This window comes from Thalia democratica, chromosome 5 (assembly GCF_965202585.1).
Source record: "Thalia democratica chromosome 5, ktThaDemo2.hap1.1, whole genome shotgun sequence".
Classification (NCBI taxonomy): Eukaryota; Metazoa; Chordata; class Thaliacea; order Salpida; family Salpidae; genus Thalia; species Thalia democratica.
Window position 1 is genome coordinate 74,814,985 of NC_139169.1, and position 72,089 is coordinate 74,887,073.

The 72,089-nt window shown below is 26.5% G+C and overlaps 2 protein-coding genes across 3 annotated transcripts; both read right to left on the reverse strand.

Annotated features, from left to right (window-relative positions):
* Window positions 1-1,549: 1,549 nt before the first annotated feature.
* On the reverse strand, window positions 1,550-24,278 carry LOC145837216 (cullin-associated NEDD8-dissociated protein 1-like). Of its 2 annotated transcripts, none has more exons than XM_082944997.1 (26): window positions 24,158-24,278; window positions 23,484-23,627; window positions 21,573-21,680; window positions 20,663-20,811; window positions 20,234-20,364; window positions 19,341-19,541; window positions 18,888-18,997; window positions 17,979-18,096; window positions 17,666-17,779; window positions 16,875-17,067; window positions 16,264-16,496; window positions 15,704-15,814; window positions 14,591-14,751; window positions 13,817-14,056; window positions 13,166-13,365; window positions 12,551-12,757; window positions 11,879-12,057; window positions 11,325-11,453; window positions 10,928-11,060; window positions 10,279-10,411; window positions 9,928-10,009; window positions 9,459-9,601; window positions 8,000-8,168; window positions 7,703-7,810; window positions 2,416-2,550; window positions 1,550-1,967 (listed from the first exon to the last, which is right to left on the reverse strand). In XM_082944997.1, the coding sequence occupies exons 1-26, from the start codon at window positions 24,235-24,237 to the stop codon at window positions 1,866-1,868; spliced, it is 3,813 nt and encodes a 1,270-aa protein (XP_082801123.1). In that variant the 5' UTR covers window positions 24,238-24,278; the 3' UTR covers window positions 1,550-1,865. The 2 variants fall into 2 exon arrangements, with proteins under 2 accessions (XP_082801123.1, XP_082801122.1); XM_082944996.1 differs by having other exon boundaries at window positions 11,325-11,474.
* A 29,567-nt stretch (window positions 24,279-53,845) lies between these two features.
* On the reverse strand, window positions 53,846-60,561 carry LOC145835549 (ATP-dependent (S)-NAD(P)H-hydrate dehydratase-like). Its single transcript, XM_082943196.1, has 9 exons — window positions 60,424-60,561; window positions 59,368-59,571; window positions 59,109-59,154; window positions 58,383-58,471; window positions 57,822-57,981; window positions 57,503-57,607; window positions 55,946-56,063; window positions 55,480-55,579; window positions 53,846-54,622 (listed from the first exon to the last, which is right to left on the reverse strand). Exons 1-9 carry the CDS (start codon window positions 60,492-60,494, stop codon window positions 54,436-54,438), a joined length of 1,080 nt encoding a protein of 359 aa, XP_082799322.1. The 5' UTR covers window positions 60,495-60,561; the 3' UTR covers window positions 53,846-54,435.
* Window positions 60,562-72,089: the final 11,528 nt, after the last annotated feature.

A 72,089-nucleotide genomic window follows, 5' to 3' on the forward strand; every position in this document is an offset into this window, starting at 1 on the left:
TTAATTAGCTTTTGATCTTTTTATATTTATAAAGATGCCTAAAGATCGGCTTCAATTTGTCATTTTTTATTGCTGGTTTCCATCTGTGTTTTTAATGTTTTTTTGGCTAGTATACTTTAAGTTCGGTCTGATTCGCATATTTGCTGAGTCAGCAAAAAAAAAACTTACTTTCATGTTAATTTTAAATATAGCTGTTAATTTTTTTTGTGATTAATTTTTAATGTGTTTAAGTAAAGTTAGTATGATATAAGACAAAAGGGTATAAACGAAAAAGAAAGTTTAAGAAAATTCGCTGATACAGCAAGCATACAAATCAAACTGATTTTTAAATATTCTTTCCTGTTTCACTTACATTGTTTTTATAGTAACTATCTCTTAATTGTTGTTTTTTTTTTGCTTCCAAGTGACTTAGTATAAATGACTGCGAGACAGCTGCTAACTTCGTAACTTACTAAAACATATTTAGTAAAAAGTTAGAGTTTTATTTTTCACTATTTTTTATTTAATAAATAGAACTTGATAAGCTAGTAAAACTATTTTTAGTCAATGTGTGACTTTTGTTTTAACAAATTTTAATGTTTTTGCTAAGCTTTAGTGATATTAATAATTAAATTATTCATACTATTAATACAAATAATATAAAAAGTTTACCACAAAATAATACTAATTTGTTGAATCACAGGCAGTAATTATTCGAAGCTAACGTAATTTTTTACTATTTCCTTACAAAAAGAAAACGCTTTTGTTATGCAATTAATTACAAAAATATAAAAACTAAGTGCAACTTTATGTGATTTTGGAATTTCGTCAAAAATGTTAATTATTTATTAGAAATTTCTGAAACCTATTTAAATCCAATGTTAGCCACTAGTTTTTGTTGACTTCAATTTTTTTTTATCTCGATCGAATAAAACATGTAATTTTTTTCAATTCGAATGGACAAAATTTATATATATTTCAGTTAGTATAGTGCGCCTATAAAACTTATAAGTTAGGTCAAAAACAAACTTTAAATGTATATATACTTTATTCAATAAAGTGAACAACATTATAAGTTTGATTGTTAGAAATAAATTATAGATCTCTACTTACAGGGTTGCCACTTGTTTTTCCAAAAATTTTTCCAGGTTTTTAAAAGTACACATTTTTGGGTCTATTTTTAGTTTAAAGTTAAGTCTAAGGTAAGAGACTGTGGTAATAGAATAAAAACATTGAAAAGATAATGTAAAGCTACTTTAAATGTGTTTTTCAATAAAAAAAATTTTGATGATGACAGAAATTTTTCATTTATATGATAGATTTTTTGAGTCAAACTAAAATTTTACAACTGAAAGTGTGGAAATTGTTAAAATTCCAGATTTTTTTAAAAATTTCTCAAATTCCAGGTTTTTCCAGGTAAAGTGGCAACCCTGTACTTAATAAAAGCAAAACAATTTAATTTCTATGACTTTGACATGTTTTTTTCCAGAACTATTTAATTAAGCACTGACGAGCTCTATGAGCGTTATATATATAAAACAAAAAATAACTTTTGTAGTAAAGTGTATTTGTGCTATAAAGAAAAATTTTCATATAAAGAAGTTTTAAGCATCAAAAAATATAAAGGAATTAATAATGCAACATAACTAATTCACTAAAAAAAGATGATTTAAATATAATATTTCATAATAAAAAACTTGAATTTTAATCAAATACCTTCATAACTATTAAAAAATTATTATTAACAGTTTTAGAAAAAACATAAATAGTTTTTACCTAAAAGCTAAAAAAATATATTAGTATGCAAGCAAGAAATATATTTTCCTAATCACAAAGTAACACTTAACATAAAACAGTGTTAGTTTTTATGATTTTTAAAATACTTATCAAGAAAGGTCCATTGACTCAACTTTTTTCTGATTATTTACTTGGGTAGCGTCTTTATGTATCGAATCGAACATTCTTTGAAGATCAGTATTTGATTTCATCTGTGATTATTAATAAAGAGTTATACTATTTTTTATTTTGACTTATAAAACGTTAGGTTTATTTTGCTGTAAAACAACAGACTAAAAATATTTAACACCGTTTTAAATTATTTAAAGTTTATACTTTTAGCGCTAGTGAACCTAAGATATTTTTAGTAAAAATTTTAAACTTTTTTGAGTTGTTTGATAAGTAACTAATAAAGCTGTAAGTTAATTTGAATAAAAACAAAAGTTTATAAGGTGTTCTGTTCAACTGTAGGTGAAAAATTTTTTTATGTGTAACCGTGAGAATTAAAAAAAACAAATTTATTTGAATTCAAAGCACATTCCTATCACATAAAGTAATATGTAAATATAATAAAAAAAAATTGTGTGAAAATAAATTAAGCTCATTTAATTTTATCAAGCACATTTTTATCACATCAAACAATATGTAAATATAACAAACTTGTGTGAGGAAATCTTGCATTTGTTGTGATTTTTTAACTTGTTGAATTTGCAGCAAAGCATAAACAGCCCTCAATGCACATTTCTTCAGTTCATCTTGTTTTTCAAATTCCTGCTTAACGGAGTCTGCTTTCACCTGTTTAAATAAATAATTAATACAATATGTCTTAAACTTTATATTTTTGTTAGAGGTAAAAACACACGGAAAAAAGTTTAATTTGTAGAAAAATTTTTGCATTTTCGTTAAACAGCAAGTGAAATTAATACCAGCTGCACAGAAACTGTGTTGCAACATTCCAAACAAAAAAAAATATACTAGTGTATTTTTTCTATAACATGATTTCATGGGTAAACTTATAACCCTTTTGAGATTATAAAATCAGTGAAGCGTATTTTAAAACCATAGCATGGTCTGGAAAATTTAAATTCCGACAATTAAAGTTCTTTAAAAAAATTGAAACAGCACAAATAAAAAAGTAATGTATATTTGACAAATATAAAAATAATAATGTAGGTTTTAATTGTAGGTAAGAATTTGAACTGTCAGAATTTGAGTTTGAATTGTCATGTAACCGCATGGTCTACTTCAGGGTCTACTATGACAGAAATTTAGGGGACCATGAGCAGCAAAGGGGCCAAGGGGGGCCATAATTAAAGGAGCAAATAGGGGGCCATGATTTCATAATTTGAAACTAACACTAGATAATATGGAGTTGACGATGAAAAGAAAAAAAAGCTCTTAGGTGTTTCTAATGGTAGTTTTGCAACTTAGACTACATATTCTTAAAAAAGTCTCAAGTGTTTTTAATAATATTTTTTTGAGTAATCTTGTTGGAGAGGGCCATAGCTTTTTCACTTTCTTTAATTGGGTCCTTTTAAAAAAAGTTTGGAAAACTCTGGTCTACTTTTACAAATATGCTGATATAATTTTATGGAGTGTTGAAAACAAAAAGGTGAATTAAATTTTGAGTATACTGTCATTTTATTTGCTGGAACTAAGTTTGAATTGCTTTTTAATAAGTGTCTGACTTATTTTGATATGTTTAATTAAATACTGTCTTGACAGACATATTTATTAGTGAGGAACTATTAAACTTATAGCAATACTCAAAAATATACTGCTCAACTTGTCGACTAATTAACCTACAAATTAGATTGAAAAAACATTTTAATTAATTTTAAATGTTTAAAACAAACAAATTGTTAAAGATTTCTTTTGTTAACTTTATTTCCATATAAATACTGTATAAAATTTTACAAAAAAAAAGTTTTTTCTATAGTAGCACAATTTATTGCGATCTTACTTGATCAACTATTGTATAATTTTAAAAACAATTAGTTAAGGTTGAGAATATTCAAAGTTTCACATCATTAAGTATAGTAAAGAGAGTAAAAATGATAATCCTATCAATTACAAAAAAAAAGAAGGCTAAATAAGTTTGTTTATACATTTTTAAGAATTATAAATTGAGCTGGTTAAAATATTAGCTTGTGTTGTGTTATTCAGTATTGTTACATTTATTTTAGTAAAATAAAAGCAGATTTTAACACTAAAAAGATAAAATCCTAGGAATAACTCTATATGTTGTAAGTTTGTTAACGAAAATAATGTAACTAAACTTATACAAATGAGACAAAATATACCGGATATTTATTTTATTATTTATAGGAGGCAGTTTATTTGGCCAGTTGCCTCGCCTCTGGCTCTAATTAAATTGTTTTTATAATTAATTTTTATATATTCCGAATTTCTTGTTGAACCTTGCTACCAATTTGATGAGATTTGATTGCTAGAACTGTCCGATTGCAAAAGTTCCTTCTTCATTTCATTTTACGATAGAAAACAGAATTTTGGTTTTTGCTGGTCTTGATTGGTACTCAAGCGTTAGATTTAGGTCGAAAACCTGGCGGAACTTTTAAATGTGGTTTGTAACCAGGCGGTATGCTTGTTTTTGTTTCTTTACAGCTGTTGTTTTGAAAACTTGCAGGTTGTAGAACATTTTGTAGCACTTCTTTGCTTTCAAAACCAGGCGGTACATTCAAAGAGTTAGCATGTTTAGAGACTAACGGTTGAATTCCACCAAACCCGGGTGGTGGTAATACTTTATTTTTCGTGTTCTTTTCCGCATCAAACCCAGGTGGTGGAACAATCTTTTTCTTATTCTTTTCTTCACAACTAATGTCAACACAAGCTGCTTCTGTTAAACCATTTAGCTTGTCGTTGTTTACCAGGCCATTACACTCGAATACAGGTGGAACAGACAGTAATTCTGCAACAGGTGAAGTTTTTAAGCTGAAATCATTTAACAAAGCTTCTTCCAATCCCATGAAATTGATATTAGTGCCAGGTGTGGGTTCAAACCCTGGTGGAGGAACCTTTTTGAATGAAATATCAGAGCCTTTTGAAGCAGCTTTAAACTCGAGTAGCGCGTTTAATGGTTTAGCTTTAGTTTTGCTTTTATAGTTGGTCTTTTCCGCATCTTGAAGCAAATTTGGTTTTCGTGCATCAGGTAAAGGTTTAAACCCTGGCGGAACTTTTAGAAGACTTTTGTTAGAACTGGTCGCCTGTTTCGGAATACAAGAGTAGATTTCTCTTAGCATTGGAGCGTTTGATGGAATTGTATTCTTCTCGAACCCAGGCGGTACTCCGAATTTCGCTTCCCTCTTGTCATTTGTTTGAATTATGTTCCGAGGTTTTGGGTTGCAATTCTCGAAACCGGGAGGGGCATTTGATACTCTTGATGTTTCTGGCGAACACTGACTGTTTGCAACAATCAATTTGTGAGTAGTAGCAGTTTTACTTATCGGTTCAAATCCGGGTGGAACAGATAACAAATTGTTTTGGATTTTATTTTCAAAATTATTGTTGTTTTTGACAATTTCATCCAAACTTGTGTGCATATTGACAAAGACATTATTAGCAGTATTTCGAGAAACTTCCTCGAACCCTGGGGGAACTTCTAAAAGTGGTTTTTGTAATTTTGAAGTATTTCCTACCAAACTGCTTGTTGAACATGGAACACAAGAATTAAGTTTAGTCGAGACGGGAGCTTTGCACTCAAAATCAAAAGTATTCGTGTTTAAAGATGATAATTTGCGCTTCAACTGACTTGTTTTAGAAAGAACTTCGGTTTTCGAAGCGAGAGCTGTAGACTCAAAATCGGAAGTATTTTTCTGCAATTTCTTACATGCACCCTGTTCTGTATCTAACGGTTTTTCCTGCATTTTTGCTGGAGGTAAAACACTTTGTGCCGTTTCTTTTAACGGCGATACTTGAGCAATTAAATCAGATGTACATTTTTGTAAGTTTGTGCAAGTTTCTTCTTGCGTATCTCTGCTTGATATTATTTCTACTGGTGGATATGATTTTAGACTGCTGAGGTCTAATGGAGGAACTTGCAAACTTGTATTAAAAGTACCATCTGTAGCTGAAGATATTTTGTCTTCAGACTGATTTTCTTGCAAACTTGATTTAGAAAGAACTTTGGTTTTTGAATTTAAAATTGTCTGCTGACTTGTTTTCAAATTTGGTGAATCTTCCTTATTCAGATTAACATTTGAAACTGATTCTTCCTCTAATCCGTCTTTTTTAAGTTCAACTTTCAAGCTTGAAACTTCACTGAGTTGTAATGTGTTTGAACTTTTTTGTTTCAATTTGAAAATATTTTTTAATTTGTTTTCCAAGATTATTGACAAACTGTTTAGCATGTATAAACTCTGTAGACAAAAAAGTAGAAAAACCAACACATTAATGGAGTCATCGTTAGTCTTATTTTCGACAAAGCGAATAAATTTTGCCGTCGTTTGACTAAATAGTTTGAACAGCAAAACATACAAAGATCTTTCTTCGCAAGTTTTCTTGTAGAAAAGAGCATCCATAAAAGATTGGAAACTCGTTTTTTCTTCCTCTTCTATCAGGCTTTCAACAAAGCCTAGCAGCTTACAGTATGTTGATCTGTTTTCGTTGTGAAAAACTTTTGCATCATAGGCGAATTTACCTGCACCAAATAAAATTGTGCAAGTAAAAGCAACAATAAATTGAATCCTTTGCATTTTACTAGTTTGAGTTTAAATAAAAATAGAAAAAAACACCAGCTTATATGAATTTTTACTTTTAACTAAATACGTCATAAACATAACTTTTACTGAAATTTCTGTAAATTTGTATGATTTTTGTATGATTATTAAATTTTGTTTAAAAATGGCTCTACTTTATAAAATATTTTCTTTTGTATGTACTTACAACTTGTGTATTTAAAAAAAGGTTTAACTGACATGTACAATTTAGTTATATATTACTTTTTATATTTTTTTAATGTTTCTTTATGTATCTAAAGAGTATCCAAACATAGAAGGGTCAATCAACTTATACAAAGTACTGACTCGTATAAGAAAAATTCAAGTTTATAACTAATAAGTTCTAAACTGTAACTAATAAAAAATTCTGCGCACAGCTCGCAGTTAAAAAAAAACTTTTTCTTCAAAAGCTGCTCTTTATACTTACTTTGATTTTTTGATAGTTAATAACACAATTAATATAGTTAAACCATCTAAAACTAAATTTTAAAAGTTTATAAAGACATATTATAGCCAAGTTGCAAATATTTTTACTATTCGTACAAGTTTAAGTAAACAGTAAAATAAATTCTATAAGCGCTACTATGTAATGTGGGTAACTTGAGTTACAATGTTCTAGTTCGTAAAGACTAGCTTTAGGTTCTCGGATATAGTTTTTCTTTAAACTTCTCCAACAAGCGTATTTTTGTTAACTTTATCACTTATAAATTTCAAAAAGCTTGAAAATTTTAAAATTATTTCATACAAAGTTTTTTAGCTGAAACCCAAAATTTTAGAAGATATTCCATAAACAACTTGAAAATGTTTTAATTTTAGATTTCAAAATGTAAGCTTATCCAAAAAATATTTAATTATTTTTATAAAAAACTCCAAGTAAAAAATAAAACCTTATTGGAAGAAAACTGCAAGAATAGACAGTTTTTAAAATACTTAGTATTTTTTATTGTTATAGTCTGTACTTTACATAAGGACCTATTTATCTCAACTTTTTTGATCCCTTATACCTCAAACCTTGTTAAGATGTAAAACATATCTGGCAGATGAGTTGAATATAAAGGCCTAATTTCAATACTTTTTTAAGTAAGAGTTTTTTCAAAGATTACAAACTCTATAAGTTAACAGTCGTTAAAACTACAAGGTCAATATAGACCAAAATTTAAATGCACATGTGATTAAAATAATTAAATTACATGAAACAAAAATTAACAAACCTTAGACATGCAGGTAATTTTGAGAGGTTCAACCAACTGGTCAATGTTGCTTATGCAGGCTTCAGGACACAAAGAAGACATTCGGATGACCAGATGAAATGTTAACATCTGAATTGAATACAAACTTTAAAAAAGACAAAAAAATATAAGTTTTTAGAAAAAATTAAAGTTGTATAAGAAAAGAGTCACATAAACAGAAAATATTTCAAAAATTTTTAAACCTTCATTCCATTAATAAGTCGAAATATACCAAAAACCTATATTGATAAAAAACTACAAATTAAGTTAATTTGTCACCTTTATTCCGTAGTTGTCTTTGAGGCCGTTCTGCACGTACTTGACGAAGTTGAGCATGTCCAGTTTGCTGTACAGCGTGTCCAACAACGTATACATGCACTCGAACGCCGCCTTCCTCAAATCCAGCCCGTCGTCGACCGAGTGTTTGAACGGTCCCATCATCACTTCACTGTTTTATGTTTTTATCGGTTATTATTTTATTATTTTTTTTATAAGTTTGTTTAATTTTAATCGTCCACCGAATGTTTGAACGGCCCCATCATCACTTCGCTGCAATGTTTGTTTTTTATAACTTTATTTTGTATAATTATAATTACTGCTAATTTGTTGTAAGAAATTGTTTTGTGATCAAAACAACCAAAAATACTATTCATATGACTAGAGGTTAGATTTGCATGGATCGTATTTGTTGAATGCATGAACACAAAACTACATCATTACTTCACTCTTGTTTATAAACATTAGTATTTTTTAAAATATAAACTTATTTTATTATTTTCTTAGGAAAACATATAAAGCGTTATTCAACAGGGTTGACGTTTTATTCGCACATATTGTCATTTTCAAATGTAAAACCATACTTTTTAAATAGATATTCTATTTAATAATAAAAAGTTTTAATTTTATTAAAATAATTAAACATAAAACTGAAAGGGTCATCACTTTTGCACCATAACCCCTTTTAAACCTTTATTCTTAAAACTTGTCCTCTAATCTCCAACTTATGACCTTAAGTCTTAAAACTATCGAGATCAAAGACACTAGGACTGTTACCCAAACTTTGTTTCATTAGACCCCTTTGAAGAAATAAAAAACGCTATGACCCCTCCGAGAAAAAATTTTTCTCAAAAAACTACCCTTAAATACGCCTAAGACTGTTTCCCCTTCATCATCAATTCCAGAATATCAACGGTATTTTTCAAATTATGGCCTCATGACCCCCCTCCCCTTTACAGCTTATGACCCCAAAAATTTCTAAAGTTTTCTAAAAAATTCTAATGTAAGTTTCAAAACTACCCTCGAATATGCCTAAGATTTTTATCTTTGCTCTTCATTATTAACTCTAGAACATCTAGTGTAAGCATCAAATTATGGCCTAATACATCCCTATGACACCTTTACTACTCACGCCCCTCTCCCCCCCCCCCTTTTAGCTTATGGTCCCCAAGAAGGGGCTATATGGCCCACTTTTAGAAACCCTGCCTTAGATGATAACTTTTTCGCTTGATTACAAATCGCAGTTCTGTCTTTTAGATTAGTTTAAACATCCCTCAAGCCTCAAAATTAATTACTAATTATATTAACCTATAACTATTAAAGTTTTGAACTTTAGCAAAATCTTTAGTTTATATTAATGTCGTATGGAGACACATACTTTTTCATAAACTTCGAGTTTCACTATAAAACTACAAGTCTACTGTTTACACTATCACACTTTAAATTTACACTTTCAACCCACCGTATGAGTTCCTTTCTAATGAGTGTTTGCTCGTAAAGTTTGGGCAATATTTCTTGCAAATTTTGCTGCAGCAAATTGGGTTTGTTGTGTGCAATCGAGTTGAGCAGAGAAATCGTGCTCAATCTTACGTTCAAGTCCTCGTCCTAGAAAAAAAAGTTGGTTACAATTCAGTTAAATAACTTGTTAATCAGTAAATAAACAGCAAAATAAAAGTAGACAATATGAAATTACAATACTATTAGAATTAATTTAAATAGCTACATATTTTTTAACTCATTGGATGATTTGTTAGAGATTAGCTTTCAATATTTCTATATACTTTATAAAACTCTTAAAGAGACACAATTCTTAGCTATAAAAATATTCACTTAAACAAAACTATTCAAAAATTCTCTTTGCAATTTCCAATACTATAACTAAAATAAAAACTTACATATCTTATTCTAATTAACACTAAAAGCTATTTAACCTCTATCAATTTGAGGAAATTATGCAGTTTGTGACGCAACAATTGGAACACTTCCGACTGGTCGTTGAAGTTCAGTGTGAACCTGTGTAAAGTTATGTAGATCATTGTATGGAATCTTATTAATATTTTATTTCTATGTTTACTGATTGTTCACTATTTAAAACTAAATAAGTTCGAGTGAGGCATAGATAAAATATACAAGGTAAATAAGAAGTTATTCTACAATCTGACAGTGGTAGTTTGTAAAGTTGTGTAGTTCCTTGTATTGTAATTAATTATATATTATTATCTTTACAGAACATTCGTTAATTAAAACTGAACTAATTTAATGACTTATATATATTCTCTAACCTGACAGCAGTGACCACAGTGGTTCTGACGTTGCTGTTCTCCGATGTCAGGTGGGATTCAAGTTGGTTCAACAAGGTTGAAGGGTGGTGGAGTGTGAGCTTGCCCAAACATTCTGATATTAATTTTCGAACTCCTGTGTGGATATCAAGTTAAAATAGAACTGTTCTTTGTTAAAATAAAAATTTTTGTTAGTATGAAATAAACATTTTCATTTTTTTTTGAAACAGAACGCTAAACATGCTGGGACTTTAACACGTTCGGATATCAACTTTTTAACTCAGTTGTAATACTAATACATGGTTATCGTAATTTATGATAGTTTTACTTTTTAAATTAAAATATTTTAAAACTTATGACAAACTCAGTTGTGTTTCAGTTATACCTCAGTGATTGTAAACAACTTGATTTCAGTTTAAATAAAAACTATTAATTAAGTCAGCTAAAATTAAAACATCCAATCACAAGTCCACCAAGTTTTATGTATTTGGATAAGTAAAATCAAGTAAATGTTTAATCATCAATATTTTTTTGGAATACATCAAAACAAAAGATTATCATTTATAAAAAAAGATAAACAGAGGCTCAAGTTAACTTGTTATATGTAGGTCAACTTTAAATAGATAGAAATTCAAATAAAACAAACACGAACCCTCTTCGCAGTTTTCAGCGTGCCAGAACAGCACTTTCCACACGTCTTTGATGTAAGGTTCAAGTTGGAAGCTCGAAACGCAGCTTATTGTTTCTTTCAGCGACTGAATCAGCAGGTACGATTTCTTGTTGTTCTGTTTGCAGGTGGAAAAAAATATTTAGTACAAATTTTAAATCAAGTTGTAACCTTTGTGGTTCGTGACTCACTTCATAGCCTGGACACTTTATTTTTAAATTTTAAAAAATTGTTCTTTATTTGAGTTTTAAACTTACTAGACTTTAGAGCTTATTAAATTGTAATTTGATTAATATTTTACTTTTACATTGCTGTTTTAACTTTCATAGCAGTTTTTAAAGTTCAGATTCTTAAAAAGTAAAACAATAACACAAAAACTTACAATATCGGCAACTTGATTGAGCACTGAAGGCAGATAGTGTTGCAAATTTCCCGCGCAAATTTTACCCAATGAGAAAGAAGCAGATGACTTCACATCCTCGTTCGTTTCATCGAATGCGTTCATCACAATCTTAATTTGTTTGTTATTTACCTATTTATTTTTAATTTATATACTTTTTTTTTTTCGCAACATTATTTGTTTCATGAAAAGCGTACAGAATGAACTTTTTGAGTTTGTTTTATATATTTTTTTACTTCTTTAAATGATTAATGTAAACACTTAAAACATTTTCAAAGGGTAAATTGTTTTTGTTAAAAAATTGAGCGAATTATTATTAAAACAATATCTTGATTGTCAGAACAAAACAGCTACAAATACATAACAATTGACAGTTGTAACTTATAATGTAAAAAAAAAAAGTTTTAAGACAAAATGTTAAACAACAATTTTGAAGTAATTTTTACTAATTAAAAGAAAAAACTATATAGTTAAACATTTATATGTAAAACCAAAATTTAAGATATTAAGTTTAAAATCAAACTATCTATAATTACTTTATGAAGGTCGGTGTATTCGCACAGGTCAATGGAGCAGCCGATCTCGCCGATTGAAAGCAGCACGAAGGACTTGATGAGATCTGTGGATTTCTTGTTTTGCACGTCCGATTGAAACTGCTGTATTATCATGCTGCATTCGCTCGGGCAAGTTCGCACCAACGCCGCTATGCACTTTGCTGTGAGGGTGTTATGTAATAATTTAATGAACTTCTACAGAAAAAAGTTTTTACTATAATTATAACTTCAATACACTAAAAAATACTGTGAGATCTTATAGAAAAGCTTTAAAAGTAAACTATAAGCCAGTTTTTAAATTGTAAAACTTTGAGATACAGTCATTTAAGTTGTAGAATAAAACTTTGCTGTGAGTATATTATATAATAATATAAATATTTGGGGTTTAAAATTATGTTGATAGTTTAAAAACGTTATATAACAATAACTCTAAAAAATTGTAACAGAATAAAAATGAAACTTTTCCTATGAAATAACAAGCAAAAGAATTTAAAAGTTTTTTAAAATTAATATAAGACTGACTAACAACTACTAAAAGATATTAAATATAGAACTAAAATAGAAATTCAACATCAAATCAGTTGAACTGTAAAAACAAATGTCGCTTAATGCACACAAATAATAAGAAAATAAATAAAAATCATTAAAACGAACCCGTCGAGTTGTACGCTTGCTTGTGGAGAACGGTCTCCTCGTCCTGCGGGTAGTTTCTTCCCGGTGTGGGGGATTTTTGATGGGGTTTGGGGTAGATGGGCTTGATGAGGTTTCTCAAAACCTCCCTGAAGTTGGCGAAGGGTTTCCGGTCGTTTCTCTTGGCAACCAGCACTTGAAGGAACTCCAGCAAGGAATCCAGTGCCGCTCCTTAAAATAAAAGGTTTTTGTTAGTTAAGTTTTTTATTTTCTTATAAATTTGTTTCTAAATTAAAGCAAAGAGTTCTGTTTTTCAATTTCTCTTTGATGTTTGAGTATTTAACAAAAATGTTTGATCTGGTTTAGAAAAATAATTTATTTTGAAGGACGCTTTTTTTTACATTAATAAGCTGAACAATTTTTAATTTTTTGTGAGAAAGAAGTGAGATGCAAAGAAACTTTTTGTAAATTCGTAAAAAAATTATCACACATCAACCAGCTAAAAAGTACTTTTCTTTTATAGAAGTCAGACTACGCACAACAAAAAAAAATTGTAAAAATTTATTTCACAAATGGCCAACAAGTTTATTAATTTTTCCAATAAACGTTTGCAAATTGTCTACATATATAAACTCAAACCTTGCAACACGGGAGATAGCACGATGCTGTATATTTTGGGCATGATGTTCTGCAGCAAGTTTTTGAAGTCAGCATTGCTCGGCTGCTTCATCAGCAAAGTCAACAGTTTTATTGACAGCTTGGTTATCAGCAAGTCGTTTTCTTCTATCAAGTTCGGAAGTTGCTCCACTACGTTGCATATTATTTCAACATCGACCTCACTGTTACAGTATAATCATATAATTAATATAAAATAATAGATAACTATACTGCAGGCACGTAGCTTGGTACGTTTCTGCAAATCATTAATGCCAGTATAGTTATCTATTATTACACTGGCATTAATGATTTGTAATTCCCCTTACGTTTGATCTATATACATATTTGTTGAATTCCTGTATCAAACCAGATGAATACTTAAATAGCAAAAAAACATAAATGACCTGAAGAGTGGTTATTTTAGTAAAAGTAAAACATTACACACAACCAAAAACCTCAAGTGCTTTTGAAATAGTCTGAAAAATAGACTTGAATTAAAAAGCATCAAAGTATAATAATGGTTTTGTTGAAACTTAATTAATATGACAGTTCCCAAATAAAAACTAAAACTCACTTTAACAATTATAAAAACTTACAACAACTCATTTATTCTATAAACAATAAAAAACTAACTTTGGAAATTTGGTGAAGAACGCTTCCAGGCAGTTCAGAGTGTTGATTTTCAGCGATCTCACGTTCAACCTTAGGAATTTGGCGAGTTCAATCGACGCCTGCTTCAGCACGAGCAACGATGACAATTTTGAGTTCAACGCGATCTTCAGCAACGACACTGTTGCCGACGATCTCGTGATCTCGTTGCGAAGTTTGTCGACGAAAAGTTGAAGCGTCTCGTGCACGATATTCTCGCCTAACCTGGTAAAATAATATGTGTCTGTGAAAATACAAAATTATTTTAATACTTCATCTTTTTATGTATTTACTGTGTAAGAGAACGTCAAACTGCTTTTTTTTTATTCTTACTAAAAACACTGTTTTAGTTTTAATTGTCTTTTGTGTGTTTTGTTCGCAATTTTCAAAATCATACAATCCAAAATTGCAACATAAAATTTTTAAATGTTGAAACGTTGTGAGAAAATATAAAACTAAAATAAAAAATCTACTCTGGAAACTGTATTTAAAAACGTAACTATCAGCGTTCAGAATCTAAAAAACGAGTTGAAAATATATAACAAAAAAAAATTAAATTCATAAAATTATTAACACTTATGTTTAACGTGAGTTACTATACAAACCATGATTAGTCAACAATAAAAATCAGGTTTGCCACTCGTTTTTAAAAACATTTTTCCAGGTTTTCCTAATTTCTTAAAAGTACACATTGTTGGATCTATTTTTAGTTTTAAGTTAATTTCTATATAATAATCAAAAAATAATCAAAAAACAAACTTATGTCCGGCATGAGTGATAATGCAAGCCATGCAGGTAATGGCGCCTTCTTTAACTTCCAAATCGACATTAGAAGCTTGCAGTTTTGATAAAGTTGATTTGTACAAAGCCGATAAAATTTCCTCCTCGTTGTTAATTGAACCCTCGCCACTGTACATTACCTGAATAATCAATATTAATAACAATAAGTTTGATGAATATTGTGATGTAGCTAAGTAAAAGTAAAAAGTAAGAGGTCAGCTTAATTATTGTTAAATATGCCTTAACAAACCATGCAAGAGAATAAAATGTAAAATACTTTTAAATTGGAGAATACTTAGTTTCAAAGTTTATCAACAAATACGTTTTTGAAACACCAAACCTAATTTGATAGAATGTAATATTATTAACCATGCTTTTTACAAGTTGATCTTATTTTATAGAGTTTTTCTAAGCTTCAAGATGCTTTTTATTGTTTTAAAAAATTTGTATTATTTTTTGAGATATGACAGGTCAAAGTCGGGCCGCATAATAGGTTCCATATGGGAAGGGAAAACTAAAACAGCGAAAAAAGACTATTTCATTTAAAATCTATGTTCTTCTACATTTTTCAAGCAATCTTCTTCAAACTTTCACAGTCTAATCTTTATACAATATAAAAAAAACCTTACTTTAGATTAAAAAAAAAATGTAAAAAAATATTTAAAAAAGAACACTTTTTTTTTATAATTTTTGTGATAAAATTATTATTTTTAAAATTACTAAAATTCTTAAGTAATGTTTTTTTCTTCTATTATAAGGAACGTTTCCTGAAAATTTGAAGAAGATTGCTTGAAAAATGAAGGAGGAGATAGATTTTTAGTAAATTTTAAAATTTCCGAGAAAATTTACCCCCAAAAATTTGTGGTCCATACGTTTATATTGGAAAATTTTTACAACAAAATTCAATATCTCAAAAGTTAAATGATATTTTTGAATTCTATAAAAGCTGGCTTATAGTTTGTACTTAAAGCTTTCATATAAATGCCAAAATTAATTTTTGTAAAAAAAAATATTGGACCCCCCCCCTATGGCCTTAATTATAACGAAGTAGTAGGCTAATACGCATTAATAAATACAAATAAACAAATAAACCTCAACAATATCCTGGGCAACAATCAAGGCATCGGAAGTGACTCTGTAGAAGGAATCGTCCAAACAGGGAACTGTCATATTTGTGAGGAGCAAAACGTGTTGTTTGGTGGCCTATAAATGTAACACAATTTTGAAATTAACAAATTTTCATGTTGGTTTATTGTGTTTATGCTTTTTTCGTCATTTAAAACCTTTAAAAACTTATCTAACCCATTACAATTTAAAAACAAGTATCAGTATACGAACAACGTTATTTTATACATATATTCTTTAAAACCATTAAAATCAAACTGATTCAAAACATTAAAATTTTTAAATATTTTTTAACATGTTTTTTTTATGCGACACAATAAAAAAAACCACATTAATTTATTCGTAACAAAGCGATAACTTTTTTTTGTTACAACCTCCAACCTGTTTGTGGTTGTTATCACAAACACGAAATCATCAAAGTTAAACATGTTAAAAGTATTAAAACTTTTTTCAACATGTTTTTTATGCAATACAAAAAAAATCCACATTAACATGGCGATAATTTTTTTTTTATTACAATCTCCAACCTGTTTGTGGTGGTTGTTGAGCAGCACGTGGGCGAACCTGAGCGCCTCGATCTTTATGTTGGAGGAGTTGTGCTTCTTGCTGCCCTGCAAGCTGAACTGCAGCCCCTTGTTGATGACCACCTGCAGCTCGTGGTCGCCCAGGCAGTCAGGCATCGACACGACCAGCTGCTTCAGCATGCTGAAACAACACTCGCGCGTGCGGATGCTTTTATCCGCAAAGTGGCGCTGCAGAGCTGTAAAAAGAATGAGTTCTATACTTATTAGTAACGGGTCTTTAAATACAATTTAGTCTATTTTAAAGTTTTAGGCTTAAAATATTTAACAATAAAACAAGAAAAATTATATAAAAAACAGAAAAAAAAAAGTTTACATATACATGAATGACTTTCTCGTGATTATATTTTATCCTTATGTAGAATCTTTGGTTTGAAACAAGTTTACATAAACCATGTTGACTATTTGAAAATGATTTAAACTGAAATCAATGTTTAAATATGAACTAATTTTAGTTTTAGCATCAAGTTAAAAAAAATATAGAAAGAACATTGTAAATAATGATATTATTCAATATATACATTTTTTGATAATTAATAATAGCAACTAATACAAACATTTGATAATTAGGGGAACGCAAGTGGGTAGCTCGTTCGATTGTGGGTGTTGGTCGGCAACTTCCATGGCAACGTCTTCCGTGTCCATGGCAACTTGCTGTGGGTCCTGACCACTGGAGGTGTAGAGAGCAGTACATTTTATCAATGCGGTGAACGCTGAGAAAACATCGACTCGCACCGTTTCCTCTCTTTCCTGTGAAAATGTTTGAATTTTAATTTGTACTATTCCTGTGAAAATGTTTGAATGAAAATTTGTACTATTGTTGTTCACTAATATTTATAACTTTATTCTTTTCTGTGGAAATATTTACTTTACTGAAAAAATGTGTTTAATGTCAGGTTTTTAATCTTTCTTATTGATAGTTGTACTGAAATAATGTTTTTAATTTTAAATGACTTATTTTATAATCTTCTTCGGCCATACTCACAATATTTTACTTACATATTAAATAAAAAAGCTATTAACCTTTTTTCTCTCTTTCCCGCAAAGGATATTCATCAAATTAAATATAATTTTTTAATTACTGTATTCGATTAAAACAATTAAATTAAATGCTGTCAATTAGTTAAAGGTGAATACATAACTTAACTTAATAAAATATATCAATAGAATGAAACAGCTCAGTCACTACTTGTATACACACTTAATCACTAAAATAAAAGATATAAAGTCAAAGACTTTATTTTTTAAATAGTTTTTTATACATTTTTAAAATAATAAACAACCAAAGCTAACCTCTTTATTAGTTAACTGAAATATTTTAAACAAATTTTACAAAAAAAACACAAACCTTGAATCTTTTGATCAAACATTTAGCCAAATTCATGGTGTAATTGCAGGATACAATGAAATCGGAACGAGTTGTTATCAAACTTTCCAAACATTTTGCTGACGCTCTGCGTACCTAAAAATTTAAAATAGATTTAATTATCTTATTAAAAGATACTTATAAACTTGACCTTCATAACTAGTTTCTCGAAGTACTTTTAATTTTATGTTCAAGTTTGCTACAATCAGAAACTGAATAAGAAACCAATCTTTAGGTATCTTAATATCTATTAAGACTAATTTTTATCTTTTCTTAATTTTCTTTTCTAATTTACCTTCCAACTCATGTCTTCGTCATCTGAATAATCGTCTTCATCGTCATCTTCGTCAAAATCAGATTCTTCGTCTTCTAGATCACTATCATCGTTGTAATTGGGATCATATCCGATGAAGCTGTTTAAAATATTATTAACTTAATTTTAATTTATTTAAAGTATTCAAGATCTGAGTCGGATCATGACCTATAAAACTGTAAAAATATTTATTTAATTTTAGTAGATTTAATTTTTTCAAGATCACTATCATCGTTCTAATTGGGATCATAAATATTATACTTATATAAAAAATACAGTATAAAAATATTTTATTAAACACCAAAACCTACATGTTACGTATTAATTAAAACATTATAATATAGAATTACATTACAATAAGTAACTGTGTATCAGTCAAAGCTGTGATGTTTGACTAATATTTCTGATCTTTTGAGAATAGTTTTAACAAAGGTTGAAAAACTTAGTTTTAAATGTCAATAAAAACACTAATTGTTTGTTTTTAAGAAGACATCTAACAAGCAAATTTATTTGTGTTGATAACATAGAACTTAAATATTTTAACTATTGCATAGTACTTCAATGAATCCGTAAAAGACAGCGGTCCACTAAAAAAAATTTTTGCTCTATAAAAAGTATACTTTTGTTGATAATATTGTTTGCCAGATTTAATTAAACAAAGTTAAGGTTTTTATAAACCAAAACAAAAATAAAATAGTCGAAAAAATTTAAAACTCTTTCTCAACAGTACAATTTTTATAAATCAAAGGTATTTATGTAACAATTGAGAAGTAAAAATGTTCTCACTCAACAAACTATGTAGTTATACAATTACTTAAATCCTAATACTATATTAATTTGAAAACTAAATAGGTTTAAGTGCACCAAACAACCCAAGTAAAGTGTTCTCACTTTAACGAGTGATGTAGAACAGTTTCAAGATGTTTAGTCATTTCACGTGGGCATTTGTTGAGAAACAGATCGAATGTTTGAATGCATTTCTCCCTCAGTTCATCAGTGCTCTATGATGTATTATTGCATAAATATATTGATACTTAGCAAAATGTACACATGTAAATTTGGATAGATCTATTAAACTTGTGTTCTTTAATAAGTTTTGTATAGTGTAATATTATTAATTATATTTTTAAGTTTAGAACTTTTTAGAACAAAATTAAAAATAATGGAAATATTTCAAACTTAAAGAAGAAAAAATTGAATCAAACAAACTGCATCATTAGAACTATGCAAAACTTTTTGTATTTACCATATGCCAACTTATTCAATTTTCGGTCAAATTCAACTATTTCAAACTCTGTATAACATCTTTTCTAAATTAAATTTTACAAAAACAATCAAACAAACCTCGTCGTTAGATGAAAGCATGGTGGCCAGCGGAATGATCTGTTCAACGAAACTTCCCATCCTGCCGCCTGCGTTCCTCACTATGCAGCAAACGCATTCCACGTAAGTCGAGTGCAAGTTGTCTGATTGCTGGTTGTTGCACAGCTCGGCCACTATGTAGGTCATCAGCTCCTCCAAGATCACTGTGTGGCAGCTTGTTGCCTGTTGGTTTCAAGGTGAGAAAATATTCAGTTCAGTAAAAAATTAACGTATTTCATTAATACATAAATTACAGTTGTTGCCTGTTAATTTGTGTGTTGGTAAAATTCATAAGTGTTTTATAAAAAATAAAAAAAATTGTTCTTATATCAGACACGACTGTTTTGTAGCCTACATTTCATGCGTTTGTTTATAATGTTATTATAAAGATTTGTGATATTGAGTGAAAAAGTTCACAAGTTGTGTTGTTACAAGTTCCAAACTCAAAATTTACTACAGCTTTGCTAGCGGAATACTCAACATTTTATTTATCTTTATTTTACTGTATCTTAATAAAAAATAATACAAATAAACAACATTATCGAAGCAACAGGAACAGCTCAGCCCTTAACGCTATCAATTCCCACCCGACCAAATCCAAAAACCGCTTATTGACCAAACGCAAGGGTTAGGGGTAAAATAGATAGTAAAAAATAATCAAAAAATATACAAAATAACGAAATATATAAAGAAAAATTTTTAAAAATTTTGAGTGGGAATTGTAAGTATACCCCCAGCAACAGTCATAGATTATATGTAAATCCAAAATAGGTTTTTGGAATGTTGTAAAATTAGCATTTCACAAACAAACATATTTTTCAATTAACGCGAATAAAAAACAATTGTTTCAAACTCAACCATAAATAACAACGAACCAAATATCCGAATGCGTTGTATGCACGTTTTCTGATTGCCATCCTTTGATTTTTCAGCATTGGAACGAGTATTTCTTTGATTCCTCTGTGGTAAGTGATCAATAAGGCCCCATGCTTGTCAAGTAGATCACCTGTATGTTAATTTAGTTTTTTGTTAATTTTGTTAAAAGTTTTATGTTTACTTATAAAAAGTAAACTTGTATTTGAATACATAAGTAATAGATAATATATAAAAAACTATTCGAAAAAGTACAAAATTATAAGTGAAAATCTAATAGAGTGAAACATTATTTATAAGAGAACTGTTCAAAATAATACGTATGTATTTATTTCTTGAACCCAAGTAGAGAACTCTAAATGCTACTTTTAAAAATTATATGTATACAGAAGCTCACATAGTAGTCTATTAGAAAATTAGCAAATATTTACCCAATATTTCAAGAGACTCAAGCAGTACCGAAACGTCGCTTTTCTGGCTGATGATGGAAACTAATTTGGAGGTGATTTTCTTGCAAGCGTTACCAACTAAATTGGCGTTGCTCTGTGGGAGTTCACAAATAACCGTCTTCAATCCAATTCTATTACAAGTTTAATTATTGGAAAAATAGTATACACACATTAATAAGTTTATTTACTTGTGATCACTGAGAAAGGAAACAATTGTCAAGTAATAAACTCTCCAAAACTCTTGATTTAATGGTAACATAGTTTAATTTAAAAATTTATGTTTAATGTCTTAACAATATTCTTTACAATTTAAAGTTTTATTTTTAAATCAATAAAAACTTCAATAATCTAAAAGCTTTTATATTCATAATGTAAACTTATAATTAAACCTGCATACTACATAGTTTATTAAATAAAAATGATAATCAAAACTTTGTACGTAAGTAAATTAAAAGGCACAGTAACTATAAATAATCTGTATTAGAACATGAAAAATTATTATATCATATTGTTGTATAAAAGTAACTGTGGGGTAGTTTTGAAATTTGGACTAAATGTGACAGGAAAACTATGAAACTTAAATTAGACCAGGGCTTCCCAAAGCGGGACATTTTAGAAAGTTTAAGGGCCATAAGCTGCAAAAGAAAAGGTATTAGAGTAGTTTTTAGATAAATCTTATTTGACAGGGCCATAACTTTTATAATTTCATTAAAGGGGGCTTTATAAAAAAAATTGAAAAAGTCATTTCTACACTAATACCTATATAATACCTAATGTATATGAATATAGTATATAGTAATGAAAAAAATTATTGTTTTAAATTAAATATGATATACTGTTTTATTTCAAATGACAATACAAGATTTTTAACAGAACAAGATCTAAAACTAACCCAGATATACTGCGTAACTGTTCTTTATCAGATTGCATATTTTTGCAAAGTTGATCAACTACAACTTCAATTTGTTCTCCCTTAATCTTTGATAATACTGGACCTAAGCTGTAATTTTTTTTTGAGTTATTTAAGTTATACAAAGCGGTTATCTTTAAAGTAAATAGTTTTAAGTGTAATCAGGATTTCCACTCGTTTTTTCAAAAATTTTTCCAGGTTTTCCTAATTTCTTTCAGATTTTAATAATACACATTTTTGGGTCTATTTTTAGTTTAAAGTTATGTTTAAGGTAAGAAACTGTATTTAATAGTGTAAAAATATTGAAAATATACTGTAAAGCTACTTTAAACATGTTTTCAATAACAAAAAAATTTGATGATGAGAAAAATTTTTTATTTATATGATAGGATTTTTTGAGTCAAATCAAAATTTTACTAATGAACATGTGAAAATTGTTAAAATTCCAGGTTTTTCCAGGTTTTTTTTCAAAAATATTCCAAATTCCAGATTTTTCCAGGATTCCAGGTAAAGTGGCAACCCTGTGTAATATAAAAAACAGATATAGAGCTTAACTGAATTTTTTAGACTAAGTTACATGACACAGTTACAATGACAATTCAAGTTCGACAATCTAAATTAGATAACTCTAATCCTTATAAAAAACTTTAAAGAGTACATATCTCAAAAAATATTTTAAACTTGAAAAAAATGTGCATTGTAAGTATAAGTAATAAGATTAAGATAATAGAAAATTATTTCAAATAAAATCTTTATAAAAAAAGTAAACTAAAAACCACTAAAAAGCCATATTTTAGTACTTTTTAAACATTCTTTTAGTTGTATCTCAAAATATATTTTTAACTTGAATAATAAATCCATGAAATTTTTATTATTGAGAAAATAATGGTAAAATTGATTAAAATATTATTTATTAAGAGATATTTTAAAACAACTCAGAATTATTAGAACTGTCAAAATTTGAAATGTTGTGTACTTTTTTTTTCATTTAGATAAAAAGTATAATTTGTTATAAAATAAGTAAAGTGAAGTTTTCAGTTTTAAAATAAAACACTTTGTTTACAATTTTCAACTACATTATTTAAAAAGGACATTTTTAGAAATAAAAAATTACCACTTGAAATACTAGAAACTGAACTATCTTTATTACAATGCTAAGTAATAGTAGAAAATCCAGTAAATCAGAAATATATTAACATATAAATACTAAAAGCTATCTAGTTTAAAGTGTACAACATAACACAGCATAGTTTTAGTACTATCTAAAATATATATTTATATGCATTAAATCTTTACACACACTATTTATTTAGTTTGTAAAAGGATTAATTTATTTACAACTTAAAACAAAATATGACGATTTTTTAAGTATTAGAAGCTTCTAACGTTTATTATACAAAACAATAACTTCATCATCTATAAGAGTAAAAATTTGACACTTTAAGAGAAGCATTTACAAAAAAACAAAAATATATAAAAACCACACCACTTTTGAACAATCTTCATACTGCTTAAAACCAATACTATTTAAATTTAACCCACTTCAAATTAGAAATAAAAGTTTTAAGATAATAAAAATTAGTTATAAAAAAATGATGTGTTTTGTTTTATTTTCACTAATGCTATTTTTTTGATAAACTTGAAAACATCTAAACAGCCATTGAAATTCAGTTGGTCAACTGATACTTTTCACTTAAAACTTGTTTATTAAAAACCTTAAAAAATTAAAAGTAAGTTAAGGCTTTTATGAGTCTTGAAACTAGTTATTCAAACAAAAAGTTTACAAAACATTTCAAATTTTCAATTGCTAGTCAACATGATAACTTTTTATATTTTTATAAAACAATTAATTATTCAAAACTTTATCTAATTAATAATAATTTTATTACAAACCATTTAACTGCTAAATTTTGAACTTCTCCGTTTTTGTCGTCAATCAGGTTGAGAATTTTTTTGACAAGTTTACGTTCACTGTCATCATCTAGCTTCACTGAATCTTTTTGTAACTGATGCGTCATGTCATTAAGTGCCATGAACCTATACCAAATGTTATTATTAGTTTCTTTACATATGATGGTTATTATCAAAATCATTTCAAAGAATTTTAGATATGTTGCTTATAATTAATAACTTAAAGAAATTTTTTTTTTTTTAATTCAACTCTATATAGAATGACATAATCAAAATCTTTAACAAAGATATATTATATATTTATAATAGGCATATTATATTCAATACTTCAACTATCATATAATTACTAACAAAAATAACATTGTTACTTTTCAAATGTTCATTTACTAAATCAAAAAAATTACAGAGTTTTATAACTATGAAAATTCCAAAAAAATTTGACTGTAAAAGAATAAGTTAATTAAAAACCGAAATTGATTAGATAAACAAGTAATTTAAAAAAATGCATATTTAAAAGAAAATACTCTTAAAAAGTTCAGATTGCTTAGCAGGTAGTTAACATATTTTGATGTATAAAATACCACCAATTAAAAAGTATTTAAACTCCAAAAACTCTTACCAAAAACTTTTTTAAACGATGATTACCATTTACTCACCTGTAATCTTTATCAGATGAGTCCATTTTAACCAGCAAGGTGGAGATGTTGTGATAGGAGGATGACATTGTTTGATACATCAAAAACTGTTATATCTTCAACAAATTTTATTTTATTGTCTGCAATGTAGTTACTAAAATTTAATTTTCAGTAAAAATATTTAAATAAACTGCAGTGATTACTTCTTTTTTAAGTAATACAATAGAGTAAATTGTAAATAAAGTCAATTAGTAAAGTAAAAAAGTGGTAACAAATAATATTTATACATTATTTACCTTGCTAGAGAATTTTTAACTACAAACTTTCAAAAATCTGCTACTTGAACTTAAAAACAACTAATTATTAAAATATATAATTAGTATGGTGTTGCTTTTGATTTTGAATTTATATTTACAGAGTAATTAACATTTATTGTCTTACCATTTACACAAATAACTAATGTAAGAGTGAACTCTTGCTGTTTAACAATAATTTAAAAGCATTTTTTTGTGATATAATCTAAGTTCAAGAATTCCACAGTTTTTTAAAGTTTTGAAACGATATAAACAAAGCAAACTCTACAGCCTGGAATCAATATTGATTGAGGAAGAGCAACCTAAGTTAAATACACAAATAGCATTAAATGGAAAAGGAAAATTATTAACAATTTATTAGTTAACATATAGATTTTAATTTTATTCGAATTTATTCATACATCATAAAATAAACTGTTTAATAACTTAAAAATTTTCAAATTCATTTAACATTTACCACTTGACAATGAAACTAGTATAGTTTTAAAAAGCTTTGTGAAATAAATATGAAACAAAATGAGTAATCTGTTAATAATAAATTGCAAATGGTATATAAAAATAATTAAAATTTGAGAGTTTTATGACCAAAATTATAAAATAAATAGTTATTCAAAATGTTAAACTTTCCTACAATAAGATAGTTAAATATAAAGCTAAGATTATTTAATACTCAAAAAGTTGGAAAAACATTGATTAAAAACTGTAAGAGAAAATACATTTTTAATGAAATTGTCTTTTTACTTTAGTCCTTCCATAAGGAACTTATTGAGCTCTCTGACTTTGTACCCTGATATCTCAAAAACTAATTTGAATTTTACAAAACGGTAAAAAGTAACTGCTGGCTAAGTTAAACATCTTTAAAATGAGATCAACATGTAAAAAAGTACCTTATCTCCCTATGTCCTTAAATTTTCTTTTATTAAGTTTGTAAACTTTACTTTTATTAAGTTATAAAAATATGTCAGAAAATATTTTTAAGCTTTTAAATTCTTTTTAGTTAACAAATGGAAGACTTTTTTCATGTTAATGAACTTTTTATTTAATTTTTTCCAACAGAATTTTACAAATAATCAAAGAAAAAATTTCCTGTAAGTTTTTGAGGTTACTAACTAAATAATAAATCCAAAGCAATTTTTAGTGAGGTTGTATGTATCTAAGAAAACTTACGATGAAAAATAAAATTGTTGTCTAAATATTTGTATAAAAATATTTTTCTAAAATGGCTATACTTACCACAACTTTTTCTTTATAAATTTTATTAAATATTAAAATCTTAACTAAACTTTTTTTTGATTTGGAGACCTCCAACTTCAAAAGACATTCCTTAAATAGATTAAGGGTGTAGAATAATTAAACTAAAGCTATTTTATAACTATGAATTTTTATATTAGATATGTGTGTTTATATTCATACTTGTTTTTGTTTTGGAATTTTATTGTTGGTAAAATATTCAAACACAACAATTTTTGTCTTCAAAGAGCATAGGGGGGGTAAATCATGCTTTATAAAGCTCTGTACAACTTTTCATTTTGTAGAGTTTTAAGTAAGCTACTAGTTGCTTTTATCAGATTTTTAATTTTCAAAATAATTTTTGAGGCATCCATTAAAACCAGAGAGTACAATAGTCTCCTTATTGAAGGAGAAAACTATAGCATCAAAAAAATCTCTTAAAATCTATCTACTCCTACGTTTTTTGAGATTATTGCCTCAGATTTTAAAGAAATTTTCCTTGCAATATTTAGAAAAAACGCTTGTAAAGTATTGTTAAATTCTTGATTATAAACAGTTTTTTTTGAAAGATGAACTTTTTTGTTGTTGATTGACTATAAAATTAATTTTTTAATTTGATTATTTACAGCAGATTTTTCTTAAAAATGAATTGTTTAGGCATTTTTAGACAAGTTTCAATAAAAATTAAAATAGTAAACTTTTGAAAAAAACAGGTATTTGATGTGTTTCAAGATTATCACTTGAAATAGCATTTGCAAACTATTATAAAAAAGTTTCAAGAAACATACTATGTCAAAGGCCTGCAACTGTGTCTTAAGAAATTTTTATTTCTATTGAATAATATTTTGATGCACATGAAAAAATGCTAAGCGGTTTTAACTGCATAATTTTCTATGATTAATTTTATAAAATAATGAGGTTTGAAAATGCTTTATATAAAGCATTAAAAATAGTGTATGTTGATTAAGGGCATAGGAGAGTCCACCTTGCTTTTTACAAATTGATTTTATTTTATAGAGTTTTATCTGAGCTACAACGCATTTTTAACCACTTAAAAAAGTTCAAAGTAAATTTTGAGATATAAGCAATTAAAGTAGGTGTGCTCAATAGGTTTCTAATGTAAGGTGCAAACCAAAAACACAATGAATTACTATTTCATTAAAAATACATCTTTTTTTATAATCTTCTTCAGGTTTTACAGAAAATCGATTATTAAAGTTAAAAAGATTAAGTTCAAGATTTTTTTTAATTTTGAAAAAATAACTAATTAAAAAAAACACTAACTTTTGTTTTCTATTAATTGCAACATTTAAAGTATTTTAAACTAGTTTCCTGAGAGTTAGAGCTCTCTAGCTCAAAAAATTAAAGAGAAGATAGATTTTTAGTAATTTTAAAAAATTTTGAGAAAATTGACTATGGAAAATTCAAAGTTCATACTTTTATACTGGAAAGTAAATACCATTTGCAACTATAAAAAAAATACTATTTGTTTACAACAAAAAACCTTCCAACAAGTATACTAGAAATTTTTTGTAAAAGTTACAATAACTCATTAATTATAAAATACTTTTTTACTATATAAATACTGGCTTGTAGTTTATAATCAAAGCTTTCATTTTAAAGTCAGTATTATTTTGTAAAAAAAATGTTAGATCTCCTTTACCCATGCTGTTAATTGTTAATATTCTTATTTAATTAAATGTCAATTCTAGGGTTAGCAAAAGTTTTTGAGAAATATCTTAAGGCTTTTCAAAATTTGGTTTATTTTTAGTATTAAGTTAAATTTAAGGTAAAAAAATATCTTAAATAGAATAAAAACATTAAAAAGGTACTGTTAAGCTACTTTAAATTTATTTTAAATAAAAAACCTTTAATAATTACATAATTTTTTCTCTATATGGTTAATTTATTAAGTCAAACCAAAATTTCACTACTATGTATAAATTGCTTTAAGTTCCAGATTTTTAAGTATTTTTTGTTCAAAATTCCAGGCTTTTCAATTTTTTCTATATACATCAAACTCCATATTTTTTGAGGGTTTTTTGGCAACCATGTCATTCTAACTTTAGAAAGACAAGCCAAGTTAAAAATAATTAACTTTTTTTTTAAACTCGATTTTGCATAAAATTTAATCATTTTGATACTTTTTGTCATAAAAGTTAATGTTTTTTTTTAATCATTAATCTGTGTTAACTTTATTTATTTAGATTGAAGTGTTCAAGCTGTTAGCTTTTTGATCATACACACATATTTTTATTGTTACTGATCTTGTATTTTTCAACTCAAAGACTTTTCAATTTTTAAAACACAACCTCTCAGATGCCATCCGGCTACTAGTTTTTCTTTTGTTGAGTATCCTATGATGAGAATAATATATACATTAAACATTGTTGGTTTTAAAAACTTTTAATTCATTATTAATTTTTATTCACATTTGTGGATTATTTGTAGTTTTGAATCTAATACAGCTGTCATATTACTTTCTCCTTATAAGCTTTTATTATAATAACAATTGGTATTTAAATTGAGTTATGAGGTAATATTGATAAAGTTTCAACAATCAACATCTTTAAACTTTCAATTTTTTTTTCATTCAATACTGTAGTGTATAATTTTTTTTGTTTTGTGTTGGCCATGGGATTCGATCTTGCAACGTTCAACTCAAAGAACTTTTAATGCTTTTGCTTTAGTATATTAGTATAAAATCAACTGTTTATATACGCAAAGTGTTTGGTATCCAATTGAGTTCTGCTTGTTTGGATTTATAAAATTTAAAGGTATCATATGTTATGTTAATATATATTCTAAAAAAAAGGGAGAAAATTCTGAGAACTAAAACGTTTAAAGCAGTAAGTTTTAAGTAACAACGCGATCAATAAATTAGAGTGGCCCGCCAGCACCTTCATATGTACATATGTCTTGGACAGGATATCAAACTGTATATCTGCTGCATGACTCAATAACCAAAGGTTTAAAGGTTATTTCATACACCAAGTCTTTGACCATACTTTATGAGAGCTTTTGCTTTATTTAATAAATATAAAAAAATAAAGTTTAAGAAAGACATTTTTTTTTACTTCTATAAAGATTTTTAATGATGTGTGTTTTGCGCTAGACAATTAACAAATTTTAAAAACTTTAAAAAATTAAAAATAAAATAACAACAATTCTGGTTAATTTTATTACATTTAATACTAAGTAATTCAAACTTTGTATAACTATACAATAAAAAAACATCGGCGAAAGTCTCCAGAGCCTAAGCCTGGACTTTCGTATGCTGTAAGCTTTAATTACATAAAGTTTTGATCGAAGTAGTATAATCAAGCTTTTCTGAATGGAAACTATAAACAGAAATATGTAAAAAATGAATTAGTTACAATACAAATATAGATAATTTTATTTGTGTACCTTGTTTTAGTCGAACTGATGATCATTCGTACTTTTTAAACATTTTTAAGTTTAGAATTATTTTTAAAATAAAGTACATTCTAAATAAAACAGGTTAGGTATTCAAAAAATCTTTTACCATGAGTATTTTTATACACTATATATTTATTTTAAAGAAAGTATTAAAGTAAATAAATTGTTTGAAATAATTTTTGTTTTTTAATAGTAACTATTTTTGAGCGTACCTAATGGGTTTGTTTACTTTTATTTTAAGGCTATTTCAAAATTGATAAATGGTCAATAATAAATGATTTTTGAGTTAAATTTTAGAATTTCTTTTTAGTTAAAATTACTTTTAAAGTAAAAAGAATTTATCTGAATAAGTTTTGTTTTAATCTTATTACAAATTTAAAAGTGCAATGTACAAAAAAATTTAGTAATCAAAAAGATTAGCGTTTTATAAAAGATTGATAATCATTTGAAATAAACTGTAGACGTGTTAAAACTTCAAGCTTCAAAACAGTGGTCTTTAAACTTTTATCTTTTTAAATAAGTATAAACCTAATTAGATACTATATAATATATTGAACGACAAAAAAGACGACCAATATATTTGGTTTTAGGACTTAGTGAACGAGAAAACCTTTTAATTATAGAATCACACACCGATTGGATACCTTTTGAAGTCCTGTTCAGGAAACTTGTCCAGGACTATAGTATTTAAATCTTTGAAATCTCTGAAAGAACTCAATCCTTTAGTAATATTTAAAATTTTATATTGTTCATTAAAAAAAAATTCTGTAACATATTTTACTTAGCTACTAATAACTTATTAAATAAACTTGTTATATTTTTTAGACTTCAAGTAATAAACTCATGTAATTAATTGTGAAGTCGCTAGTTTAGTTTAAAATTGTTCTTGCATTTAGTCTTTCAATTTTGTGCTTCTTATATAATTCTAATAGTTTCAAAAAAAGTAAAACACTTTTTTTATAAGTAGATATAACTACCAGTTATAGTGTGAATTATCTAAACCAAAATAAAATTCATGTTTTTTCGTAGTTCAGGGTTTCCTAATTTTTTTTTTCATAAGGTCCCCTTTGAAAAAAAAAAAAAAGTTATGGCCATTTTTTCAAATATCTAATGTTAAATATACCTAGGAGTCTAGGACCTTTTTTTTACTCCATCACTCTAGATTCTAGAATATTCAGTATAAATTTTAATTATAGCTATATTCCCCCTAAATTTCTTAAATGGCCCATTTTGGGAAGCTCTGGTCTACGACCTTAATTTTTTGCTCTTTACCATCGTTTTCAGAACATCTTGTATGAGTTTTACAATTAATCTTAAATACACCACTTTTTTTTTGCTTATCACAGTCAACTGCGAAATATCTAGTGTAAGTTATTTATTATGGCTTCATGGCCCCCTCTTGTCCTTTTACTTCTCATGCCTCCTCCTTTTGTCCCTTCGCTACTTATACTCCAATTTGTGAAATCTTGACGCAGTTAATCAATTGATTATTTCAAAGCGAGAGTAATATATTTTTTTGTAAATAGTTTATAATTTCTCAGATCTCAAAAAAGTTACTAAATTTAAATTACTGGTATTCTTTAACATTTTTAGGCTGAGAATTATTTAGAAACTCATGTACATACAAAATTAAACAAGTTTAGTGCTTTTCAAAACTTTACTTGCACATGTTGAAAAGCTAACTTATATGGTTTTTAAAATATCTTAAGTTCGTTTAATATCTGAAAATTACAAAAACTTTAGTTACTAATTTTGTAATAAACAATAGAATTAAGAGCACAACGAAAAAAATATTCTAATCCTTTTTCTTTTTTTAATGCTGCTGCAAGTTAACACTAAGTGATCAATAAGAAATCATGTATGGTTAATAAATACAATATGCTAAAATTTTCAGTTTCACAAATCTAACTAAACTTTACCTGTATATGAAAATATTCTCACGGAAGTTTATTTAAGCTTCATGAGCAATGAATTTTTATGAACATTATGAAATCAATGTTAAAAAAATCGATCAAAATTGACTGAAACGAACGAATTGTTGTGAACTGTACAAGTTCTAAACATATCATTAATAGTAAAATACTAATAAAATACAACAATATTAAATAACCCTTTAAAGATTGATTTTACATACATGAAACTTTGTTTTTAAAAAATAATAAAGTAAAATTAATTTTAGCTCTGATTAAAGACATGTCGTAGTACTTCGTATTAATTTATTTGACAGAGAAATTTTTTTTTGGTTATTTATGTAAAATTAGCTCACTGATTTTCTGCTTTTAAGGTTATAGCTTATTTACTCAAATACTTTGGGACTAAAGTAATGTTGAAGATGTTTTAAGTTTTAAATTTGTAAAAATAGGCAAAAACAGTGTTACTTGCTTGTTAAAGTCGTACGAATAAGTTAGGTTTTCAAGAAAGTAAAAAATTGTAAATTAAAATTAATAATTTGTTTTTTTAAAACAATTTAAACTAAAATGAAATACTTTTTAATTTGAAAGATATAACAAACAAATTATTAAAGCGTGTTTATGTTTTTGAATGCTAATAAATTTTTAGTTACAAAAAGATACTTTATATATATGTTGTTTATTGATTGATAAAAAAACGCTCAAAAAATTTGGTCTAAGGACCTGGTTTACAAAGGAACCTTTCGGTTATCGAGTCGTACACCACATGCTTATAAAGTTTCTTACGAGCTATTACACATAGTTTTTTTTTTTTTAATATTTAAATCTTTAGTAATAAAACAATCAGTTAAACGAAATGAAAAAAGAAAAAAATAATAACTAAATGAAAATTAACTAAATTTTGTGTTTAATAATGTACTATGAATGTTGTTTAGTAACATAAGAACTAAAAGATATATACAACTTAAAATTAACTTTCAAAAGGAGATAAACAACACTAATAACAAACTTTATAAATAACTGTTTAGGGTTTTATAACTTTGTTGTTTGCTTTAAGGCTCGCAGTCAATATTTTACTTTTTTTACTGAATTATAATATATTTTTTGAAACAAATAATCAAATTTTCATGACTTGAGTTTATGACAAACTTTAATTAAACTTTGAGTTATGCAAACAGTAAAATAAATGTGTTGTCTTCGAAGGAGCAATAGTGTACAATATAAAACTTTAGTTTGCTTTATTATCTTTAAGTGTCTTCTTTTTGGATTTTTATGTTGACTACGTATCTTCTTAAGACTTTACTTAATGTTTCAAGCCTTAAAGGTTACTTTTTGTCAGAATAATTTACTTCCTTGACTTGATAGAAGTGTTATAAATAGAAACCGTCAAGTTTTTAATCTATACAAATAATAAACAAAACTATTTTACATATACTAAATTTTAAATAATTTTGTTGTTTCGAATAAAAAACGAAGAAATTAAATAAATTTAGTAAGTTTATGTTGATATGGTTTTATGTTATATATAAAACTTATTTAAAATCACACTCAATATAAACATTTCCAAAATTTTTAAAAGTAAACCAGTTTGCACTAACTTTATATATATTTTATAGTTTTATAATATAATAATAAATATACTGCTTTTTGTCGAAATCTATTAATAAATAAATGTAAATTTTTGATTTTCAAATAAAACACAAAAATAAATTGTAAACAAAGTTTTTTAGAACTACAATTTAGTATTTAATTAACATATACTTATTAAAAAGTATTGCTGTCGTTTTTATAACTTACTTTTTACCTTTTTAAATAAATTTCATTGTTTTACGCCTTAAATATAAATAAAGATTCTTTAAAAGTATAAAAAAATTTAAATTTAAAAAGATAAGTTTTCATTAAAAATTAGCTGTTTTTATTTTTTATGTATATAAACACTATATCATAAGTTGCATAAATTTAATTACACAACTAGTTAATAAAAAATATATTGTAAGTGTCAAAAATGACAGATGTTAATGAAACTAAGCTTTTGAACGTGATGATATTAACACAACTTAATGCATTTATTATAAACTTTGAAGATTATTAAAAATTAATATTGATCATTTTTTAAGTACTGAAATTTTGTTTAATAACGCTCAATCAGTCTTATAGTTTGACGATAAACTTGACCGATTTAATTAAAGTATTATTTTTGTTATACTATAATATAAGCACACAATATCGTTAGTTGAAAAGTTCTCTTAGCTTTTCGATATAATAACATGTTTTTTTTGTTTTCAACAACTACTGCTAAAAAGAAAAAAAAATTGTTTATACTTAAGTATTTGACATTACAACTCTAACCTAGTAATTAAAATATTAAACCAACATTTCGAGTATTGTAATAATTATAATAAAACAGGTTTTTACAAAAAATATTAATTTTATATCTTCAACATTAAAAGCTAGTTTTGTATATTATCTGTTGCATTGTCATGCTTTTATATATTAAGTTTAAATATAACTATTAAATAAATACTTGTAGTTTCTACAGACCCTTTTCAATAAATATTCAAGCATTTTGTTTTGTACCACGATTAATATTAAACATTTATGATTGTTATTTTTATCAGTCATCACAATCTGATTGTTATATCGCAATAAATGTATGTGATTATCAGGAACTTTGTTCATAAGTAGCTTTGGAACATAACTTTCACAAAAATGCACCAAACAAGTTTTATACAGTTTTTTGTTGTAGAGAAATATTTTTAAAACATAAAACTACATTCAATTTTTTGTTTTCGTTTTAAAGTTCAAGTTTGTTTTACTTCGCTTTTTGTATACAAACAAAAGTTGAGGTAAATTGTTATAGTTTAAACTTAAAAGAAAAACAATGCCAGTAGACTATAAATTATTATTATTATGACATATATATTTTAAATAAAAACCTCCTGAAAAAAAAGAGAAAGTTCTTTTATGTCATACTTTTGCTAACTTTATGATTAAGTAATTAACAAAAAGCATAGTTAAACAAATTACGTTTTAAATTAGATAAAAGTACAATCTAAAAATTATTTATGTTTTACATAAATATTTCATGTCGAAAAATAAAATTATTTAAATGGTATTTATAAAACAAATTTGTACATGGTACAGTATGTACTTTTTTACTACAATAAGATGACAAATACATAACTTTATGACTAAAAAAATGTTTAAAAAAACTTAAAAGGACTTTTTTTGCTTTTATTTTACAATAATATAAGTTTTAAGCCTATTTTTTTGTTTTCACTTTTTAAAAATTTAAACCAGATATGCTTAATCGTTCTACTAAATTTACTTCAATATTATTTTTTAATAAAGTAAAAACCAAAGATTGTAATAAAAAACGTTTTTATAAAAAAAATATCTTTAAAGAAACGAATTTTTATCTGATATTAACAAAGCAAAATGATACAATACTTTTATTGTATAAAAAACAGTTAATATAAGTGATTAGAAATTGACAGAAAAAAAAATTGTTAAAAAAGTGATTTATTTCAGATTAAATCTTACTAAAAAAAATTAAGTGCTTATGATAAAACACATTATTGTTTAATCTTTTGTTCGTGTTAAAAATATTTTAAATAATTTAATAATTATATTGAATAAAAACTTAATAATATTGAGCTTTCAAACTTTTTCACATATTTAACACCAAATAATTTTAAATATTCTGATAAACGCAATATTTAATATAAACTATAATAAGCAATACTGCAACAAAAAATCATATCATGAATTAAAAAAAATTGTTAATAAACTATGGTAGATATACAGTCTGTAAAAAAAACAATTTCAAGCTGTTACTTTAAAGTATTAGTTTATTCATCATAACTACTAGATTAATTTGTATATGTGAAAGTTTCAAACATAACAAATTATTTTCTTAATCATTATATTTCCTTTTCTAGACTTAAATTAACTTTACACAAACCACAATAGATAAAGTATTCATTGAAAAGATTATGAGTTTCTAAAGTCTAATGTATTGATTAGCATTTATTAACTTCCTTTTAAAAAACATAAAAAAAGCTCTAAAATGAGGTTTTGTAAAATTTATTTAAAGAAGGAAATTAGATCATCCTAATAGAAAATTAATTATGACCTTGTAACATATATGTATATATATACTTAAATAACTCTCACTACTTATTTTTTTGCGTTTGTTCATCATCAACTGAAATTGTTTAAACTTTTTATGTGAAAGTTTATAAAAGGCATGTGTTTGGTTTTTAGTGTAGAACAAACATATACAAATTATGTGCCTAAAGCAACCAAGTTAAAGGTTTGTAACACATTAGAAAAAACCGAGCTATCTTTTAACCTATAAAACCTGTCGCAATACAATTGATCAAATATTTATTCTTAAGTTTAGTTCACCATTCAACCTAACCAAACAGCGCTTATCTCTTAATTGTCAAAATTTCCCCACTTTTTTAAGTTTAATTAATTTTTTGACTTGAAAACGGCGGGAATCGATTCAACACTACCCCGCCTCGACACGACACGCGAGGGCATCAGCGAGCTGAAAACCGAATACCTGCCCCTCGCGTTCCTCCTTCCGGGGCGGTTCTTCACGGGCAGCAGCAGGAAGCCGGTGTCTTCATCAAGCACGCACCTCCGCATCAGCTCCTTGTACGGGAGCGTCTCCTCCGTGTTCGGGTCGGAGTACGTCCTCGCCGGCTTGTCGTTGTACTCCAGCTTGATTAATAGGTCTTCGTCTATAACGTCACAGTCGACGGCGACGTCCAGCGGCAGCCTGAGGTTGGTTCGGTGGCAGATGACGCCGCCGGTGGCCGCCTGGACTTCGAGAAGCCTCAAAACCTGAAAATAATATTTTAGTTTGTCGTTGAATGATTAATTTAAAGCAAAATATTAATAAACATATTGAGAGTATACAGTAAGTTAATAATGTAGAATAAAAAAATGTTTCAAAATATTTCAAAGAGAAATATTAATAATAGTTTGAAAAAATACACAGTAAGTTAATAATGTAGAAAATATAAAAAACGTTTCAAAAACTTTACAATTAAAACAAGTGAACAGTATACATTATCAACAAACAGGAAAATAAATTGAAATTTTTTAAAGCCCTATCTTAATGAATGCCTAAAATATCTTAAAGCCTAAAATGAAAATTTATAAAAAAACTACATGCAGTAATGTTTAAGTTTTTAGCTTAACAGTTTTCAACTTAACAATGTTTTTAGTATGTCACTCGTGGATAAATAAAATTTGGCATGGTAAATTAAAATAAGACATGAAAATTTAATTGGAAAAATAGTCCAAGTTGTTTTTAGTTAAAAAACCTTAAACATAACTTTTATAATACTTCGCTTACAACTTATCGGCGTTGCAGAAACGACTTTCGCTTTTACGACCATGCTAACACTATCAATGCAGCAAAAACAAGATAACAAATTTTTACCTCGTTTTCACTTATCAGTCCCTTTCTCATCGCCTGCGATATGTGGCACCTCTCCCCCGAGAACTTGGACGTGTAACCCAACACACTCCTCTGCGCTCGTTTCAGCACGTTCTCGTGCAAACTGTCCACGAAACCCAGCTCTCTGGCGACCTCCAGCGACATCTTCCTGCCGGTGATCGGGTCCAGTATGCTCCCGCAGGCCATCTGGGCCTCGAGCAAGCTTATCGCGGTGCCTCGCCTGATGCATCCCTGCCTGGAAGCCCTGTGAAAAATAAAAAAGTTTGTGTATAACAATTCTAATTGTTAAATATAGTAAAAAAAATATTTATTCAAACGTAACTTCTTGGTAAAGAAGCTCACCTCACAACTTGGTAAATTCTCGGTACTAAGTTTTTGTTGTAATTGCTTTTTTTATGAAATTGTTTATAAAAAAACAGTCAGTTTCTAACTTAACTTCTTCGTATGTTAAAAGCGATGTAGTGATTGTCACATGCTTTTGACTTGGTTTTCGAAATTCCTCAATGCAGCTTACGTTGTTTGAGTAATATTTAATTGCGTACGAACACAGAGTAATGCCGCATTTTTTATGTAAACAATCGTAGTTAATCGTTATAATTTCACTAGTCATGTCTTAAATAGTTATGTCATGTAAAACTGAACACTGGATTAAAAACTAAGCTTTTAGTTGCAAAGCATTTGTTTTTAATAACATAGCTTCAGTTTTTATACACTTTTTTAGAACTTTAATTTTCTTGGAATATGAAAGTAGTACAACAACTTAATAGGTTAAAAAATTCATATCATATACTTAAACCACAAAAAGTTTTCAAAAAAGTGATTTATTAAAAGCCTTAAGCTTTTTTAAAAACAAATATTTTTGTTTATTAATTTCACAAACTTGTTGAAACTTTCTTTTCGGTTCTCCTCCGTCAGCAGAACTCCCGCTATGGGTGATTTCCCTTCCGCGAAACTCACCAACACCTCGGGTAATCCCCTTTCAATTCCCCGGTTGAACCGCATCAGCCGCGCGCTTATGACGTCAGCGACCTCTCCGCCAATCAGATTCATCCTGACCATGTCCGAAAGCTGCACTCTTTGGCGCCACCCATTGACAAAAGAGAGGCCCTCGAAGCGGTCCGCCACGTCGAAACGGGGTTTGGAGGCGCATACTGAAGTGTTTTTGGAGGAACACTTTGAAGAAGAGTCGTTGTCCGAGGAACAACTTGACAAGGAATCATTCTCGGAAGAAGATTTTGACGAGTAGTTCTTTTCGGAGGAACATTTTGACAATAATCCGCCTTCAGCGGAACATTTTGACGATGATTCATTTTCGGAAGAATCGTTTTCGGAGGAGAATTTAGAGTTCTTTAAGGAGAGTTTTGGAGTAGAACTTGTTGAGGAGGAATCGTTGACAGAGGAGTAAGTTGTCGCTACTCCGGATGTTGAGTTGCTACTGGTGCTGCTGGAAGCTTTTAACTTTGTCCTCATTTCGTCTGATGGGTTTTGCGTCTCAATATAGTTATCGTTGTTGTGCATGTTACCTGTCTTTGTACTTTCTGCACTTGCTTGTTTGCTGTCTATTTTTTCAGAAGGTGTTTGTGGGTCAACAAAGTTGTTTTTATTTTGTACATTGTCTGCATTTGATTTTGTTTTGGCTTGTACATTTGTTTCTTCCGAGCCACAATTGTGAGATTTTGTTTCAATGCTTTCACTGCTGTCTACATCAGAAAATTCTGTAACTACTTCTGTATTTAAACTCTTAACAGAAAGGTTATTGTCATTTTTGGTCATACTATTTTGTTTTTGCAAAATGACATCTTCCGTAGCTGCTTCATTTTCAAAATTCTGCAGTTTACTGTTTTCTGCGTCAGCATTGAGCTTAACAGCGCTTTTCGACTTATTTATGTCAATCAACAAGAATTCGTTTTTACAGATGAGTTTGTTATCAGATGAGCTTGTTTCAAGTTCAGTCGAGTTGTTATCAGTATCGTAAGTGCATTTTGACATATTGATAGATACATCTTTGGTTTGAGAACAACTGGTTTTATCTTCATCGGTTGTCGTTTGTTTTAAACTTTCTTCTTTTGTTTCGTGGCTTGTGCTTTTGTTTAAAGTTGAGTAGATTTCGTCAATAAGCGTGAACTCTTTGCTGTTTCTTTTATCTGTTAGACAAATAATTTTAGTTTGAAAAAATCCGTTTTGTAAAAACATTAAAAATTTGACAGAAATACAAAGTAAAAGTATTTGCAATTTGTATAATTTTCTTTGAAAAAGAATTAATTAATGTATTTATTTCTGTTTAAACTGTTTACATAAGTTAAAATTATGAATAAAACAAACGCTTTTTATAGAAAATATATTATCAGTTAAATTCAGTTTTAACATGCTTCATGAAATGTTTTATAAAATATAAGGGAGAACTAAAAAACAAACTTCAATATACTTAATTAGTTTGTCTTTAAATAAAGTGTTCCGTTTAATATAATTTTAAGTATAATTTTTTTTTGACTTTATCTTTTTTATTATATAAATAAGTCACCTAATATGTTGTACTCTAGTTCGAGACTCGTTGAATCAAACGTAGAATTATCAATTTTGCCTTCCTGTAAAATGTTTAAATAGAAATTGTTATAAATTTTGTTATAAAATTTTATTATAAATATTTTAAATTACAAACGTATCGTTAGTTTACTTTAACTGCTTAACAGCATGAAAACTTGTCTTAAACAGACATAGAACTATCATTTGTTTAAAGATCAACTTAAAAACACAGTGATCAAAACTTTTTAATGGTTTAAATTAAATTATAACTTCTTTTAAATCGATAAGTGATAAGTATTTTGTTAACAAAAGTAACATTGAATGATTTCTTTTAATCAAAATTTTGATGAAAAAGATTACAATTTGAAAATAAATCAAAAATGCGTTATAGAAGTAAAACAAGCATAATTCATTACATCTAAACAAACTTTATTTATCATGAAACATACTTAATAAGATTCGTAATACTACAGTTGAAGAATTACCTTAAAACTTTACGTGATTAAAAAACAGAATAAGGAAACATATGGTTTTCAAATACATATTTAATCTATACAAAAACGTCATAAACGACAACAAGTTACATAAGACAGGTATTTAACAATTCAATTGCTTATATATGTCAATAATCTGTCAAGCTTATTTAAAATATTTAAGTTTATTTTAAACTTATGAAACGTTTTTAAACTGTTTTTGTATTAAAATGTTTGTTAGTTAAAACGTACCTTTATTGTTTTGACTAAATCTTTATTGACAACATTTTCTTTTTCGTCTTCTAATTGTAACGAAACATTATAAATGCCTTGTTTTGAATTTTTGTTTGTATCTTTTGAAGTATTTTTTGTCTTTGTAAGCTTCTTTTTTTCTGTTAAACAAAGTTAATTTAAGCTTAATAACTAAAATTTATTAATTACATGATTAATGACAAAATAGTAATTTTAAAATATTAGAATTAAATTTTTAAGAAAAACGTAGATACAATATAATTTTTTCGGTTACAATACATGTTTAAACTCTTTGATGTAGTAAGATAATTTTTTTAAGTTTGAGTAACCTAAGTTAAGCTTTTGGTAAAAATTAAAATTTACGATAACTGTTACAAAAAATACTAAAGTGTTACTAATAGATTTAATTAATCATTAAAATTAGTTTACAAGCAAAATTAGTTACAACTTAAAAACTAACAGCATTTTCGAAAATATAAAATGGTACTTAAACAAAAAAAGTTAGACTAAGCATATTTATTAATGCTTTTGATTGTAAACTTTTCAGTCTAGTTTTTTTTGAATTTTACAAAGAAAGTTATAAACTTATTAAAATAAAATTTAACTAAAAATTATACTTGATTTTTTCCTGAACAGTTTTCCCAGGTACAAACACGCGAACATAACCGGAAGAATACATAAAAGCAAGGCTAGCGACAAAAATGTGACGTCATAATTCGCAACAAAATAGATTCCTTTTTGAGAACTTGCTGAAGTAATCTTCATGGTCAATGTGGTGAAATAAATTCTCCAAATTTTTTTATTTCTTCACTTAAATAGGCAATTTTCGCACAAAGATAATTACTTTTAAATGCTGAAATACAGAAGTACGAGTTATTTATTGGTGGAATAATTGTTGAAAATTATTTTATGTTGATTTTACTTGCAGTTGCCCCGGGGGCGTATTTACATTGTAAACAAAAATATATTTTCATGCAAGCTTTCTGGTAGCACTTTGATAATACACCAGCTAAAAGTTGCATCTTAGTTTTGCAACAAATTTGTCTCAGCAAGTTTTATAATCTTGTCTCGTTAGTTACTAATTAAAAGTACATTACTGTCCGGAAATTAAGAGTCTTTAACATTATTTTATAAATAGCATTTACAATTTAAAGCTTCAACTTTATTTAGTGAATAAACACTAGTGAAAAAAGTGCTCACTACTTTTAAAACTCGAGTAGGTCATGTTTTAATTTAGCGAAAAATTCTTATTTAATTTCTACATTTAAATATTTTTATAAAATTTGTATTACAAAGTATTTTATATAATGAAAAGTTATAAAAAACATTTAAACGTTGCTTAAGGAACATTTAATCTACGTCTATATATCCTTATTGATTGAAAAAATCTGTTGGAAAAATACGTTAGTATAAGGAGCTTTATAAGAATAAAGTTGACGATTAAAGCAGTTATGTTAAGCTGCAATATTTTTCTAAAAAAGTCTTTAAAACAATAACCCCTTAAAAAAACATATAAATAAACACAAATAATTCTTAACCAACTTTTTTTAGCTCGCATTTCAATTTATGATTGAGTTCTGTTATATACAATACTAATAATGTTTATATTGAAATTAAAAACAAAAAAAAAGTTAACCAACTGAAAAAAAGCTTCAATGTTTAAATCAAGCCGCCAATACTATATTAAGTGAATATATTTTATTTCTAAAATTAAAACTTATTTACATGATTTTACTTTTAGATCATTCTAATACTTTAATCGTTTTATTGCAAAGTATCTAAAAGTTTTTCAAATTGTAAAGTTATACTGGCGTAGAATTTATACAAATAAAAATCATATATAAGTATTTAAAAATGTTTGTTTTGTTAAACTATTAGTTTTAATTTTACTTTTTACGTTTTACAATTTTTAAGCGAGGATCAAAGTTTTATCAATTTTAAGCTTGTAAAATTTTAGAGCAACCGTAAAATATAATTTTTGCAGTGTTTATAATTTTTCTCGAAAACAAAAGTGCAATGACTATCTGAAAAATTCAAAACGTTTATTCAAACTTAAGTTCTCTGAAAAAGTTACTAATGATAAAAACATGACTTGAATAAATTTATAAGCAACTCGACTGTAGAGTTCTAAATCTCAACTAATTATTGTGTTTATGATGTAGACTAAACAAAGTATTGCACAATTTTCCACGAAGGACTTTCTCAAGATTTGAATAAACAACCAATTAAGTTTTGTTTAAGTTCGATTGCCGTTGAAATTACAACTTTAAACTGCTTATACTGAAAACGTTACTTTGACAAAACGTTTTTAATTGAGTAAGACGATAAATAAAAAAACTGTACTTGCAAAAGACAAATTAGTTTATTTTTTTCTGAAATGTTTATGGTTAGGTACAAATTTAAATTAGTGTTTGTCGTAATTTTTTAGATTTAATTTTGGAGACATTTTTCAAATAGTTTTTCAAACTAGAGTATTAAATTAAAATCAATCAGTATGTAGATAAAACATTAAAAGTAAATTATAAGTGAATCTTGGAATAATTTTGACATTTTATTTTCTGAAACTTAAAAAAAATTACTACTGTTAACACTTAAACAAAACTTCTTATGCGGTGTATGCCACTCAAATTGAAATAAAACTAAACAAAAGTAGTAAAAACCTGATTTTATTTTTACTCGTCTTATAGTAAGTTTACTGAGTTATTTTGTTGTGAAAAGTGTTAAAAAATTTCAAAATATAGGATATCCAAAGTATATTGAAATCACCAAGTTTAAAATCTCACAATATACTTTAAAAGAATCTTTACGTTTAAAATACTTTAAACAAAAAAAAAAAAACTGTTTCTGTAAAATTTTTAACACAACTTAAAGTTTATCAAACTCGTGCTAAACCTAATAAAAAGTGTCGTCTGAACTTTCTTTATTTCCGTAAAACGTTATTTTCTAACACTATTTCTACTGTTATTCGAGTAGATATCAAACATCTAATGCCATCGAAAGCAGCTAACAATACAATAAAAAATAAATCAGCGTCGCAATAAAAACTACATTGCGTCTTATCAACTTTTTTTCAATTTCTCTTCCGCAGTATTCTGTTTTCTTGTTTAACGCATAAGAAGATTCATTGTTCACAGTTCAGAATTTTAATTTGTTTTGTATATAACTAAACATCTTTAAAGTTTTGAAATTCTTAAACTCCATAAATCTTTAAACATTTTTTTTTGAAAAAAAAAGCAATAAGTGAAAAAAGTAATGCAGCTAAATTTAGAGCGTTATGTTATGAGCGTTGCACTCTTTTTATAGTTTTATTGTATACAAAAAATAACTAAAATTCTGTAAAACTGACTGTTTTTATTTGTAGTATTAATCGTCGAAAACCTCAATAAGTTGTTTTCAATGTTTAAGGGTTTTAACAAGCACGTTTAAGCGAACATTTTATATTTACTACTTGTTTTAATCAAAACTTACCTTTTATGTTTAAGTGCATTTCAAAGATTACACTGTTCAAGAATTTGTCCTTGTTAGTGAAATAAAATATATTTTCAGGTTTATTATGAAATTATTACATCATCATATTATATTTTAATTTAATTGGAATTTTCAGTATCTTAATAGCTTGTAGTTTTGTATCTACTGCGTATGATTAGCTTATTACAAGATACAAGTTTTTATGATAACAACAATAAAAACTTGCATATGGAAATTTTTAAAGTAATAAATTTTATTTCAATAAAAGTAAGTAAAACCTTTTGTTTGTAATTTAGGGTTTCAAAAGTTAGTAAAGTTGTAATTGTTACAAATTAAAAAGTCATATAAACACAAACATAAAACTTACCTAGATGTACAGTATAAAGAGTCAAAAAATCTTTCAAGTACTAGTTTTAAGAACTAAAAAGTATGTACACATCTTTCTTATTATTAGTGAGTTTTTTTATTATTTAGTTATTTTTAAACATCATTTTTGAATGTAATTTCTGAACTTAACCTTATAGAGATAGATTAAAAAGTTTTAGATTATTAAATTAAAATCAAAAGCACGATAAAAGTTCATCTTTTGTTTACGAAACTCAAAGTAACGACCAAGAAAAATAAACAAGCTCAAATAAAAGCTTGAATTTTTACAACTCTCATATATACTTTTGTCATTCACAAATAATTTCCAGTATCTCGCAGCCTCATCTCCCATAGCCATGCGAGAGCTGTTTATTTACAAACGTCTCTGTGAATGTTATCTGCCAACATTCATATTGAGAAGGCTAAATTAAACTTGAACGGCTAAAACTCGATATCTTCGAAAATTTTATGTCATGAGCTATCAAGGTTTCAATCTAAAGTATAAGTTGCGTTGATAAGTTTTGTAGATTTGCGTTTCGATCGTCGGCCGCAATTATACTACAGAAAGCTATTTTTAGCGCTGAAGATGAGTTTGTACCGCATCCGAAACTTTTTATCAAGTTTAATTTGTTTTTAGTGGTTTCACATACGGTTTTGCATTAGAAAAACGTTTCAAACCTTGTTTTGTGAAAATAGATTAATCTTTTATAATAACAAAATATCAAAACATAACAACTTTGAAGAATTAGTTTTAGCTTTGCGTTAAAATTAAAACTTATTTGAATGCTAGAAACATTTAAATGACTTGGTAATTTTCAAACAAAATCTTTTTTTTGTAACTACTTTTATTTAATCATCTTCATCATTTGAAGCAGGGTTTTCTAAAGTGTGCACGTGTGTACAAAAACTGTACAAACTTTTTTACGTTGTACATACTTTTTGAGAAATGGTAAAAGTATTTTCGTAATAGCTGTGAATCGTAGCTTAACTAAATTTTAAAAGCTATTTTTTAAACTTCACAACAAACTCTTATTTTACTTTTATTTACAATTAAAATCAATTAAGCAAAACTAAAGAAAGCCTTGTAGTAAACAATTATATATTATAGCATACTAAGTAATCTAGTCAGAAAATATCATTTTGTTTACCGTGCAAAACTTAAGAAAAAAACTTTGGAAGTCATTTATCTTGTAAACATTAAATTCTAAAAGTTTTTTTATAAATTTAGAAAATAAAACTTTAAAAGATTTTAGTATAAAACATAAGAAGCTTTTACTTTTTTTTTAAGTTGACTTTTAATTTCAATGATTTCACAACTAAGTTTTCTACCAACATATTGACATATATACCTTTGTTTCCTGAAATTTCAAAAATTATCCTTTCAATAAATTAATTTTTTATTATAACTTTATTTTGTTTAAAAAAACCAAGTTATACTAGTTGATTCGTTTAAAGAGTCTTGTAATTTCGACAGCTTAGTTCAGTAATACATGTTATATTACCTAAAACCAAAAATAATATAGCACTTAATTAATCAGTTTTCAAAAAAAAGAAGTTCTTACTTAAATTAATAACACTTGATAGCAAAAGAATATTTTTAAGTTTTTCACTACAATTTATTAGTCGTAGTTTTGAATTAAAGAACAATTTTTTCTATAAAACTCAAAAGAAATACTAAAGCATTGAAGTATAAAGTCTTACACAACTCTATACATCTGTCAAAACGTAAACCCTTTTTCGTGTAATAATTGATTAGATTTCACGTTGCAAATTTGTATACTGATTTCACGTTGTAAGTTTGTATACTGTGACGATTTTAATTAGTTCCGCTTTATAGCTACAGACTAAGCAAAATCTTGATATGTATTGCTTAATCCTTACATAACGAATCTTTATAAAAAGAAAAGAAATACGTGTTCTTTTAAATTTAGAATTAATGTCGGGCTTTTTAGATACCTTATTTTCAACTTGAATAATTTTTTTTAAGGTCTATTGAAAACTTAAATTATGATATACTTTCTTAAACGTTTTTTCTATTTATATTTGTATTTTCAAAAGAAAAAAAAACAAACTCAAGGTTTATAACTTTTACGCAAAAGGTAGTATAAGTTTAAAAAGACTCTATTTATGTTAATTAGAGCAGTTTATTGTTGTTAATTAATTATTTTAGTTATAATAAGTTTTTGTAAGACTAAGAACGTTAAAAAAATTGAAAAACTTAAAATTTGAGTTTTGTTTTATTTTTAAACCTGAATATTTTTAACAATGTTGGTAGGAGTTTTTATTTGATTAAGCAAAAATAAATACTTAGCTAGATATGTTCAATTTACCTTGTTTGTTTTATATCTATTACAAAAGATTTTGGTTATATTTTTTGTTTTTGAATTTCCAAAAGTAAATCAGCAAAATACAGACTATAACCATTTTTCTTAAAGTTTTTTTGGCATGACTCTAATTAAAAGCATTAATTAAAATTTTAATAAGTATATAATTACATTAGCTAACAGTCTTAAAACGGTTAGTTATAGTTTTGTCTATTTAGTTAAATAGATCAAAATTGATCTTTAATTACTTAGTGATCATTATCACTCAAATTAAAAATGTGTTTTGTAAAGTTAGTTTTATGCATTAAAAAAAAGTATAAAGAAGATTTTTCTAATCATACAAATAAAGTGCTATTAAATAAACATTACTGATAAGCTATAAAAACATCTCAATAATGTAATTATTATTCTATTAGTAATTAGTCTGTTAATATCTATACTGCAATTATGAATTATACAGGTTAAACAACAAACGTTTTATATTTAATTGAACAATACTTCATAAGTATAAATTGCTAACAACTTTATTGTTAAAAGGTTTTGAAAACTAATAATACCAGAATAACGAAATTAGTGAAGGTCTATAGAAATTCGCGGTTTATTGGTCTTGTTATCACATTGACCTATTCAAGTAGTAATTTTAATAATTGTTGTCTTAACAACTTATACTCAATTATGATAAATGTTACTTTTCTTGCGGTAAAACGTTTTAAATAAGATTACGGTTTTTAAAATCACACTAATCTTTATTAACATCAGTTTGTTTTTAACATTTTGAATAAGGGATATTTAAATTATTTATTATTCCTAATTTTTTTTCACACATTGAAAGTTTTTCAAACAGTTTATAAGCCAGAAAACAAGTTGTACACCAAAACTTTGTTTAGTTTTAATTCGAATATTTTATTAAAGTTTTATTCAAAAAATACAAAAACTGTTGCAATACCAGAAATGTAAGTTTATTTAAAATCAGTATAAAAATTCTTAGTTTTTGATTAAAAATAGTGTAATTAGTTGACTTTTTATTAAACTGGAATTAAAAAAAAAATCAGCTTTAAAGTTTCTTGCTTAAATGGTTAACTAAATTCATTTATAGAATTTTTACTGCCAAGTTTTTTATCTAAATATTTTTATTTTGTTATACAAAATTATATGCAATAAAACTATATTGCCTTTAACTAATCGAAGTTTGTTTGTTTTCTAAGTTGTATTTAATATACAAGTTTTGGATTAGTAAATTAAAAACATAACAACAGCAAATAGTAAGTAAAATACCTTAAAGTATAGCTTTAGTGAAGTTTAAGCAAAAAAAAAAGATTTTTATTTACACAAGTATTTAAATACACATGCCATAAAATATAGAAGATACAAAAGTATGGATTTGTTATTTTATTAACAGGTTTTTACTTATATATTAAAACAAGGAAACATATTCTTTCATAAATGTGAAACGTAAGTTTACAGACTGTATAAAAAGACGTAAAGAGACGGTAGCTAGTTAAACATTTAGTTTTAAAAAGTATATTAGGAAACATATGTTAAAATAGACATTAAAAACTATTAAAAAAACAGAGGGCAAAAATTGTATAAAAGAAGTTTGAAACAAATACAAAAAGTTTATTTAAAACGTAATTTGTTGGTAGAACATATTATTGATCTAACAGTTGAAAAACAGTTAAACTTGTTACAAACTATCGGAAGAACGTTTTTTATTGTAAAACAACATAAATTAAATTTAGTTATAGTAAAAGTCAAAAATATGTAAAAAAACAACATAAAACATACTACTTATAAAGCTTCTGTATCCGTTAAATTTATTTTTGTGCACGCTATTGTGTATGGATACTTAGTAGTTAGTGTAGATTAGTCACCATGAGCTCCCATTACCTAAATTAATATAGTTATTAGTTAATGAATTTATTCTTTCAAGAACTAATTCATTATTTCTCCTCTAGTAGTTAAGATCTCTTCAGTTGTTTTTTAAAACCAAAACAAAAAAAGAAAGTTATTAGTTAATTAATTATTAATAATTTTTGTTTAGTTTGTTGTTTGTTTACCTTGTGTTATAGTTTATAACTTTTCTTAAACTATTTACAATCCAAATACAACTACCTTTCTCAATTCAAAGTGTAGTAACAACTAAGCTCAAGTTCTATTTATTTTTTTTAGTTTTAGGTAGTTGTACACTTCATGTACATGTTTGCGTGTTTTCAAAGTTTGTATATTTTAAGAATTAATTATCTTTATATACTCCCTTTTACTATTAATGACTATAATTTTAATTTTTATCATTAGTCATGTATTATCGTTTAAGTAAACACTTTTTGTTTTAAACCTTTACTTCAGCCTGATCAGCTTAGTTCACTGATGTAATTCACTCGTTCAGGCGTAGCCCAAATGAAATTTAACAAGGGTTACTGTATATGAAAAAATTTTAGGCGATCTCAAACAAGACATAAAATCAGTAGGTTAATAAGAGTTGAACTTCATCCTAAGAGTTTAAAGTAATTTGTTATACTTTAATGCAAATTTTGTTGTTATAGAAGCGTTTTTTATGTCAATGTTTGTAACTCAGACGTGGTTTAATGTTCCAATATATTTGTTGTAATCGAGCTAAACAAAATCTGTGCACCCAAATTGCAAAACGATCAATCTGTGCACCCTAATGTACAACTTCTCATAATGTATAGTGTAAGTTTGGAAATAGGCTTTTAAAATACTTCAACATTTTTTTGTGCTTTATCAAGAACCCAAGAACATCGTAAGTTTCAAATTTGAAAACTATTTTTAATCCACCCTAAAACAGATTCCGTGCATTCCTAAATAAATTTCGTGCACCCCTAAATAAATTTCGTGCACCCTTTGATGAGAACTAATTTAAATAACAAACTGTTTGCAATAAAGTAAAAAACATAATTTTCTAATATATTTTTATAACAAATTTGACTAATATAAGGCTTACCAATCAATAGTTATATCAAATGTAAAGTAGTTAAGTATATATTTTTTTCATAGTTAAATTTGCGAACGAAGTTTTTATCAAAAGCTCGCCAGCTTAATGAATAAATAAAGCTGTGGATTAAAACTTGAAAAAATTAAAAAACAAAATAACTTATCATTTTGAGAAAAACTAAAACTCTAAACATGTAATATTAAACTTTTAGATAACAAGTATTTTAAAAAGTATTTTTGACAAAACGGACTAAACTGTAGGAATAGCAACTAAACACATTTTTCTAAAAAGATAGAAAGTGTTTAGAAAAGTTGTATGCTAAGAGTGTTAAGTAATTGTTAAGGTTTCAAAAACCATATTACAACTTTGAAACACAATAATATACCACAATAATTAAACAAGTGAACCACAATTTTGACACAAGAAAAAAAAAGCTAAAACCATAAATTATTAAAAATTAATCTTTGTTAAACTGTGTATTTGTAGTGCAGCTTTACAATCTTAAAATATTTTATACGATTTTGTATCTAGTAAAACTAATATATATATTTTTTAAATAACCTATATAACTAATCAGTCGTATTTTAGTTATGGACGCGTTTTTTAAGAATTTTAAATTTTCTCTGTATCTTTGATACCAAAACAAACGTAGTTTATTTGTTCTTTTAAGCTAAAGCTAATTAAAAATGGTTTTTAATGACTACTTTTCATTTTAGCTAATACACGAAACTAGTTATTTTCAGTTACTAATTTAAATTTAATGTAGTAATATATACATTTACAGCATCTAAATATTCATTTTTTAAATTTCAGAAAATAAACTAGTTAGATTATATCCTAAATCAGTCCTTCGGCAACCTACTGTACTTCTCAAGATATTGAAAGCATTCTGAAATATGTTAAACTATAATTCCAAAATGTAATAAATTGTTTTTATGTAAAACTCGTAATAATTTTGTAAAAGTTTACATAAGTAGTTAGAGTATGAATAACCATATTAACGTTTAAATTAAAATTTTTTAGGTTAATTTGATGTTTCAAATGTGTGTACGTATATTAAATAGCGTAAGTTTCTGAATCATTAAAACAAAGTTGTAGACAAAAATTTAAGTCGTTTGTTTCAAAAGTCAAAACATTTGTTTACTAAAGAAGCTAATAAAAATTTATAACTTTCAAGTTTTTGTTTGAAATACTAAACTATTTAACATTTATTTAAATGTTGAAGATTATTTAGTTACTTATTAGTTAAGTACTAATTGCTTATACTACTCATCACATTTTGTTCAACAAACAGAAGTCTAAAACACTACACGTATAATTGTTGGTAACCATTTATATATGGATCGTACGTAAGAAAGCTTCATTTACTTTCAACTTAAATTTATTGAATCTACACCATTGTAGAACATTACAAAAATATTTTGAGCTTTAAAAATCTGCGAAAAGGAAATCATAGCTTAGTTAAAACTCAGTTTAGTTACAACTCAATAAAGTAAGTTGTGAAAAAGAAGTTTGCAAACAAATTAAAGCAAACCCTTGATTAAAAATACAATCAATGAAAGATAGATAATCTAAACTTTCTTTTCTTTAAGATCAGCAGGCTGGCAAGAAAACAATCCAGACTCTTAAATCACCCTTGCTTCCTATTACCATAAAAAAATTCAATAAGTTGTAAATGCAGACATAACTAATATTTTTATACATATTATACTGCATCTATCAGTATTAGTTTATTAAGATTTAATTCAATTTACTAGTTTTCTAAGCAAAAATTTGCTTTGAATAAGAAAACAAACGATACATTAAAACTTTGATACAATAAGTAACTAACTTTAGCTTTTAAATTTTAATCTCATAAGTGTATACTTAAAAAACAATTTAAAAAATAACTATGAGAGCAAAAAATACGAGCTTAAAAGCTTTTTTAAGTGACGAATTGAGCAAAAAAGATGCCGTGAAAATTTGACACCGACCCATATTTTTAGTATTCAAACAATTATTAAGAAGTATATTAAATTAATCATAAGCTATTGCAACAATAACTGATTTAATAGTCAAGCCGTTGTGTTTCATAATATTTTTTGTGAAAAGAACAACTGTTTAATAAAGAAATTCTAATCAAGATTATGATTAACTTTAAGTAACCTGTTGAATTTATTTTTAAATTGATGCTGAAAAAAGTTCATAAAATTATTTGCAATTAAGTTTTTTCATTAAAATGAATTACTAAGCTCTGTATATATTTAAGTATACTTTTAACCTTAAGTGTAAAAAATAGAGTTCTCAACTTGGGTTCAAGGACATAGATACAAACGTTTCAAATAGTTTTGTTATAAAAAAATTTATTCAGACTATTAGAGATCTTTAGTTACAACAAGATTCTGTTCAATTAGAAATACAAAAGTCCTTGTATATTTGAAAAACATTTCAATTTAACATACCTCTAGCCCAGTGGTTCCCAACCTTTTTGATGCCCCGCACCCCTAAAATCTCTTAATTTGATCTCGCACCCCTAACACTATATGCTTAATTATTTATTAATAATTTTATTATGAACTCATTGATTTCATAAATTAATAATTTGTATTTTAATTTTTATGATAGTGTACTATATTAACAAAAATAAAATACTTGGAAATTTAAAAACATAACAAACTATATTCGAACAAGTTTTATTTACTTTTTATAAGGTAGAAAATATCAGAACTCACTCTTCCCTTCGCAACGATAAAACGTTTTATGAAGGTCAAGCAAGTAAGTTTAGAGCTCATCCCTAGTAATTCTACCTGCTCATTTTTAAACAAACTAAAAAAAAATAAAAACCTTTTAATTAAAAAAAAATAATCTATCTTTATAAAAAACAGTTTTTTTTAATTAACATTAACAAAAAGCTAAACTTATTTTATATATTTAATAAAAAATCCTTTTTGACATCTCGTTATACTCACAAGGTATTTAACTAATTAACTTTAAATACTATTTATGCAATATTATTTTGAAAAGATTAAGAACTTAATTTTAAATCTACTCTAAAGTTAATGACTTTTTTGTTCCTGTTTATTGTACAAAACTTTCTGAAAACGTGGCATTTTGTTGCTGATGGCAATTTGCATGTCTGCCTGTGCATTCAAGCGGTTTCTTGATTTATTTTTTATAGACAAAAGAACACTAAATCTAGACTCGCACAAGTAAGTCGTCGCGAATGGAATGAGAGTATTTAGTGCTTTTTAACCAAGTTTTGGAAACATATTCATTGAACAACACTAATATTGCTCAAGAGTTTTGCTTTCAAATTGCATAATGATAAAACGGTTCATGCATAATTCAATAAGTTCATCTTAAAACATTGAAAAAGGTAAACGGTCTAAGATCAAAAAAGGTATGAATAAAAATAAAGTTGATGCATTGAATACTTTTGCTGATCTATACAAATTGGTTTCACTAAAGCTAAAAAAAAGTTTTCTTAAATGGTATAACATACAGTAGTTGCTGTGAACTTTACAATTTATTGATGTTAAATCATTAAGCACCACTTTCAGCACAACTAAGCTTTATAAAAAGTTTACATTATAAATGTAATAGACTTAAAAGAACCTGTTCTTAACAGCTAATGAAAAACCTGCTGAAGATACTAATTTTATCTAAGTATTTCAATTAAAATAGATGCTAGTTCATTAAATGTTTTAAACAATTAATGGCCAGTTAAGAAAATAAAATATTTAAAGAACAGATGATTAAAATTCACAGGTGTAAAACTTTAAGAAAGCTTTACTGAAATGTTAATTCTAAACTAACAGCCATTAAATGAAATTAGTTAAAACAATTTACTTCTAAAAATGCGCCTTTGCTCTATGACGTATTAATAAAATTAATTCATTCAGAAAATTAGCGCCAACTTTTTTTTATAACAAAATGTACTTTTTAACTTTATAAATTTTATCAGAGAGTGAAATTCTCCTTATTTGTCATAGTAAAAATAAAAGCCATCTCGTACCCCATAAAATGCTGCCTCGCACCCCAAAGGGGTGCGAGCACCCCTGGTTGGGAACCCCTGCTCTAGCAGAATAAAATATCCTATAACGGAATTCTTAAAAATAAATTAGTTAGTATAATAACTTATGCTTTTAACTTGAGCAAAACATTTTCATTGTTTAATTTAGTTTTGAAAATAGGTTTAAACTTTTTGTTTTGTATCTATTTTTAATTTAGTGTAACACTAGTATTTTGAAAGATCCGGACTCAGTTAACAGAAACAATTTAAAGTCTTTTATTCTGCAATATCAATAAGTAAACATTTTTAAAAAATTCCATGAAAAAAATAGTAAACCGTCAAGCATAAACAAGCCAACAGTATTAGGTTTTGTTACTAATTGATATTGTTGAAAAAAATTTGTTTAAATAAGCGTTTTAGTATCAAATTCATCATTACATTTCATGTAGCTTTTTAAATTTAACAACTAAAAAATGTTCTTGGTTCTATAAATGTTTATATTTTCTGGTAAATATTGCTTGCTAACTAAACAAGTTGCCCAACCCTTTTTGACTATAAAGTTTTTTTTTCCTTTTTTATTTTTAGCTCAGTATAATTTTGATTAAATTGGGTATGCAACTCGATGACCAAGAGGTCTTTTTGCGTATCCAGGTTCTTGAACCAAAACATTTTGAGAAATTTTTCGTTTTTGTTCAATAAAGTGCTAAATAGATACTATAAAAGACAGATAAAAAATCTATATAAAAAATGTATTTAACCGTTATTAATTTTGAAATGTTTAATTTATCTGGATCTAGAACAGGTTTCAGTCAGGTCAGGATTGAAAAAAAACGGATCTTGCTAGATCCTAATTTGTGAATCCAGTAAATCACTGATAAATAACCGTATAAAGTTATGAATAAGTGTCTTCATAGTCTAAACTTAATTTTATGTAGTTATACCTAAGCAAAGTTTAGGGAAAAATTGTTGACAACAATCATGATTAAGAAATACATCAAGTCATGATAAAAAAAGGCAAAATATTTAAGAACGACAAAAACAACATTATTAAAAAAAGAATAATATCACATTGCTCACAATTTAATGACTGATTATTATTACTGAACAAAATTTATTTTTATATTGCAGTCATTATATCATGATTTACAAAAAAAGTTTTTTTTTGCATAAATAAAAAGCTGAGTACTTAACAAGCAAGAAAAAAAACTAGTAAAAATAATAATTAATCATCCTTTAGAAACTAAAATGTTACAACTATAAAAATACAGTTTCATCAAATAGATAAAAAGCTCTAATATTAAGTCACACTTATAATCCATAAATTTAAAAATCATCAAATACTCCGCTTAAACATAGAAATACTTCTACTAAACAAGAAAAACTCAGTTCGTAAGGTACTTCAGAATTAACGTTTTATAACTTTACTAAATAAAATATAATCTCAGTAAAACAAAACAATTTGCATATGTAACTCAGTTCGTACAGTATTGAATTTTCATAACATTTTATAAATGAACTTTTCACAACTTAATTATTTTACAGTAATAGTAATTCACAAAAAACCTGTATAAACAAGATAAACTCAGCTTAAATTATGTATTAACAACCAACATCGAACAAATCTCCAAAAACCTCGCTAATTTCACCGATCAGGTCACTAGTGGTCGTGCTTCTCTTGTTTTTGATGTAAGCTCTTCGCGCGCAATTTCTTGTTAGAAATGCAGCAGACCATGACGCCACCATGGAAGCGTCCGTCTCATCTATTGCGGGTTCTAAATGGTGGCGTCTGGAAAATGTATATTTTGTTTATTTCATGCAGTTTCTCAGCTAAAGTAGAAGCAAAAAACTTATGATTCTACTTGACACTAAGCACAACTGAAAAACTTTCTCCGAAATAATCAGGTCATAAATATACCTTCATTTAATAGGTTTATCAAAACAAAATCCTGCAAAAGGTTGTCATTTTTCTAGTAAAAAAAAATTAAAATAGCATTGTAAAGGCTCTTTCTTGAAACTGTTTTGAAATTAAAGTTTTAATTCAGGCTAAAATTTACTACGTATTGAAGCAAACTAAACAAACAAGTTCTTATCAACTTTAACTTAAGTTTTTATAAACAAATTTAATTTTCTAGGCTAATTAAATTTAATAAATATTTTTTTAGAGACAGTTTTTTTTATGATTTTAATAAAATATGTGTTTTTTTTTAATAAAGTAATTTTATTCAACTATTTGTTTCTTAACTAAACTAAAAAGTTTATCATAAGAGTTTAATACTTTACAGAAAGAAAAAAAAAGTTCTGTCCAATAATTATGCTTATCTTAAAAACATGAAAGATTAGTTAATCAGTTAATATTAAGATAATATAAATTTGGTTACGATTAAATTCTATCTTCATTCAATAAACTTTTTTATAGAACAAAACATAATTAGTGTAGTTCTCCTTTCCAACAAGCTTCTTTTGTTTTACTAAAAAGACAAAGCAAATCTTAGAAAACTTAAAATTTATGTATTAAAAAACTAATAATATACCCTGTAGAAAAAGTGCCTAATTATTTAAATAAATACTTACATAGAATATGCCTAGTACATAAAAGTGGCTAATGTTCCGGATAAAATGTTAATTAAATATTATAATACCAACCTAGAATGTGCCCAATACATAAAAATTGCCAATGATCCGGATAAAAGGTCACCTTGACCTCCGCATCTTCGAGGACTCAATGGCTGGTCCAGTTCCAAATCTGGTAACATATCAAAAACTTTATGAGAAAACAGTTTAAAAATCTTAAACACATTAGCAACTAGAATTAGAACCGTTTTATACATACTTAAAAGTTGCAATAAATAAAAAGTCCTTATAAAGTGCAATAAGATTTTTTGATTTAAAAATTGCTTTTCGAAGACTTTAAAAGCTTGTTTTTTTAACAACAAAATATAAATAACTTTAAAACAATTAATAAGACTGAATAAAAACAACTTCAAGCATCAAAAAATAGAAATAGTTTTCTATCAAACAACTATAGGCTTCTTCTTATATAAGTTGTATTTGGACTAATGCAGTATTTAGAATGTATTTTTATTCAATTTCAATATAAAACATAATTAACCTGATTTATCATTGCCACCAGATATAACATCAATTTTAGATTTTTTCAAAACAACAGGACCATTTAGAGCACTTGTAATTTCCTTGCAACTATCACTGTTACCTTCAATGTTTACATTCTGAAAAAAATTAGCGTTTTTTTTGATGAATTTTTACAAAAAAAGAAATATAGCTAGAAACAACTTTGAGTTTAAAATTTTCTCATACTAGAGATTAAAAATACTTTAAGTCGTTTATCAAGGTTCATTAAATTTATTTAGAAGTTTCAATAACTATAACAAAGGTTTAGAAAAAAAACTATTACAATTAAGTACTAGTTTGCACACATTTAGAAATATACCTTGGTTATAAACTATGGGAATCATTTAACCTTTTGCATAGAAAACAAAGTACACAATTTTTGGCATTGATTTAAATTATTTTTATGTATAATGCATTTCTCAACTAGCCTTTTTATTAAATGGACTAGTTTGTAAACAGAGTAACTATATTTATTATAAATTTATTTAGGTTTTCTCATTTCATACCATGAATTTTTAAGGTCAAGTTTTGTTGCCCTTTTTAAAATATTAATTTAAAAAGAACAATTTAAACAGTTTGAAATTTAATTTTATAGAATTTTTTTTTTAACAGTTTGAAATAATGAAAATAATTTCCATGAAAGATCAAACGTTTTTACTTTAACCTGTATTTGTTTTTAAACAACTATAATTAGATTGTTTTGTTGCACTGATATAACATTAAAATTTCAAAAATACTTACTATTTGTAACTTTAAGTTAATTTCAAGCATCTAATTGTTTTTCAAATATGTAAACACTGAAAAGGACATTCAAACACTAAAATACTTTTTTTTGTTTACTATAATTGTTCAGCAGTATGATAAGTTATTAGCTATCACTTTATTTGATGATATAGAAAAAAAGATTCTTTAAACTCTTTTAAGATGTTATCTTTATTAAAAGATATAGTTGTTCATAGCAGTACAATAGGTACTTAAGTTAGATTATGAAAATTAATTAATAAACAAAAATACATAGGAACTTTGAAAATTTCTTGACTGAAAAATTAATTATTTTTGAATACCAACAGAAGTTGATTTTAAATAAGTGTATATAAAAATTACAAGTAACAACTATGCAAAATACAACTTCAAATACACATTATAATTTAAACAAAATCTAAATTTGTTAATAACTTCAAAATACATCAAGATCCATGTTTTTGAATGAAAACTTTCCTTAAACTTTTTAATTTTATAATTTTCTGCGGATTCCGTGATGTTTGACAACTTTGTGTAAGTTATTATAAAATAAAAAACTTTACTATTTAAAAATTAATAAAAAGTGCAATTATCAACTTAAGCAATTATATAAAATCTAAAATAGCTCTAAAAAATGACACATAGGTGTTGAAAAACTGACTTTAAAAATGATCTCTGTTAAGTAAACTAAACTTGCTTTTGTTTTTTATATATTATTAAGTGTTGTATTTTATTGGTGAGCATAATAGAACATACAAATAGAACATAACAATAATTTATTCAAATTCTTATTAACCAGAGCTGTTGCAAGTCTTTGGTATTCAATTTGATTTGGAGTCAGCACAGCTTTTTTGTATCCTTTTATAAGGGAGAGGTCTTGATTCAACAGAAACAACCCATCCTATATATTTACAAACATGTTATGGAATAAAAACTCAAAAACTAACAAAAAAACACTTTGTTAATTAATGTAAAAAAAAATAATCAAGCATAATTCTAGTACTTGTACAAAACTTAATTAAACAATCAGTTCTATAAAAACTAATAATACAAAACTTGATAATTTCAACAAAATAAAATTTCAAGATTATTTAGAATAAAAACACTAAACTGACAGCATCAATAACCAAAGGTATGTCTTTAGAACGAGCGTGTGTTATTATCTTCTTGACTTTCTCAAACACTTGGGAATTTCGACCAAGTCCGGGACCGATGACAATTGAGTGCATTTTGTTCAACCATTCCATCAACTCACCCTCTCTCTCATCAGAGTCTCTGTTGTTATATATATTTTAGTGTTTTAACCAAGTCAAAATTAATTTTATAAGTTCTGTACATAAAAAGTAGTAATTGTCACAAGAAAGTTTCATTTATTCAAAATAGGAACAAACCTAAGAGCTAATACCTTTTTAAAATAGCCATTTTTTTATAAAAAATAGATGTATGTACAACTTTTAAAATTTTCGAAAATCTAACAAAAAAAACATACTAAATTTTATAATCAGGAAATTTTTAAAAGCTTAGGCATTGACAATATCAAAGCTGCTATAATCAACAGCTTTTCGTTTTCCCCTTATGTTATGTCAAACAATAAGTTATTAGGGACATCATCATTTTATTATAAAATATTTGTTTTAAATATATATAGTCTAGTTCTAGTATAACATAAAACTAACAAGAAAGGAAGTACAATTAGTTCAGGGCTGTATGTTTTGATGACAGTTGAAGCCTGCTTTGCGCAAAATACATGAACTAAGTCAGCACCCTGAAAAAAATATTGATTATAATTTGCCATGACAGCTGCTATTATAAAATACTATTGCTACAAATATGTAATTAAAATGGGCACGGATCAAAACTGCACAAAGACAATTTTGCACAAGTTACAATTTTGCAAGGAGGGTCATTTTTGCACAGGAATAAGAAAAACAGAAAAAATTAAAAATAAAGAAACCATAAAAAAACTAAAAAATAAATTAATATAAAAGTGAAAAGAAAAAAAAGCTACCGACCGAGGGTAAGGGTTAGGAATAATAGTGAAAGTAAAAAAATTAATAATAAATAAAAAGTTAACGACCGAGGGTAGGGGTTAGGGGTAACAGTGATAGTAAAAAAAAAATCAACCTTTGCAAAGTTGTATGCTCGTGCAAAATTGTCTTCATGCAATATAAATATCAATTACTTAATTAATAAACTTAAAGTAGAAACAAATCTATTTGTAATTATAAACAATTTAATGTGTAATGAAAAACTTTACAACTGTCAAAAACCGTGTTGCTATATTAACATACATAAAATGTAATTAATACTTTTAAAACTATTATAAAGCATAAAGAGTACTTAAACACAGTTGTAATCTGAAATGAATTATAATACAAAAATAAAATATTGTAGTTACTCACAACTTTTAAAGCTGAAATCGCAGCAAAGTATGGAGCTCCAGTATATCTGAAAACCAATTTTAATCAGACAACTAAAAAAAAGCTTAAAAAAAACAACTTATATATATTATTTAATATACACGAAAATACATGTATTGAAGTTTTAGTTGAACTGCTTATATATTACTTAAAAAAGTTAAGTTGAAGATGTCTAAAGATTGCAAAAAATAAAGTATACAAAAACTAGTTGTTAAAAATACTCTTCACTAAAAAAACTGACTCTTCACTGCCCCCTACCACCCCAATTCTTCCATTTTGTCCCTTATAAGAGTTGCTGGTCAGGGGAGGCACCATCTTCCTCATAACCTGCAGGATCCTGCTTGTTTCCATGGTGATGTGCTGGTTGTTAGGTTGTTGATCAGACACTTGGTGGTGTTTTGAGTAACTTGTTGGTGTTTGAAAGATTGAATATTTGATATCAGTGCTGAAAAATGTTACAGTTAAAAAAAAACATATTTAATAGTTTAGGGTTTCCAAATTTTTTAGATAAATTTCTTCCAGGTTTTTTAAAGCACAGTTTTTGGGTCTATTTTTAATTAAAAGCTATGTTTAAAAACTGCGCTAAGTAGAATAACAACATTGAAAAGATACTGTTGGCTATTTTAAATGAGTTCTTTAATCTATAAATGTTTGATGATGACAAAAAATTATCATCTTATGGTAGATTTTTCATGTCAAATTAAAATTTTACTACTTGAATTGTAAAAATTGTTAAAAATTCCAGATTTTTTAGTAATTTTTGTTCAAAATTCCAGGTTTTTTTCAAACTTTCTCAAACTCCAGGTTTTTCCAGGATTCCAGGTTTTTTGGCAACCCTGTTTATTACAATTTGCACATTAACCATTTTGATTTCATTTCTTAGTTTAGTTACATATCTATTGCTTAAAAAGGTAATGGTTTAAATACTACAAGAATCAGACAATACAAATGGGTAAATACAAATTGTGATTTTCGGTATGACAACTTAGAGTTAATTCATAAAATGTCTTGAAAAAAAAGTAAAAAAGCAACTTAAAAAATTTTTAATTAATTATAAAACACACTTAAATCGACCAATATTTACTTACATTGCAGACTTGAAGCAGCCTACTAGTCTTATCACTTGATTTTAGTCTTTACAGTTCTCAAAAATTTATTTACTATTATTTTACTGACTAAAAAACATTTTGTTGGATAAAATATTGAAAATAGTCGTTAAAGTATTTCGCACTGGTAGACAAATAATTAATTAGTAGAACATAATAAACTTGAATTAAAATACTAAATTATAACTCACAAAAAAACAGCAAATCCACAAGCAGTAATAATTGTAAGAAGATAAAACAAAAATTTTTGATCAGATAACATCTATTTTGCAAGATTCCATCAAATAGTTACAATTTTGTGTTTAGTTACAAAGTATTATAATTTAATCTAAAAAATATAAAACGTTTAAGTTTTGTCAATATAATTAAAAATATATTTTTTTTAATTTATTATAAAATGTTAGAACAGCTTTAACTTTTTCTTTAATTTTGTTTGTTTTTAGGAAAACAAAAACTATCAGTCCGAACTATAATTGTGAAGGGTAGTTGATTTGTAGCTAAGAAGTAAAACTTTATTTTACAAGTTTTTATTTATAAACGTTTTTGCAGTTTTTTTTACTAGTCTCAGATAATAGACTGTTTGTTATATTGTGCTAAACAAGTTACGACAATTTATTCTTAACATTTTTTTTTAATAATTGTAGTAAAAAGTATGTGTATATCTAAACAATGTTAATAACTAGTTTGGTTCGTATTGACAGAAACTGGTTGTGCACTAATTTTGATCACAAAAGTGGATTTTTGTTATTTTGTTGTAGTACAGTGGTTATTCACTTATCTGGACACGTTGGGTAAGATTTTTCTGTAAACATGTCCGGATAACCAAAATTCTGAATAAGTACAAAAAAACATTTTTTCCATATAATAATATAACTGCTGCATATAATGTAATGCATAATAAAAGTGTTATGGTAAAAACAAATACTTCGTAATTGTGAAAACTTTTTAAACAAAGAAAAAAAAAGACGTAAAGAAAAACAAAACACTTTGACTAAGTTTAAAATTAATTTAACAGAAACATATCACTTCTAACAAACTAGTTCATGGTTGCCACAGATAAAGCTGAGAATAATTTCCTGACTTTTTACCAAAATTTTCCTGACTTTTCTAAATCTAACTCTTAATTTGAACTTATTCTAAAATACATAACACTTGAAATTATATAAAGCTTTCAATCTAATTTTAATACAAGTTAAAACAACAGTTTTTTGCTGAACTCAATCATCAAACTTCTATTACATCACTTGAACCATCTGTGTATGATTGATGTATTTGCAATAAACAGCTCTATCAGCAAAATACTTATGTTATTACCTTATAATCACAGCTTGTCCATTATTATTCCAGCAAGATGTTTTCAAAATGTGGTCCAAGGCCAAAATTTATCATGTATGATAATTTTGTTTGGGCCATCTGACATGACTGTTCTATTGCACTGTCAGGAAACATTTTTTGTTCAGCTCCGCCAGTTTGTTACACAAACTGGCTGAGTAGTTGTACTTGACAGTGTGTAATGCCCATAAAATTTCAGCAGTTGTGGTTTGTGACTTACTTACCAAACCTATTGATGGGTTTACACCACTGCTCTCATAGCTTGCTACTCTGCCGCTGCTCTCACCACCTACCCCACTGGAGCTTGATCCAGCATTATAGAAAAATTATTGGATGTGAAATCCTGGCCTTTTATTTCTATGTCCAGCTCCATTCATCTGTACAGTGAGTGCTTTTCTTCCCATATTTGACAGTGAGAGAGTACATGAACACCACTTGCATTTAAACTTTTGTGTATTTATCACAGTTTCACTATGGAAGTGTCCTTGCTACAGATTATCAATACTAAAAAGCTTACAAAATCTTCTTGTTCAAGTAGGGTACTTGTTTAATATGTTAATAGAAAAATTTTGCAGTTTTATAAAGGATATTTTACTAATTTATACCAGATGAAGGCATTGGAAAATAAATAATTTTGCAAATTTCTAAGAAAATTTTGGAACTTTTTCTGAATTCAAAGGATTTTTAATTAATTATTACCATTTGAAGGCATTGGTAAATAAGGAAATTTGTAAATTTAAACTGACAAATCTGACTTTTTTTTTAAATTTTATCAAATTTGCTGACTTTATAAAAAACCCTCCATTTTTTCCTGACTTATAACATATTTTTTAATTTTTCCTGACTTTTCCTTATTTCCTGACCATGTGGCAACCCTGTAATACACTTAACCCTAAAAACCCTTGTTGTAGCAAAGGAGTTATTTTGACACTGATATTTACTAATAAAAACAAATAAACATCCAATTTATACTTAAATTTAAAATTTTAATTAAGTTTTACTTTGTTACATTTTCCAACTTCTAATGATTGAATTAATTAGTAAGAAAGCAAACTTAGCGCACTCACTTTACTCCTCTTTCTGAAAATGTCAACAGTGCAATAAACTAATGTTAATAAGGACTTAAGTTTTATGATGAAATTCTAAGTGGTCCAAAACTATAAGTCTTATAAGAAAATCATATAATAGTTATTTACAATACAAACTATTTTATAAGCTGAAGAGACAATATATTTAACTCAACACAAAGTAGTAATTTAATTGACATCATTAACAACATACAGAAGATTTCTTTTTTAGCCCTATCAGGGTTAAAAAAAGTTTTTTGTAAATTTCTTCCAGGTTTTAAATGAAACAGTTTTTTGGTCAATTTTAGTATAAATTCAACTTATATAAAAATCTGTTTTAAATAGTATAACAACATTGAAAAGATACTGTAAAGCTACTTTAAATGTGTTTTTTAAGAGCATAGGGGGTATCCCACATTTTTTTTACTAATTATAACATTGGCTCTTATATAATAGCTTGAAGTATAAACTACAAGCCTAGAAAATTTTAAGTTTTATGAAAAAGATTTTTGACACAAATGTACAGACCACAAATTTTTTAGGTTCAATTTTCTTGCAAATTAAAAATAACACTAAAAACCTATCTTCTCTTTAATTTTTGAGCTAGAGACCTTAAAATTATAGAAAATTTTCCTATTATAGTTCAGAAGACTTTAAAAAATGCAATTTTCAAAATATGAAAAAAAAAAGTTTTTGATAAAATAACAAAAAAAAAATGTTTTTCTCAATAAAACTTTTATTTATCAAAATTAAAAAAAAATCTTGCATTAAATCTTTTTTGAAGTTAAGAATGGTATTTCTGTGAAAAAATGAAGAAATTTGCTTAAAAATGAAGGAGAAGACAGTTTTTAATGAAATATACTTTTTTTGCAAATTTGTTGGTGCGCCTTCCATTAGAACCATTTGAGGTCACTGACTTTGATCACTCATATCTCTAAAACTACTTTAAATTTCTTTAAGCAGTTAAAAATGTCTGATAGCTCAGATAAAACCCTATAAAATCAGATCAACTTGTAAAAATCTATGCCCTTAATAAAACACTTTATGAGGTGAAATTATTTTTACCTATATGATATAGTTTTCAATATCTAATCGAACCTTTAGTACTTTACTTCTAAGTAAAGTTTAAAATTCAAGGTTTAACAAGGTTTTTTAGTGATTTTGTTCAAACTTAAAGTTTTTTTTCCAAGTTTCTCAAATTCAGGTTCTTTCCAGGATTCCACGTTTTTGAAAACTATATATAAGAAATATAATGTAAAACTCAAACTAATGTAAATGTTCTAGTGAAAAGCTCAACATTTTGTTGAACAACTGCTTTCCCTTAAAGGGATTTATTTATTTTTGTTATATATAAAAGGTGTTTCTTATCTAATAAAAATTCAATTGTTTTACTTAAAATTGTTTGAAGTTCTAGGTTTTAAAAAGATTTTTGATTAAAAAGTATCAAATTTTAGGTTTTTTTTTGTCTAAACTTTCACATTACTCCATGTTATTTTTTCATGACTCCTGGTTTCATGTAGTAAGTTGAAATGACACCATAATAATTGGTATCTCTAAAAACTAAACAATAGAATTTTTTGTTAAAATGACGTTTTTAGGGAAAAAATTGAAATGTCACTACATCAATTAAATACTTTTTAACTTAAAATAGTTTAAACAAAATCATCATTTTTCAGTGAAAATCTAATCATAATAACTTGAAACAATTACAACAAAAAATTAATGTAAAAATTAAAACATAAAACTGAAAAATTATAAAGGCTTAATCATTTTTTCATAAAATTTGAAACTTTGAAAGTTTTTTTTTTTCTAGAATGTATCTTTCATTTATACTACTTTGTTTATGTTTTTGAAAACTTTTCTCCACTACTACAAAATCCTTATTATTTTTTATATTCAAAACTCAGCTTTTGTCTACATTTTGCACTTTTTACAACTTTACACATCTAAGACAACTATAGTTTAAATGATTAATTTAAAGAATAAAATGATTTTTTTACTACATTGTAAAAATATTAAAATAAAAATCAAAAATTTATAGTTTTTCAGGTTTTGAAATATATTTTTTTAACACAAAGAAAATATAACATTAAATAGAGATCGGTAAACTCAGAGTCTTATTGAAGTTCTATGTTTTTTCCCAATATTTGATGAGTAAGCATAAAAAATTATAAAAGTTTTATATAATTTAATTAGTTTTTAATATGTTTGAGTAAAGTGAGTTAGAGTTAAGGTCATAAAAAAAATTAAAAAAATTGGGTAAGGTGGGTTCGGGTTAAGAGTATATATACTAAAAATAAAAATGTTTTTTAAAAACTGATGATTCAGCAAATATTAGGAGAATCAACTTTGCTTTAAAATTGGACCCGTAAACTCAGGCCTCAAGAAAATAAACTTTCAAAATTTAAACAGGACATTAATTAAGGTTTTTCAAATGAATATAAAGAATGATAAAGTTGTATCTAAAACTACAACTGCCCACGAAAATTTTTACTATCGAAATTTGGCTGGAATATCAACTGCCGGCCAACTGGACTTGGAAAAAGCAGTGTTAAATTTTTTTTTAAATCCCGGAAGTTGGATTCAAGTTATCCGACTATTATTAAATTAAATCCTGCCGAGGTTTTTTAACACTTTCAACATTGGTTTTTACCAAGTGTGTTGCCGACCTCTTTTTTTATTAGAGATTGTTTTTTATTGTTACTAGAATTGTTTTTAGAGTACAAATATTTCTTAGTTGAACTGAAATTAAATGAAAAATTAAAAGCTTTAACTTTTTTACTATGTTTTAATACAAATCACTTATATTGAAAGTTCGTAAAGTTTGTTTATAAGTTTTATTTAGCACATCGTCAGAACGAAGTTGCTAAAAACTGATAAAAGTATAGTATAGATGTTAGTTCAAGGATTTTTAAACATCGATCTGAAAATAGTTACGTCAAAACAAGTCAAATGCAAATTTTTTTTATTGCTTTGCAAAAAGATGCATTTCTATTATGAATAATATTTACAATACAAAAAAAGAACAATTTTGTATTCAAAAATATGAGACTAATTTAAAATCAGTCAAATTTGTAGATAATTGGAATAAATAAAGATTTAAGTTAGAAAAATATATTGCTAACAACCATACATATGCATTTGATTTAGTACAGAACATGCAATTGTAAAAAGATTAATCATTTAGTTAAAGTAAATTTAATGTAATGCTTCGGAAGAATTAATATCTTGAAGTTAAAATGTTCTTAATTTAGTTAAATCTTACTTAAACAACTCTAACTAACTTCAACAGTATTTAAACAAAAATTTTTGGCTGTGATGTTGAAATTCAATACTTAAAAATAGTGTTTTTTATATTCAATTAAAGTAAAATCACAACTTAATTAAAAAAATAGTTTATAAAAAAAAAAACCCTCATCAGTTAAAGTTGAAGTACTAACTGCTGATATGATCATTTTTAAATTTAAAGAAGTAGTTATTTATTGACATTTTTAAACAATGTTACTTAAATTTTCAAAAGTTGAAATGTAATCTACAAAAACTCTTTTCAAACAATTTGTTTGATAACATTTATCATTGTTCCTCTAACTTAAGTCTATACATTTTAATTAATATTTAACCTGTTGACAGCTTTAAGAACAAAAACTGTATATCTTTAGTCAACATACTATCCTTTCAGTACCAGTAGTTTACATTTCTTTAAAAGCGAACATGGACAAGTCCAAACCAACCAGCTCCAAAGACGCACTTGTGAATATGTCGACCGAAAAGAAGTTTTTTGGTGCTGTCGGCTTGTTAGGAGCAATGTGTGCTGTTGGACCGTTTATACAAGTCCACCGCGACCCGAACCCGAGCCGCAAGTTTGGCTTTTTGGTCAGGTATTCCGTATTCAGTGCTGCTGTGACCGGAACTTATGTGGCCTGTCATGCTATGAGGAATGAAAGCAGCAAAAAGTAGTCTCTGGTTGATAGTGTTATGTTGTTATGATGTTTACGTTGATGTGAAAGATTATCTGTGTATTTTCAAATGCATTTATGTTTATTTATTTATTTTTCACTGTGTTCAGTTTATGTATAAACAAAGCAAATTAAGTTCCAATGCTGTAATATATATATATTGTCAAACCCAACTGTTAGTTTTTGAAATGTTTTTACAGATAGTTGCAGTATTATAAACAATTGTCGAACATCATCTGATCTACTGTTGTTGAGTATTACTATTATATACTAAACAATATCATCTGGGTTTTAAAAACATCAAAATGAATTCTATTTATTAAAAAAGGCTCCAGATTAAGCTTAATTATTATCAAAACAAAATTCTATTTTAAGATTTTTACTTCGTTTACGTAAAACTTTAATCAACTTTATAAAATTTATTTTCGCAGCAACTTAGTATGTTTGTAAAACCATTGGTAATTAGAAAGGACGGAAATAACTAGTTTTAAGATAATTGTAAAGAAAATTTGTTAAGTTCTGTTGTTAGAGCCAAGCTCTTCAACCTTATCAAAGGCCTGACACACTAGGTTAATAGAAAATAGATTTTGTGCACACTAAATTCTTAAAAAAGCAAAATATTATTTTTAAGTTCGAGTGTCTTAAAGTATAAAAAACATTGTTAGAACTGTTAACTTATATTATAATAAACATTTTAGCATCGCAAATACAGAATAAACGTAGCCCTTAAAAAAAACACTTGTAAAAGCACTAGGTCAATGTAAATTAGTTTATGATGAACTTTGACGAATATTTCTAATAAAAATAAAACACTTGAAACTGCATTTGTTTAAAATGTTTTTTTTAATTGTTTAAACAAACACTAAAAAGAAAACTGTAAATAAAATTGTTGAGTTCAAAATAAACTTTGTTAGAGTTTTGAAGTCTAGTAATTTAAGTTAAACCCATGAATAAATGTTTCCTAAAAAAAGCTGAATTATATAACTTTAATAATACTACTCTCCGGACAAGCAATTAATTAAATGCTGTACTAAAACTTTTTTATAAATTATTAATTTAATTTTTGTAACTTCTAAACTTTAAGAAACCTAAAGCTTTTCAAAAGTTTTCAGTTTAAATTTATTGCTTAAGTATTAATGTTTTTACATTTTCTTCCATAAAAAACTGCATCTTTTGAAATTTTTTATTGCATGTTTTAATAAAAGCTTGAACTTTTTAATGGAATTGACTTTCGTAAAATTTTTGAAATTATTTTAGTTCGTCAAGTAAAACTTCTGATTAGTTATTTTTACCTTATTTACCAAATTATATGTTCTTTAGATGAAAGATTTGTCTTAAAAAATTTGAGCGTAATTTTCTATACTTAAGTTTCTTTATAACTAAGGTTACAATAAAAAAAAGAATAATTAGTTACAAACTAATGACTTATATGGTTAAATAATTAAATTAACAAGTTTTTCAACAAAAGTGTTGGAGTTATAAACCGTAATTTATTTAAACAAGTTTCTCGATTAATATAAAAACAGCAAAATTAACTTAAATTTTATACTAAACTGTCAACTTTTTAGCTTAAACTTTTCGCTTAATTATTTTTCAAATGCACTCAAACTAGTAATATATTTTTTGCTAAGCTTAGGCTATTTTTTTAATTTTCTTTGTTTAATTGTCGCTTATAAAGCAGTAATTCACAAAGTTACGTTAAAAACACCTAAAACATTTTAGAACTTAGTCTGTATTTGTAGTACGTATTTGCTAGTAATATGTTAAGTCTCTTTTATTAAATATAACGTCTTTAAACATTTTAACAAATTATCTTAGTGAACGTTTTTTTGGAAACATAAAACCCAAACTAATTCGTTGTGCGAAAGTATTATATTTAGTACTTAGTTGTGAACAGTTTAACTCTTAAAAAAAACTTTTCATCTAGTTTACAATATGCTTATTTCGCATATAAAAATGATTAGCTTTGAAATTTTTAATTTTTAACTAAAATCAGCTCTCGCAAATCTACGCACATTGTATCCACAGCAAAAGTGCGTAGCATAACGAGAGAACGTAATTAAATGAAAAGTAGAAAATATAGCTACTATATTTGCTGTATTCTTACAAAAATTTTGATTATGCTTTGCTTTGATTAAAAGCAGTTTAGGGACTTTTTTACATTTTTTTTTACAAAAATAGTTTTTATTTAAGCTGAAGTTACAGCGTGAAAAGTTTTTAATAAAAATTGTTTTTGTTTATACTAAACAAATTGTTTCTTTACTTTGTTCCTTGCCCGCCTAAATTTAATCTCAGGAGAGCAAGGAACGAATTAGCTAAAAATAAGAGGTTTATTGAGTTGAAATGAAACTTTTTGCCATAAATATTATGAGGAACTAAACATTGTTTTTGTTTGATTAATAGGTAAAAATGAGGGCTAGGACGCCTAGAATATAAAGAGCAAAACAATAAAATTCATAACTATTGAAATTTAGGCTATACTGAAGCTGACAAAAATATTTATCCAACTTTTAAGCAACATAACTTTACAAAGTTTAAACAAATATAGAGCAAAGTTAGCATTTAGTTTTTATATAAAAATTTAAACATATTGTTAACTCGTAACTACATAAAATTTATAACGTTAGAAATTTTTCAAGTTACTATTTTTTGTATTTTTTGATAATTCTAAAATGCCTAACTAAACGAGAATGCGTAGAATCTTGAGAGTTGACTGTAACTTATTTTATTAAAAACTCTACAAGCATTTAAAGTAATAATACTGGTGCTACCGGAATATTTAACGAGTTTATTAGCTAAACACATTATTAAGAAAATATTTAAATTCATACAATACCGTAAAGACTAAATAAGAATTTACTTCTGTATGAGTGTTCAAAAATTACTACAAAATTCATAAAGCGCTCGATAAAAACGATTATTTAATAAGTTTACAGTATATGTTTAGTAAGTTTTTCAAGTATTTATTGGTTTTAAATTAAAAGTTATAAAACCATTGTCCGTGACAAATTGTAATGTAAACTATTGGCGCAAAAACACAAATCAATATGTAAAACATTGTTGTAAAAACTTCGTTAGGACGGATCAGTTTAGCACGGGTCTGCATTTAATTTACTTTTTTACTTTAACTGCTATCTTCTAGTCTTGGTCAGTAAGCTTCATTGTTTTATTTATATATTTCCTTTATTTTACTATCACTGTTACCCTTAGTCGGTAAGCTTCTTTATATATATTTTTTTTAAGGTTATCACTTACCCATAACCCTTGGTCGGTAAGCTTCTTTATATATTTTTTTTCAAATGTTATCACTTACCCATAACCCATATGCCTTGGTCGGTAAGCTTCTGTATATATATTTTTTCAAATGTTATCACTTACCCATAACCCTTGGTCGGTAAGCTTCTTTATATATATATTTTTCAAATGTTATCACTTACCCATAACCCTTGGTCGGTAAGCTTCTTTATATATTTTTTTTTCAAATGTTATCATTTACCCATAAGCCTTGGTCGGTAAGCTTCTTTATATATATTTTTTTCTAACGTTATCACTTACCCATAACTCTTGGTCGGTAAGCTTCTTTATATATATTTTTCAAATGTTATCACTTACCCATAACCCTTGGTCGGTAAGCTTCTTTATATATATTTTTCAAATGTTATCACTTACCCATAACCCTTGGTCGGTAAGCTTCTTTATATATATTTTTTCAAATGTTATCACTTACCCATAACCCTTGGTCGGTAAGCTTCTTTATATATATTTTTCAAATGTTATCACTTACCCATAACCCTTGGTCGGTAGCTTCTTTATATATTTTTTTCAAATGTTATCACTTACCCATAACCCTTAGTCGGTAAGCTTCTTTATACATATATTTTTCAAATATTATCACTCACCCATAACCGCCTTGGTCGGTAAGCTACTTTATATATATTTTCTTAATGTTATCACTTACCCATAACCCTTGGTCGGTAAGCGGTTCTACGTGCCGGCTGGTGGTTGTCGATTGTAGCAGTGACATACACCGAGTCAACCTTGCAAAAAGTGACCCTTCGTCCAAAAATGACCCCTCCCGCCTTACAACAGCCGAAAAAACCCAATAACAGTTTAACTAAATAATGAATTTAAATCTTTTAAATAAAAATTTTAAAAATGATTTTAACACCAATTACTTATTGTTAAAAAAAAGACGTAACGAAATTAATTGCTATGCTTTGAATTAGATATAATTACTTACTAAAATAGTTTTGATTTGTCAAAAAACAACTTAGACTGACTAATTAAAAAAATGAACTGCTTTTAAACTTTTGAAAAACTTTATTAAAACAACCTAATGCAAGTAAAATGCATAATCAACAAAAACTATTTAAAGAAATTGAATATAACTTTTTTCCTATTAATTGAATATATCCTAATATAGATTTTTTTCATAATTTTGTTAGATTATAATCAAATGTTAAACTTTTATATAATGGAATGCTTAAACTTTTACCAAAAATGACCTTATCAAGTTGGTTATCAACTTTATAAATTTGAAAATTGTTAAAGCAAAACTTTTTTGCAAGAGTAAAATAGTTTTTTATTCAATAAAAAATTATACTTTTCATATATTTTCTAATTGAATATCATTGTCAATTATTAATGATGCACTACTTAATTACTTTCTATAAACCAAATAAAAAATAGTTACATTTCTTATTTGTAAGCATAAAATACTGACCAGATTGAGAAATAAAAATTAGAACTCTAACAAAATGTCAATAAAAAAAGTTATAATTGTGGATATAAGTATAATTTTTAAAGAATCAAAGCTTCAAAAAAGTTCTTGTTTATCGAATGTTTTGTTACAAGGTAAAACTAAGTTATTCAGAACTTTGGTAGTTTTTTTTGAGATTAATTATAATTTCAAAATCATTGTGAATTTACAAATTTTATTTATTTACTTTTTTAATTTATGCTTATTTAACTCTGCAATATTTGAGATGTACAGTGTCTCTAACTTAACATTACATTTCATAAATACTCTAGCTATTTTACTTTTAAACATTTAATAAAACAGTACATTTCATAAATACTCTTGCTATTTTACTTTTATACATTTAATAAAACAGTACATTTTATAAATGCACTTGGTACTTAACTTATAAACATTTAGCAATCAGAAATTACTTTCAAAACTAAAATGAATCCTTGGAGTGACAATTGTGCGAAACTGTGCAGCAATTATTTGATCGAAACGCTGGGTCGTTTCATTCTGTTGATAGGCAGATTGGAAACCCAAATAAAGAGACTTCAGTTGGACCCAGGAGAACCAACAGGGCTGACAACTGAACAGCACAATCTGAACCGGCGCATATTGGATCTCGATGACTTGATCACTGATTCTTTCAGTGCGTTCACTTCAACGACCAAAGTTTTTGCCTTGCACGTGTTTCCGCGACTTAAATTTGTGGTACAACAACTCCAGCAAGTAGAAATAATGCTCAAGTTCGTGTGGTT

Excerpts from the sequence above, each read along its gene's own strand:
- LOC145837216 (XM_082944996.1), bottom strand. The coding sequence starts at position 24,237 with ATGTATCAAACAATGTCATCCTCCTATCACAACATCTCCACCTTGCTG. Across the intron at positions 9,602-9,927 it reads ATTTCCTCAAATTGATAGAG|GACGAGGACTTGAACGTAAG; the intron begins GTTAAATAGCTT and ends TTTTTTTTCTAG. Across the intron at positions 7,811-7,999 it reads AAGACAACTACGGAATAAAG|ATGTTAACATTTCATCTGGT; the intron begins GTGACAAATTAA and ends TATTCAATTCAG.
- LOC145835549 (XM_082943196.1), bottom strand. The coding sequence starts at position 60,494 with ATGTTATCTGATCAAAAATTTTTGTTTTATCTTCTTACAATTATTACT. Across the intron at positions 57,608-57,821 it reads TACCTTTGGTTATTGATGCT|GATGGGTTGTTTCTGTTGAA; the intron begins GTCAGTTTAGTG and ends GTAAATATATAG. Across the intron at positions 56,064-57,502 it reads AAAGACTTGCAACAGCTCTG|AATGTAAACATTGAAGGTAA; the intron begins GTTAATAAGAAT and ends AATTTTTTTCAG.